General features: G+C 42.5%; 3 protein-coding genes and 2 long non-coding RNA genes across 5 annotated transcripts; 3 read left to right on the top strand and 2 right to left on the bottom strand.

Moving 5' to 3' along the window:
- Window positions 1–5,003: 5,003 nt before the first annotated feature.
- On the bottom strand, window positions 5,004–10,157 carry LOC124266142. Its single transcript, XR_006895642.1, has 3 exons — window positions 10,110–10,157; window positions 6,625–6,730; window positions 5,004–5,086 (listed from the first exon to the last, which is right to left on the bottom strand). It is a non-coding gene; the product is annotated as an uncharacterized LOC124266142 (long non-coding RNA).
- A 6,070-nt stretch (window positions 10,158–16,227) lies between these two features.
- Window positions 16,228–30,391, top strand: LOC124266140 (carboxypeptidase E-like). The gene is made up of 8 exons (XM_046700950.1): window positions 16,228–16,461; window positions 18,825–18,995; window positions 19,199–19,362; window positions 21,460–21,596; window positions 23,778–23,917; window positions 25,962–26,079; window positions 26,357–26,589; window positions 28,122–30,391. Exons 1-8 carry the CDS (start codon window positions 16,228–16,230, stop codon window positions 28,221–28,223), a joined length of 1,299 nt encoding a protein of 432 aa, XP_046556906.1. The 3' UTR covers window positions 28,224–30,391.
- Window positions 30,392–31,054: 663 nt separating this feature from the next.
- LOC124266139 (mitotic spindle assembly checkpoint protein MAD1-like) lies at window positions 31,055–62,416 on the bottom strand. Its single transcript, XM_046700949.1, has 18 exons — window positions 62,374–62,416; window positions 61,927–62,147; window positions 61,255–61,412; window positions 49,777–49,875; window positions 49,667–49,744; window positions 48,473–48,597; window positions 46,146–46,227; window positions 44,546–44,676; window positions 44,132–44,246; window positions 43,848–43,909; window positions 42,730–42,816; window positions 41,939–42,083; window positions 41,461–41,655; window positions 41,023–41,102; window positions 39,479–39,569; window positions 34,322–34,544; window positions 33,072–33,262; window positions 31,055–31,788 (listed from the first exon to the last, which is right to left on the bottom strand). The coding sequence occupies exons 2-18, from the start codon at window positions 62,096–62,098 to the stop codon at window positions 31,630–31,632; spliced, it is 2,193 nt and encodes a 730-aa protein (XP_046556905.1). The 5' UTR covers window positions 62,099–62,147; window positions 62,374–62,416; the 3' UTR covers window positions 31,055–31,629.
- On the top strand, window positions 31,795–32,893 carry LOC124266136. The gene is made up of 3 exons (XR_006895640.1): window positions 31,795–32,225; window positions 32,302–32,374; window positions 32,557–32,893. It is a non-coding gene; the product is annotated as an uncharacterized LOC124266136 (long non-coding RNA).
- A 10-nt stretch (window positions 62,417–62,426) lies between the features above and the next one.
- On the top strand, window positions 62,427–64,844 carry LOC124266135 (RNA-binding region-containing protein 3-like). The gene is made up of 2 exons (XM_046700947.1): window positions 62,427–62,486; window positions 62,988–64,844. The coding sequence occupies exon 2, from the start codon at window positions 62,991–62,993 to the stop codon at window positions 64,374–64,376; it is 1,386 nt and encodes a 461-aa protein (XP_046556903.1). The 5' UTR covers window positions 62,427–62,486; window positions 62,988–62,990; the 3' UTR covers window positions 64,377–64,844.
- The last annotated feature ends 331 nt before the right edge of the window (window positions 64,845–65,175 follow it).

The raw sequence follows: 65,175 nt of genomic DNA, 5'->3' as shown, positions 1-65,175 counted from the left end.
GTCTACTGGTGATATATATGATGTGTTGCCCTAAGGTCTACTGGTGATATATAAGATGTGTTGCCCTAAGGTCTACTGGTGATAAATAAGATGCGTTGCCCTAAGGTCTACTGGTGATATATAAGATGTGTTGCCATATAGGTCTACTGGTGATATATAAGATGTGTTGCCCTAAGTCCTACTGGTGATATATAGGATGTGTTGCCCTAAGGTCTGCTGGTGATATATAAGATGCGTTGCCCTTGGGTCTACTGGGGACATATAAGATGTGTTGACCACAGGTCTACTGGATTGTATGATGTCTTGCCCTAATGTCTACTGGTGATATATATCATGTGTTGCCCTAAGGTCTGCTGGTAATGTATATTATGTGTTGCCCTCAGGTCTATGGGTGATATATAAGATACATTGCCCTAAGGTCTACTGGTGATATATAAGATGTGTTGCCCTAAGGTCTACTGGTAATACATATGATTAAATGTTGCCCACAGGTCTACTGGTGATATATAATGTGTTGCCCTAAGGTCTACTGGTGATATATAAGATGTGTTGCCCTAAGGTCTACTGGTAATATATATGATGTATGTGTTTGCCCTAAGGTCTCCTGGTGATATATAAGATGTGTTGCCCTAAGGTCTACTGGTGATAAATAAGATGTGTTGCCCTAAGGTCTACTGGTGATATATAAGATGTGTTTGCCCTAAGGTCTACTGGTGATATATAAGATGTGTTGCCCTAAGTCCTACTGGTGATATAGAGATGTAAGGCCCTAAGGTCTACTGGTGATATATAAGATGTGCGTTGCCCTTAGGTCTACTGGGAGATATATAAGATGTGTTGACCACAGGTCTACTGGTATTATATGATGTGTTGCCCCTAATGTCTACTGGTGATATATATATCATGTGTTTTGCCTAAGGTCTACTGGTAATATATATTATGTGTTGCCCTCAGGTCTATGTGGTGATATATAAGATGTTACATTGCCCTAAGGTCTACTGGTGATATATAAGATGATGTTGCCCTAAGGTCTACTGGTGATATATAAGATGTGTTGCCCACAGGTCTACTGGGGATATATAACATGTGTTGACCACTGTCTACTGGTGATATGTATGATGTGTTGCCCTAAGGTCTACTGGTGATATATATCATGTGTTGCCCTAAGGTCTACTGGTAATATATATGATGTGTTGCCCTAAGGTCTACTGGTGATATATAAGATGTGTTTGTTGTCTAAGGTCTACTGGTGATATATAAGATGTGTGAGGCCCTAAGGTCTACTGGTGATATATAAGATGTGTTGCCCTAAGGTCTACTGGTGATATATATGATGTGTTGCCCTAAGGTCTCCTGGTGATATATAAGATGTGTTGCCCTAAGGTCTACTGGTGATAAATAAGATCGTTGCCCTAAGGTCTACTGGTGATATATAAGATGTGTTGCCCTAAGGTCTACTGGTGATATATAAGATGTGTTGCCCTAAGGTCTACTGGTGATATATAAGATGTGTTGCCCTAAGGTCTACTGGTGATATATAAGATGTGTTGCCCTTAGGTCTACTGGGGACATATAAGATGTGTTGACCACAGGTCTACTGATTGTATGATGTCTTGCCCTAAGGTCTACTGGTGATATATATCATGTGTTGCCTAAGGTCTACTGGTAATATATATGATGTGTTGCCCTCAGGTCTATGGGTGATATATAAGATACATTGCCCTAAGGTCTACTGGTGATATATAAGATGTGTTGCCCTAAGGTCTACTGGTGATATATAAGATGTGTTGCCCACAGGTCTACTGGGGACATATAACATGTGTTGACCACTGTTCTACTGATTGTATGATGTCTTGCCCTAAGGTCTACTGGTGATATATATCATGTGTTGCCTAAGGTCTACTGGGGACATATAACATGTATTGACCACAGGTAAAACTGATTGTATGATGTGTTGCCCTAAGGTCTACTGGTGATATATAAGATGTGTTGTCTTAAGGTCTACTGGTGATATATAAGATGTGTTGCCCTAAGGTCTACTGGTGATATATAAGATGTGTTGCCCTAAGGTCTACTGGTGATATATAAGATGTGTTGCCCTAAGGTCTCCTGGTAATATATATGATGTGTTGCCCTAAGGTCTACTGGTGGTATATAAGATGTGTTGCCATAAGGTCTACTGGTGATATATAAGATGTGTTGCTCCTAAGGTCTACTGGTGATATATATGATGTGTTGCCCTAAGGTCTACTGGTGATATATAAGATGTGTTGCCCAAAGGGTCTACTGGTGATATATATGATGTATTGCCCTAAGGTCTACTGGTGATATATGTGTGTGTTGCCAACGGGTCTACTGGTAATATATATGATGTGTTGCCCTAAGGTCTACTGGTAATACATAAGATGTGTTGCCCAAATGTCTAATGGTGATATATAAGATGTGTTGCCCTAAGGTCTACTGGTGATATATAAGATGTGTTGCCCTAAGGTCTACTGGTAATATATATGATGTGTTGCCCTAAGGTCTACTGGTGATATATAAGATGTGTTGCCATAAGGTCTACTGGTGATATATAAGATGTGTTGCTCTAAGGTCTACTGGTGATATATATGATGTGTTGCCCTAAGGTCTACTGGTGATATATGTGTTGCCAACGGTCTACTGGTAATATATATGATGTGTTGCCCTAAGGTCTACTGGTAATACATAAGATGTGTTGCCCAAAGGTCTAATGGTGATATATAAGATGTGTTGCCTTAAGGTCTACTGGTGATATATAAGAGATGTGTTGCCCTAAGGTATCCTGGTAATACATATGATTAGATGCTGCCCACAGGTCTACTGGTGATATATAAGATGTGTTGCCCTAAGGTCTACTGGTAATATATATGATGTGTTGCCCTAAGGTCTACTGGTAATACATAAGATGTGTTGCCCTAAGGTCAACTGGTGATATATAAGATGTGTTGCCCTAAGGTCTACTGGTAATATATAAGATGTGCTGCCCCAAGGTTTACTGGGGATATATAAGATGTGTTGCCCAAAGGTCTACTGGTGACATATATATATGATGTGTTGACTTAAGGTCTACTGGTGATATATAGGATGTGTTGCCCTAAGGTCTACTGGTGATATATATCATGTGTTGCCTAAGGTCTACTTGGGACATATAACATGTATTGACCACAGGTAAACTGATTGTATGATGTCTTGCCCTAAGGTCTACTGGTGATATATATCATGTGTTGCCTAAGGTCTACTGGTAATATATATGATGTGTTGCCCTAAGGTCTACTGGTGATATATAAGATGTGTTGTCTTAAGGTCTACTGGTGATATATAAGATGTGTTGCCCTAAGGTCTACTGGTGATATATAAGATGTGTTGCCCTAAGGTCTACTGGTGATATATAAGATGTGTTGCCCTAAGGTCTCCTGGTAATATATATGATGTGTTGCCCTAAGGTCTACTGGTGGTATATAATATGTGTTGCCATAAGGTCTACTGGTGATACATAAGATGTGTTGCTCTAAAGGTCTACTGGTGATATATGATGTGTTGCCCTAAGGTCTACTGGTGATATATAAGATGTGTTGGCCAAAGGTCTACTGATTGTATGATGTGTTGCCCAAAGGTCTACTGGTAATATATATGATGTATTGCCCTAAAAAGGTCTACTGGTGATATATGTGTTGCCAACGGGGTCTACTGGTAATATATATGATGTGTTGCCCTAAGGTCTACTGGTAATACATAAGATGTGTTGCCCAAAGGTCTAATGGTGATATATAAGATGTGTTGCCCTAAGGTCTACTGGTGATATATAAGATGTGTTGCCCTAGGGTCTACTGGTAATATATATATGATGTGTTGCCCTAAGGTATACTGGTAATACATATGATTCGTTGCCCACAGGTCTACTGGTCATATATAAGATGTGTTGCCCTAAGGTCTACTAAGTGATATATAAGATGTGTTGCCCTAAGGTCTACTGGTGATATATAGGATGTGTTGCCCTAAGGTATACTGGTAATACATATGATTAAGTTGCCCTAAGGTCTACTGGTAATACATAAGATGTGTTGCCCTAAGGTCTACTGGTAATATATATGATGTGTTGCCCTAAGGTCTACTGGTAATACATAAGATGTGTAGCCCTAAGGTCAACTGGTGATATAAAAGATGTGTTGCCCTAAGGTCTACTGGTAATATATATGATGTGCTGCCCCAAGGTTTTACTGGGATATATAAGATGTGTTGCCCAAAAGGTCTACTGGTTACATATATGATGTGTTGACTTAAGGTCTACTGGTGATATATATAGGATGTGTTGCCCTAAGGTCTACTGGTGATATATAAGATGTGTTGCCTACAGGTCTACTGGTGATATATAAGATGTGTTGACCAAAGTCTACTCGTGATATATAAGATGTGTTGCACACAGGTCTACTGTTGATATATATGATGTGTTGCCCTAAGGTCTACTGATTATATGATGTGTTGCCCACAGGTCTATTGAAAATATATGATGTGTTGCCCAAAGGTCAGCTGATAACAGATATGATGTGTTGCCCAAAGGTCCTCTGATAAGGTCTGATGTGAATATATATGTGTTGCCCAATGGTCTGTAAAATAACAGATTGGATGTGTTGGCCAAAGGTACGTAAAAATAATAGATGGGATGTGTTGCCCAATGGGCTGTGATTATAACAGATATGATGTGTTACCAAACATTCTGCTGAATATTAATACATATATATATATAGAAGCCGCCCGATGGTCAACAAGATACATCCTATTCATCATCAACACAGACCTTTAGACCACACATCCCTAGTTGCATACAATGGAATTTAGCTTGATTGATTTACTAATGACCTAGCCAGGGATATCATAAAGCAGTCGAGATAAACACATTCTTGACTTTTGTATCATGATATATGTTATTGTTGTTCACTATCTTGATATCTAGAAAGACACTACTAAAAAACTGGTGGTACCTTTTGACTTCAAGTCATCTGCTGATGAACAGTATATCCACCTTTACATGTCAGTACTTTCTCACAGATACTACATCTGAATCCTGAAAGATATAAACAAATAAAATGTATCTGCTATCATGGAATAGAGGTGTCTTCAGTTCTCATTTTGCTGAATTTCCTGTGTATGAAAGACACCAAAACATTAATGCAAATGTATCAACAATTACATGAATCATTTGATAACAACCCATTTAAACACCTGATACAATTATGCAAAACAAATTTAATTGAGAACCCACCCATCCCCACCCCAGCCGATTCCAAGTGATATGAACATAATGGTGTCAGAACTTTAATACAATCTGATTATCCGATGGAAGATTGAAGAGTTTGACAACATGAGACAAACAACGGAAATGCTAGGGAATATGTTGAATTTGTATACTCTGTAATGAAAAATGCCAATCCTTTCCTGAATTGTGTGCACTTCTGAAACACTCCATTAAGCATCAGCTCTCTACTATAAAACTGTGGTAAGATATGAATGCATAGTAACCTAAAAGTGAAAATGATATCTCTATTATAAAAGATATGATTATTGCAGGGATAAATTTTTTGAATTGCAAATGTTTGGACATCAATCAAATGCAAAAGTCAATAGAAAAGCTTCAAAATGTTGAAAATTACTCTATTGATGTTAGAAAGAGCAAATTCATGCCAATTTTCAAAATTTCACATTTTTCTGTAAAGATTTTACAGGATCAGAACCACAATACTTGTCTGGAACTGCTTGTTATGAGGTATATACAGTTTTCTTTAAATTTTTTCATATATGCTCATCAGAGACAGACCATCTGTATATAAGGCTATTCCATGTCTATTAATTAATCTCTTATTGGCCATTTTGAATTGCTTGATACTTTTTATGAATAGTAAAAAGATCCTGTATTGAGATAATACCTAAAAACATGTATTGCCGCACTCGGTACTGATCAAGCTACCACGAACCATTCAAGATAACCGTACTAACATCGAGAAGGATCAAACAAATTGCAAAGATTCATGAGGCATTACTTCATCCGGGTATTGCAAGTTTGTGGTGCTGAATTCTAAAAGGTAGGTACAGAACAATGTTTAGGTTAGGAATGCCACCCATACATCGATACTTTTCTAAGATGATACAATCATTGATGCATTCAAAACCCTATCGACATTTAGCTTTGAAAGTATTGATTTAAACATGTTTTTAATATGTATCGCTCACATTTTGCAATTGTATCACGCTTTTTATGTTATGAGAGTTATAAATGATTATTTTCATATACACAAAGATGGGAAATTAGAACTTTTTAATCTCTGAGAATAGAAAACGTGGATCTTTCAAGGACGCTTTATAAAATATAAAATATTTAATGTTCAAAATGTAACTAATATTACACAATAATGCAGCTTAAAATAGGTATCATGATACATATCGAATCATGTCATGAGTATCGTGATAATGTGATCGATTCATGAAACTTATGTATCGCGACATCCCTAGTTAAGGTAGAAATAAATTTAACAAAGCTGTAAAATTGGTATTCACAACTTAAATCTAGTAACATGAAGGTATTGATCTCTGGATCACATAACCTACCACTTCCTCACTTTGGAATGCCTGAGACTCCCCTCAGATTCTGCAATTTGAAGATCACATTTCTCCTCTGCCAAGCTCAACGTGTCTTGGTCCCGCTCATAGTTGTCTGTATTATGTAACATTAAAATGTTAACAATATTATTCTCAAAATGATTATGAACTTAAATTCAAAACTGAGCTTTTAAGAAATAATATTTTTCTTCAGAACTGATAAAGTATTTAAAATTCTACATGATTTAGTTATCACCCTAACAACATACATACATTATGAATTTACAATGTTTCATATTCAGAAACCATTGTAAAATAAAATTAACTTACCAGGCATAAACTGGATTGGATAGGATTTCCATGTCTAATAGGACCATCCGAGACTAGCAATTAGTCTCTGAATATATATAATTTTGATAGAATCAAAATAATCCTTTTAAACTGAAAAGGAGCTCCAGTGAGATGGGAGATTCCTGAAACTAAGTAAATCTAGACTTGCTTAAATTAGGTCTTTATCATTGCAGAAAGGCATAGACGGAAGTAAAAATAATGCAGTTCAGGAACTATGAGACAGGCTAGATCTTTCCTGACTTTTTACAGTCTATGTCAACTTTGATCTTGAGTTGAAGGGTGACCAAAGGAAAAACTTGTGCCATCAAGTCAATTTGATTGGAATTAAAGAATACCCATAATATCATAGTTTCACTTTTACTCACACAATATACAAAGTTATGTCTTTTATTCATGGGTTGCTTCTAAGTCATGTTCAGGATTTTGTTAGTCATCCATGCATAAAGGTAAAACTCACAAGTAATACAAAATGTTGATTTCTTTCAGGTTTATTTTAATTTACTATTCATAATAATAATCATCAATTCTATGGATTTATATCAATACTGTCTGCCCAGTGCTGTTCAGAGATGTTGGTGTTAGTCAACAATGCAAACTATTAGCCGATGATGGACCAATGATGAATAGCACACTACCTAAAAATAGATGCATCAAAGAGGCATTTCTGAAACTGTTATTATGGCTTTGTAAAGGTTACTTTTAGCAACAGGAAGAGGCTTTAATTCTTACAATTTGTACTGAAAGAAATGTTAAACTTCACCTCCATTTTAAAAAGAGAAATAGTTTGTTTAAGAAACACCGCTTTGAACAAAATTACCCTTTATGTAATTTGACTGCTAAGGGAACTTAAAAACCATAAAAGACTAATAACATATCCCTGCATAGAAAACAGTTGGTCTATTGACCAACCAATAAGTTATAACATGTCTTAATGTGTTTAGTGAGATCCATCCTTGATTTTTCAGTTAATCTTATCCTGTCCACTGGTATTTACCCTCTTTCCTATGTTACACAATGTACAGGATTTAGACTTTGAAATGAGGAAATGTCCCTGCATTAAGCATACAAAGATAAGAGTAGCTGCCATGGAATTATGAAAGCTCAAAAGGGAATTCTGACTGTATTCATGCACACATATTGAATTAACAGATTCAAGTGCACCAGTGAAGTGGAAAATCTCTAGCATTTGAAACTATATCAAGTTTGGACCAAGTGCAGAAAATACAACGTAACCAACATTTATGGTTGTCAGTTGAGTAACCTGTGAGTGGGAGGATGTATTGCTCATAATTATGCTGGCTGAGTGGCAGTGGCATGTGGACAGACATGGTTATAGTCCTGGGCCAAATGCAAGAAAAGTTTTTATCTTTTAGGATCTCTCAGCATCAGTAAATGTGTTTTCTGGTAATTAGAAATTCTTGTCATAATCAGCCACAAAATGTATCAGGTTACTAAAACAAACAAAGTTTGACCCAGACAGCCTTTACTTGTAGGTAATAAGGTGGTAGGCTACAATCTTTGTACTCATATGGAGATAATTATTATTATTAGCATGAAAATGGTGCAACATATACATTTCATCACTATACACTGATATTTTCACTCTGATAGACCAGTGGAGGAGATAGACTGCACATAAACACCCAAAGGAGCAGGGTTCAAAGCATAAGTACACAAAGCTATATTTGAAAGTTAGAAACTCTTGATATCAATAATGTAACTGAAACACATTATGGTCAAGAGAGCAAATGCATATTTCCTTTGCATGAACAATTTAGGAAATGTGTAGCTGATATAAAATGTGTAGTTCAGCTATCAGAGGAAACAGCAAAGAGCAACAAATGGAGAGCCATTATGGAAACTATAACTACAAGTCTTCCTCAACACTGCACTATCAGCTCATTATTTGAGCAAACCCATGTCAATGAGTATTACCCCATGGTCAGAATATGCAGTGTGGGTGATAAAACCGATTGTAATGTGTTATGCTATGTCTACATTTGGCCTATAAGTAATTTTACTGAAATCAAGTCTTACAGATTTGGTTAGTTCCTGAAATTAGTAATGGTTATTGACTGTTTTTGGTGGTTTATTTATCTATTAGTTGGTAGATATATATTTAAAATAAGAAAACAATATATCAGTGCAAAAAGTCAGTCTGATAACCTTAATATCAGGGTCAGAATGAGAGATGTTTTGGGGTTTTTTGCCTTTTGAAATGCACCTAAAAGTAAAGGTCAATTTCACCCACTGAGTGAACATAAAATCATACAGCTGTGATTAGCTCTTTCGGTTGTGGATCTACAGTAGTTGGCCATAAGTGAGTCATCAATAGTGAAATTCACATAGATTTTCATGTTAATTAACTCTTGCAAGAATAATTTTCATACATTTAGTTTGGGTGGAATTGCTTTCAGCACTTATCTACCAGCTTTGTACACATAATTTCCTTTCAATTTTCCTCGAGGATTATTAAGAAGACTGCAACTTCTTAAACAAAATATATTAGACATACCAATCAGGTTTTAACATGTCTATGGATAGATAAAAATAAAGTTGTATTTATGGTGCTTAATCAGGTGTCATTCGATAACTAATCAATGAAAAGATGAAAGAAAATTATGTACACGAGCTGAAGATGATTTCCAAGATGTTTGCAAACTTCTACTCAATTTATGAAAATTATTCTTGCAACAGTTAATTAACATGTAAGTCTATGGAAATTTCACTAATGATGACTCACTTATAGCCAACTACTGTACCCTGTAGTCTGTGTCACAGTCCCCTGAACCACAATATTATTTTCCCTACTGCCTTGCCCTTTCTGCAATGCTAAAGGCCCCTAAATGAAGCAAGTCTAGATTTTCTCAAGTTCTGTTTTCCCCGGGCTCCTTTTCAATTTATAATGCGCTTGTTTGTTGATATAAAAAATTATATTCAGACACTAAGCGATAGTCTAACCCTAGGTGAGGATCAAGAAACAACGCGATACTCTAAACGCCACAATCGCGATCAAGTTACTAGCAAACAGTTTCTTCCAGTTGAGAAATCTTGAAATAGATTGTGTCATGGGACAGGCATCGCTTTGAAAACAATTGTACATGCTGCTGTTTTCAACAAAATACTCCGACATTTATACATACCATGCATTTCCCAATGCTTTGTGCTGCCAAGTCACCTCGTGTAGTGCTTGAAAACTGTAGCAAAGGGGATCCGATTTGACACAAAACGGAACGGCCTTCGTGGTGAAACATGAATTCAATTTATTTACAGATTATTACATTGTTATTTTGATCGAAGAATGAAATGTTTTAAGTATTTAAACGGTTCTTGGTGGCATATTAGTCTTGTCTGTCAGCTCCCACAATATCTACAGACATTATTGAATTATTAGCTAAGTGTTCATTTCGACGCTGCCGCTTTTGAACTTTCACGCTTTTGACGACAGGGAGCTGTGAAGGCAAATCAAAGGTACTGGCGAAATAAAACAGTGATGTTATGCTGAACACTTGACGATGTGTATATTTGAAAAAACTGTACAAAACCTAAGAGTATATATTTAGACAATAATTTCTCCATTGTTTATTTCTGAACATATATCCATGTGTTAGAGAATTTTATAGAAAACCACGTGGTCACCGAAAGGTCGCAGACGTTATATATATGATATTTTTGTTTTTTTCAATAACAGCACTGAAATTTTATAAAAATACAAAAGAAGCACACCCGGCTGTCCTGAGAGATCGACCCTCTATCCAACCATCTAGTTTGGAATAGTTATTAAGGAAAATGAACATAGTTGTGACATGCAGATATTTAGGCGACAGAAATATATCCTTAGGGCATGACAGCTGTCGCCTAAAAGTTGTCGCATTGCCGTACAAATGTCGCCTAAAGGTCGACTTTGTCTATATATATATATATATATATATATATATATATTGGTATGAAATGGAAGATTCTATTACATTCTTGCATTGTTTTCTAGTAAAATCTTTTTCTCCCTACTTAAAAGCAATAGATTAGTTATTTCAAGTGAAATCTATTTGATCGTCCAAGATAAAATTCAATATATATAGGGCCATGGTGGGCGAGCTGGCTAAGGCGCCAGGCTAGTGATCCAGCACGCTTGAGGTGCCGGATCGAGCCCACTAGTGACCGGGTGTAAAAACCTTGGAGTCAACTATGTGTGCAGACTCTTTCAGTGTTGTCACAAACCCTAGTGTACAGTACACAACCCTGTGCACTTAAAAGAACCCACGAATCCGTTGGTATATGACCAGATGGTGGCCACATGAATACGTGCAAACACCTAGTTGCGGGTACAGCAACGTGCAGTATTAAACTTGGACAAAGTACTGTGACTATGTGTCCCAGTCCACCCAGCTGCGAATGGGCACCTCGTAAGGATGGGAAAGCCGCAATAACTCTGTGCGCCTTGTGGCAGCAAGACGTGTATGATCCCCAGGGAGCTGAGATTGATAATAAGATGTGCCGCTGAAACTGACATCCAATGATCGAGGGAAAAAATACCAGCCTTTGAGCGCGCACAAGTGCATGGATATGTGCGCTGTATAAATATCCAATAATAATAATAATAATACCATGTTATATTTATGTTCGGTCCGGGCAAGATGTTTTCGTAGTATACCTTGAAAAGCATATTTCTATACCAAAGTTGGCTCATAGATAGGTCTCAATGATGAACTGGTGCCTTTTGATAGTTTGAGATTTTTTGCAAAGTTTGGGATAGTTGGTAAAAATATTTAAGTTCAAATGGCAACACCTTAGCCTGGAAATTACTGTTTCTCTGCTTCTCCTTTGCTTTGTCTGTTTTAAACTAATGTGATATCCTCAAGGTGCACTAAAGATGTTCAGCAGAAATGTTTGTTAAGTTATTTATGCTCAAGAAGATCACCCACCATGCATGGTTCAGTGATGATGGATATGCCACTTTGCTTTCCAATACACAGCATGGATAAGTAAGTTTCATCAAAGGAGAAATTGATCATACCTCCCACTGCCATCATTTACACTTCAAACAGTGTCGTGTGTCACCGTATTGATGTGACACTCCTTGTGACCAAACGACTAACAACTGAGAAGTGGAACTCAGCAGAGAGGGAGTGGATGAAAACTGTCTCTGTCGCAGTATCTAGCAATAAACAACAAGTTTCTATCGTAGCATTTGTCAAAGTTATATTTGAAAGAAAATCTGTTAAACATACTTGGTATCGAACCTTGGAGAAATGTTAACAGTAAGTTCAGTTCTACAGTACACATGCAGGAAGTGTATAGACACTATAACCTAGTGAAGCAATGAGGTCTATTGCTAACAATGTTGTTATGTATGTACGTCATGAGAAGTATCATCAATGAAACCTAATAGGAAATTAATGAGCTTTATGAATAGTAAGATCTAGTACATGAGTACTAGGATGTGTGAACAGTAAGCTATAATAACAGAGGGTATGATATCTGAAACCAGTTTCTGAATTAAATACATCGGTAATGAAGATTAACAATATTGTTCAGAAATAGTGAGGTTCGTGATAAATTATTTCTAAAGTTTGTACAGTTTTTGTATCGTGGATGAAAATTATCCCACACATTTGACAGTCAATCAGTATTGACAATTTTACCATTGCTGGGGATATCAATAACTTTATCCACTTGCTGGACATTGTTCAGAAGATGGTTGGACCACTGTATGTCTGTGTCCATGGTGCCCTGCTGGACATCTTTATGTATGAAAATCAATACACACTCGGCCAGGTCCCATGTCCTCCTACAATAGCGGTTTAATAGCGGTGTTGGTTATGTGGGCGTATAACACGCCGCTTCGCTATGCTGTAGGCTAATCCATTATAAACTGGTTTCATTTGTGTTAGGATTTGATGTTGAACATGTTATTAATTATACTGTCACTGTCTTTGTGGCTGTTTGTTTGGAATGGCTGTTATTAAATGAGGATCATTCATTCTTTGATAAATGTATGATGAGCTGGAAATGTTTCCAGCTGTCTTGATTGATTTCCAATCTTTCCTGGTGAATTAACTGACGTGACGTGACAAGAGTGGGGAATTAGACAAGCTGTCCTCCATTTTCTATTTGTAACCATAGCAACAACAGGTGCAAGATGTTCCTACAGCACACTACAATATAGATGTTAAAGAATACACCTGACAGTAGCATATATAAAAGTGGTATATATAGGAAAATTTTTCTCACTGTTTCTCATTTCTCATAGGGTGTTGCAAATGTGTCACAACTCCATTCTGTAGAATGGGCTACCAATTAAATGTTCAGTAGAAAAGCTGTCACTGTTTCATTTAACTGGCTTCAGTCCAGTGTAGCAGAAAGCCTGTGACATAGAAAATAGATTTCACAGCTTATCAGGAGCATCTAGTATGTTTAATGGAAAATGAAAATACTTTTAACTCACATATTCACATGTGCATAAACTATTCAGGTTTATATAGTATAGTGCAGTGCCTGAGATTCCATAATGTCAAAAATGTAAAACAAAAAGTAGAGTAAAACTGCTCATTTTGAAAGAGTTTATGTTACACCATCCATGCTCCATAGAATGTCTACTGACTAACAGTCTTGAAAATAGTATTTCTTTTTTATCCTAAAACGCCTTCCTTTCCATATGTAAATAAGGTTTTACATTGTAGAATTTGTATCGAGATATGTTGCAGTTTTCAGTAAGGCCAGACCAATTTTATTTCTTGTTTTACAGATCCGCCGGTCGTATTTCAAAAATAAGAAGAAAAGAAAAAAAAAATTCCCTGCTCAAAAAATAAAATACTCATGTCTTTGTTGGCCAAAAGTGTAACTTACAAAAAAAAATGTTTTGATTGTTTTTGACCCATATACACTTCATAAATTGCCCAAAATAAAATACTTTTAGTATTTAAAAGGAATATTACTTTGACTGGTGATTTTTTTAAATTTTTTTTCCTCCTGCCTTTAGGTTTCTCTGAGGACAAAAATCTGTAAAACAAGAAATAAAATTGGTCTGGCCTAAGTACAATTAAATCAAATGCTTCATAATGTTTTATGTTTGTGGGGGGGTTTTCAACTCCCAAAAGTATAAATTCTGCACAAAATATATTATTTTAGGTGAACAGGTTATGGTTAGATTGATGAAATATAGTAATTAATAGTACTGACCCTAAGATGACTTGTTATTTAAAGGACATGCTTTTAATTTTATTTGGAGTGATAATGGGAAAGTATAAATAGGATTGAAGTTTTTAAATTGTAATATGGCTTGAAATATTTTGTCAACCTGTGATGTAATTGTGTTATTATTCACTTGAAGTTCATTACATTGTGTTTTAATTATTATAAGTGGTAAGGGATGCTTTGTTATCTGTTGTAAGTAGTGGTATGGAAATACTATACTATATTGCTTTCACCTACTGTGGCCTCTCTGCCTGTGGCCTCTCAGATAGACTAACGTTTAGTCCCTGAATACATATAATTTTGATAGCAATTAAATCCATTTTAAACTAAAAAGGAGCCCCAGTAAGACCAGAGATTCCTGAACCTGAGGAAATCTAGACTTGCTTCATTTAGGGTTTTAGCATTGCAGGGAGGGCTAAACATTGTGGAAAATAATATGGTTCAGGGAGTGTGAGACAGACTACCTCTCAGACTGTGGCCTCTCAAACTGGCCAGACTGACTGTTGCCTCTCTGACTAAGCTGACATTGTTAATAACATCATGACCATGGCTTCACATCCTGCTTACCAACTTTGCTGTTATGGTATTTGCAACAACCAACAACAGCCATGCACAGGAAGTGCTATTCAACAGATTTTTGCATTGGTGGTTCCACCGAACCAGGTAGAAACAATTTTCTCAAATGTCAGGAGAATCTTAATCACCCCAGACAGCTAGTTCCACTGATGCTCTTGATGATAAACACTGGATGTTCTGGATGTTCTGGTACAGACCATCATACAGCTGTAGTATTATAGAGTGTGTTGTCACATAGCAGAATAGAACATCATACAGCTGTAGTATTATAGAGTGTGTTGTCACATAGCAGAATAGAACATCATACAGCTGTAGTATTATAGAGTGTGTTGTCACATAGCAGAATAGAACATCATCACAGCTGTAGTATTATAGAGTGTGTTGTCACATAGCAAGAATAGAACATCATACAGCTGTAGTATTATAGAGTGTGTTGTCACATAGCAGAATAGAACATCATACAGCTGTAGTATTATAGAGTGTTGTCACATAGCAGAATAGAACATCATACAGCTGTAGTATTATAGAGTGTGTTGTCACATAGCAGATTAGAACATCATACAGCTGTAGTATTATAGAGTGTGTTGTCACATAGCAGAATAGAACATCATACAGCTGTAGTATTATAGAGTGTGTTGTCACATAGCAGAATAGAACATCATACAGCTGTAGTATTATAGAGTGTGTTGTCACATAGCAGAATAGAACAAGTTCAGTTCACAGTACAGAGAGAGTCTCAAACATTTCTCATGAATGTAAGAAACAAGTAAACTATTTTCACCTTGTGTGTTAGATCCAATTACAGTATTATATTTTCACCTTGTGTGTTAGATCCAATTACAGTATTATATTTTCACCTTGTGTGTTAGATCCAATTACAGTATTATATTTTCACCTTGTGTTATATTTTCACCTTGTGTAGATCCAATTACAGTATTATATTTTTCACCTTGTGTGTTAGATCCAATTACAGTATATATATTTTCACCTTCTGTGTGAGGTCCAATTACAGTATTATATTTTCACCTTGTGTGTTAGTGGTAGTTATCCAATTACAGTATTATATTTTCACCTTGTGTCCAATTACAGATCCAATTTGTGTGTTAGAGTATTATATTTTCACCTTGTGTGTTAGATCCAATTACAGTATTATATTTTCACCTTGTGTGTGAGGTCCAATTACAGTATTATATTTTCACCTTGTGTGTTAGATCCAATTACAGTATTATATTTTCACCTTGTCTGTTAGATCCAATTACAGTATTATATTTTCACCTTGTGTGTTAGATCCAATTACAGTATTATATTTTCACCTTGTGTGTGAGGTCCAATTACAGTATTATATTTTTACCTTGTGTGTTAGGTCTTTCAATGAAGGTGACCTTCTGTACCTCTACACTAGTTAGGATTTGGATCAATGCATTGGTCTGCCTGAAAGGTCAAGAGACGGATTTTGTAAGCAACTTTCAAATGAACTTTTTGATAAAACTAATGAATGCCATGTTTGTTTCAGGTAAACCTGAGTTCAAGTATGTCGGCAACATGCATGGTAATGAGGTGGTGGGGCGGGAGGTGCTTCTCAGGCTCATTGACTTCTTATGTGAAGGTTACAAACAGAACGATCAGCTAATCCACTTCCTGGTGAACAGCATACACATCCACATCATGCCATCCATGAACCCTGATGGCTGGGAGCAGGCCTACAGGAACTACAATTATGCCAAGGTACATGGTGCTTGGAAGGGTGGGGTGGGGGAGCAGGCCTACATGAACTACAATGATGTCAAGGTACATGGTGCTTGGAAGGGTGCGGTGGGGGAGCAGGCCTACAGGAACTACAATTATGCCAAGGTACATGGTGCTTGGAAGGGTAGGGTAGGGTGGGGAGCAGGCCTACATGAACTACAATGATGTCAAGGTACATGGTGCTTGGAGGATAGGGTGGGGTGGGGAGCAGGCCTACAGGAACTACAATTATGCCAAGGTACATGGTGCTTGGAAGGGTGGGGTGGGGAGCAGGCCTACATGAACTACAATGATGTCAAGGTACATGGTGTTTGGAGGATAGGGTGGGGTGGGGAGCAGGCCTACAGGAACTACAATTATGCCAAGGTACATGGTGCTTGGAAGGGTAGGGTAGGGTGGGGAGCAGGCCTACATGAACTACAATGATGTCAAGGTACATGGTGCTTGGAGGATAGGGTGGGGTGGGGGAGCAGGCCTACAGGAACTACAATTATGCCAAGGTACATGGTGCTTGGAAGGGTGGGGTGGGGAGCAGGCCTACATGAACTACAATTATGTCAAGGTACATGGTGCTTGGAGGATAGGGTGGGGTGGGGAGCAGGCCTACAGGAACTACAATTATGCCAAGGTACATGGTGCTTGGAAGGGTGGGGTGGGGTGGGGAGCAGGCCTACATGAACTACAATGATGTCAAGGTACATGGTGCTTGGAGGATAGGGTGGGGTGGGGAGCAGGCCTACAGGAACTACAATTATGCCAAGGTACATGGTGCTTGGAAGGGTGGGGTGGGGAGCAGGCCTACATGAACTACAATTATGTCAAGGTACATGGTGCTTGGAGGATAGGGTGGGGGTGGGGAGCAGGCCTACAGGAACTACAATTATGCCAAGGTACATGGTGCTTGGAAGGGTAGGGTAGGGTGGGGGAGCAGGCCTACATGAACTACAATGATGTCAAGGTACATGGTGCTTGGAGGATAGGGTGGGGTGGGGAGCAGGCCTACAGGAACTACAATTATGCCAAGGTACATGGTGCTTGGAAGGGTGGGGTGGGGGGAGCAGGCCTACATGAACTACAATTATGTCAAGGTACATGGTGCTTGGAAGGGTGGGGTGGGGGAGCAGGCCTACAGGAACTACAATTATGTCAAGGTACATGGTGCTTGGAGGATAGGGTGGGGTGGGGAGCAGGCCTACAGGAACTACAATTATGCCAAGGTACATGGTGCTTGGAAGGGTGGGGTGGGGAGCAGGCCTACATGAACTACAATTATGTCAAGGTACATGGTGCTTGGAGGATAGGGTGGGGTGGGGAGCAGGCCTACAGGAACTACAATTATGCCAAGGTACATGGTGCTTGGAAGGGTGGGGTGGGGTGGGGGCGGGAGCAGGCCTACAGGAACTACAATGATGTCAAGGTACATGGTGCTTGGAAGGGGGGTGGGGTGGGGGGGGGAGCAGGCCTACAGGAACTACAATTATGCCAAGGTACATGGTGCTTGGAGGATAGGGTGGGGTGGGGATCAGGCCTACAGGAACTACAACAATGTCAAGGTACATGGTGCTTGGAGGATAGGGTGGGGTGGGGAGCAGGCCTACAGGAACTACAATTATGCCAAGGTACATGGTGCTTGGAAGGGTGGGGTGGGGGAGCAGGCCTACATGAACTACAATGATGTCAAGGTACATGGTGCTTGGAAGGGCGGGTGGGGTGGGGGAGTGAGGGAGCAGGCCTACAGGAACTACAATTATGCCAAGGTACATGGTGCTTGGAGGATAGGGTGGGGTGGGGATCAAGCCTACAGGAACTACAACAATGTCAAGGTACATGGTGCTTGGAGGAGGGGTGGGGTGGGGAGCAGGCCTACAGGAACTACAATAATGTCAAGGTACATGGTGCTTGGAAGGGTGGGGTGGGTGGGGGGGAGCAGGCCTACATGAACTACAATGATGTCAAGGTACATGGTGCTTGGTAGGGTAGGGTGGGGTGGGGATCAAGCCTACAGGAACTACAACAATGTCAAGGTACATGGTGCTTGGAAGGGTAGGGTGGGGAGCAGGCCTACATGAACTACGATGATGTCAAGGTACATGGTGCTTGGAAGGGTAGGGTGGGGTGGGGAGCAGGCCTACATGAACTACAATGATGTCAAGGTACATGGTGCTTGGAAGGGTGGGGTGGGGAGCAGGCCTACAGGAACTACAATGATGTCAAGGTACATGGTGCTTATGGATGGAATAGGGACATTAATCAACCATTACCTTATATTTTTACCTTCACTTTGGCTCAGGTTTTACACATTGCTCACTGAAGACTTTACTGCCTGTGTTTCCTGTTGCCAGGAGAAGGGTGGTGATCCTGACTGGCTTATTGGTCGCGCCAACAACAACAGCGTGGATCTGAACCGCAACTTCCCCGACCTGAACTCAATTATGTATCAGCATGAGGCAGAACACAAGGGCCGTAACAACCACCTGGAGAAGGTGGAATTTGCAATTAAGAACGTCACCAATGTAAGTGTCCTGACATGTCAAACCAAAAGTAGCTCCTTGTTAATGAGAAAAGGAACACAAACTGTGTCTCATGTAAATTGTTTTATGCAAGGCATGTATGAGTAACATTTATACAAAAATATATGCTGTCGTATTAGTTCCTGTCAACAATTTAAACACAGATGTAACAAAAATGTAACCTTTTTCTGACCTTGACCTTGCAGCTGCAGCCAGAGACACGTGCTGTGATGAAATGGCTAGCAAGGATCCCGTTTGTCCTGTCGGCTAACCTCCACGGCGGGGACCTTGTTGCCAACTACCCATACGACACTACCCGCAGTGGCAAACCGCAGGAGTACACCAAGGCGCCTGATGATGCAACCTTGAGGTGTGTATATCAAGATCAGGACGGTTTATTGTACATATGTCCTCAAGCCCATATACAGTAGTGTTATAATGACAGGCAAAGTGTGGACAGTGCGAACAGTGGAAAGCATCATAACATTGTAAAATTAGTTGCCAGAAGAAATCAGACTCTTCCTTAATCACAGCGAATGTGTTAAAAATAGGGCTAATTTTACATGGACAGATTAGTCTTCTCATGATTAAATTCTTATAAGTATTTCCCTTGTAGGGTCACCCAAATATTTCTGTGGAATATACTCCTTTCTTAAATCGGCATCACTGGCTTCATAGTCATTATCTGTAATCACAGCAATTATTGGTAATGTCATCACACTGTACATCAACCACATTGTTGGTGTAAACTCAGTTATCATTCATGTATATATTCTCCTTGTGCATGATGTTGTGTATCACTTCAAGATCAACATGGTTTATTGTACATAAGGCCTTCAGCCCCTTAATGTAGTGTTATAATGACAGGCAAAGTGTGGACAGTGCGAACAGTGGAAAGCATCATAACATTGTAAAATTAGTTGCCAGAAGAAATCAGACGTTTCTTCATGTCAACAAGTGTGTTATAAACAGGGCTAATTATACCCCCAAAGTATGAAGTTACAAAGTAGCTGGTGTATATAGCATTCATTCTGTCCTTCCATTGGACCTTCCGTCCATCGGTCCTTCCGTCTGTCCTTCCATCCTGAAACTTTGTCTGGAGCATGTCCCTTAAAGTTTACAGGCCAGGTTCACCAGACTTAACACGCAAGTTAATCATGACCCATAGATATGCCTTTTGCTATTTTAAAGTTTATCAGAATCTTATTTTTTGCTGTTTCCATGGACTTAGTGCAAAATGTCTTTGATGGTTATCTTGTCCAGAGCAGAACTCTGAAGCTATACATGCTAGGTTCAATTATTAATGTTATCAGTAAATGGCAAAACTATGATCTAACATGTCTATAAAGTTTGGTGGGGTCAAGGAGAAAGTCTTGTGAGCTGCTGATTCTTTGTCATATATATATATATATATATATATATATTAGGTTCATAACCTTTAGTTCCCTCTTAGTGTAGACTATTGACCAGTATATATATATATATCAGTCATATCCATGTCCCGAAGTGGGAAGCAGGGGTATATGAGTTGTGCTTACTTCTACACTTGTTTTTCATGAATAGATTTGTCTTCTGATTATAAAAATCTGATAAGTTTTCCCTAGTAAGGTGACACAAATAATTTCTGTGGAATATACTCTTTTCTTAATTCGACATTTGCATCTAATAGAAATAACATATGGTTTGTCTTTGATATGTTTGTGCAGCGACTGTTTACAACCAGTATTAATCATTATATCTGCATATATCATTATAGGTGTGTATATCGTTAGAAGTGATGGGTAGCCTAGTGGTTAAAGCGTTGGCTCGTCACGCCGAAGACCCGGGTTTGATTCCCCACATGGGCACAATGTGTTAAGCCCATTTCTGGTGTCCCCCGCCGTGATATTGCTGGAATATTGCTAAAAGCAGCGTAAAGCTAAACTCAGTCAGTCAGTCAGTATATGCGTTGCCATGACAATGAGTTGCTATGGTGACAAAGGTGTGACATTAGTGAAAAGCACTAAAATTCTGTGAAAGATCTGCTGATTGTGGGTTTGAATCCAGCTTCACTCTCATGGCGAACCTTTGTCATGCTTGTGGGTTACATGGATCATTAGGGGCTGCTTACCTTCTACATAAAGCTGACGCGTTTGGATATAAGTAAAATATGTTGTGTGTACATTGCATGGTAATACGGCCCTTTCTGTCTACATGAGACCTGAAAATACACATCTTCATAACAACTATTTATCTTACAGATTTGTCTTTCATTCCCATTATCAATTTCCTTTGCAAATTGTTGTTAGCGTCATCATTAAAATATTACTATGTATTTAATTATACCAAGTTGGTGAGTGAATGAGTGATTGTTGCATATTGCCTGACCCAAGTTGGAAAACAGAATTAGGTATGGCCTGGACCTGCTCTTGCTGTGTTGTAGTGCTGCTGGAATTCTGTAACTGATGTTCTCCATTGTCTGTGTCAGGTATCTGGCCAGGTCCTACGCCAAGGAACACACCAAGATGGGTCAGCCCCATAAAGCATGCGACATGACCGGTGATGACAACTTTGGGGAGCAAGGTGGCATCACTAATGGGGGAGAGTGGTACTCAGTGCCTCGAGGTGAGTAGTGATGAGGTGATGCATCCACACGGGAATCTTGCCCATCTCATTATCCAAACAAAAGCTTGAGGTTATGACCTGTCTCAAGATGATCACTATGTTCAATTACATTTTTCTTTGCACCAAGTACCCTGCAAATACCTATTTATGTGTGTACCCATCAAGGTATGCAGTATTATAAATACCTGTGTATATCCCCTATCTATGTATGCAGTATCATAAATACCTATGTATATACACTATCACGGTGTGCAGTATTATAAATACCTGTGTATATCCCCTATCTAGGTATGCAGTATTATATATACCTGTGTATATACACTATCTACATATGCAGTATTATAAATACCTGTGTATATCCCCTATCTAGGTATGCAGTATTATAAATACCTATGTATATACACTATCACAGTATGCAGTATTATAAATACCTGTGTATATCCCCTATCTAGGTATGCAGTATTATAAATACCTGTGTATATACACTATCTAGGTATGCAGTATTATAAATACCTGTGTATATACACTATCTCGGTATGCAGTATTATAAATACCTGTATATATACACTATCTAAATGCTATGTAATATTATAACTACCTGTGTATATACACTATCTTGGTATGCAGTATTATAAATACCTATGTTTATACACTACACGGTATGTAGTATTATAAATACCTATGTTTATACACTGTCACGGTATGTTATTATAAATACCTGTGTATATACACTATCTGTATTAATATTATAAATACCTGTGTATATACACTACTAGCTATGTATATTATACTATCACTATACATATCACGTATGCAGTATTAAAATACCTATGTATATACACTATCTTGGTATGCAGTATTATAAATACCTATGTATATACACTGTCACGGTATGCAGTATTATAAATACCTGTGTATATACTACTATCTTATAACTACCTGTATATATTATAAATACCTGTGTATATCCCCTATCTGGGTATGCAGTATTATAAATACCTGTGTATATACACTGTCTAGGGTATGCAGTATTATAAATACCTGTGTATATACACTGTCTAGGTATGTAATATTATAACTACCTATGTATATACACTATCTGGATATGCAGTATTATACATACCTGTGTACCATATATACCTCTATGTAGATTAAAACTACCTTTATATATCCCTATGTTGATTATAACTACCTGTATATATCCCTATCACAGTGAGATTTCATTTTTATTCAGTACCTGCTTGTGGTGTTCCAATGATCGAAAATCGATCAAAAGTAGGATTAAAAATGATTATGCAGGACTACAACTACCTGTGTATATCCACTATCTAGGTTTGCAGGACTACAACTACCTGTATATATCCACTATCTAGGTATGCAGGACTACAACTACCTGTATATATATCCACTATCTAGGTATGCAGGACTACAACTACCTGTATATATCCACTATCTAGGTATGCAGGACTACAACTACCTGTATATATCCACTATCTAGGTACACAGGACTACAACTACCTGTATATATCCACTATCTAGGTACACAGGACTACAACTGTACATATATCCACTGTATAGGTATATATCCACTATCTAGGTATGCAGGACTACAACTACCTGTATATATCCACTATCTAGGTACACAGGACTACAACTACCTGTGTATATCCACTATCTAGGTACACAGGACTACAACTACCTGTATATATATCCACTATCTAGGTATGCAGGACTACAACTACCTGTATATATATCCACTATCTAGGTATGCAGGACTACAACTACCTGTATATATATCCACTATCTAGGTATGCAGGACTACAACTACCTGTATATATCCACTATCTAGGTACACAGGACTACAACTACCTGTGTATATCCACTATCTAGGTATGCAGGACTACAACTACCTGTATATATCCACTATCTAGGTATGCAGGACTACAACTACCTGTATATATATCCACTATCTAGGTATGCAGGACTACAACTACCTGTATATATATCCACTATCTAGGTATGCAGGACTACAACTACCTGTGTATATCCACTATCTAGGTACACAGGACTACAACTACCTGTGTATATCCACTATCTAGGTACACAGGACTACAACTACCTGTATATATCCACTATCTAGGTACATAGGACTACAACTACCTGCATATATCCACTTTCTAGGTATGCAGGACTACAACTACCTTGACACCAACTGCTTTGAGATCACCCTTGAGCTGGGCTGCACCAAGTTCCCCTGGGACTGGGATCTGGAAGACTACTGGAAAGAGAACAAAGATGCCCTTATCTTCTACATCCTGCAGGTAGAGGCCAGCTTAGTCCACACAGCACACTCCAAACAGGATTCAGTTGCCTCTTAGTCATAGTGATTCCTGGATAGTCAGCATTAGTGGGTTTCCTGGATAGTCAGCATTAGTGGGTTTCCTGGATAGTCAGCGTTAGTTGGTTTCCTGGGTAGTCAGCGTTTGTGGGTTTTGTGGATAATCAGCATTTGTGGGTTTCCTGGATAGTCAGCGTTGGTGGGTTGCCTGGATAGTCAACATTAGTGGGTTTTCTGGATAGTCAGTGTTAGTGGGTTTTCTGGATAGTCAGTGTTAGTTGGTTTCCTGGATAGTCAACATTAGTGGGTTTCCTGGATAGTCAGCATTAGTGGGTTTTCTGGATAGTCATAATGTGTTAGTGGGTTTCCTGGATAAGTCATAGCAAGCGTTAGTGGGTTTCCTGGATAGTCAGCATTAGTGGGTTTCCTGGATAGTCAGCATTAGTGGATAATCAGCATTTCCTGGATAATCAGCATTTGCATTAGTGGGTTTTCCTGGATAGTCAGTGTTAGTGGGTTTCCTGGATAGTCAGCGTTAGTGGGTTTCCTGGATAGTCAGCATTAGTGGGTTTCCTGGATAATCAGCATTAGTGGGTTTCCTGGATAGTCAGCGTTAGGGCTCCCTGGATAGTTTAGGTTTCCTGGATAGCATCAACTGGATTCAGCATTTGTGGGTTTCTGGTAGTCAGTGTTAGTTGGTTTCTGGATAGTCAGTGTTAGTCAGTGTTAGTGGGTTTCCTGGATAGTCAGCATTAGTGGGTTTCCTGGATAGTCAGCATTAGTGGGTTTCCTGGATAATCAGAATAAATGGGTTTCCTGGATAATCAGCATTAGTGGGTTTCCTGGATAATCAGCATTTGTGGGTTTCCTGGATAATCAGCATTTGTGGGTTTCCTGGATAGTCAGCGTTGGTGGGTTTCCTGGATAGTCAACATTAGTGGGTTTTCTGGATAGTCAGCATTAGTGGGTTTCCTGGATAGTCAACATTAGTGGGTTTCCTGGATAGTCAGCATTAGTGGGTTTCCTGGATAGTCAGCATTAGTGGGTTTCCTGGATAGTCAACATTAGTGGGTTTCCTGGATAGTCAGCATTAGTGGGTTTCCTGGATAGTCAGCGTTAGAGGCCAGCTTAGTCCACACAGCACACTCCAAACAGGATTCAGTTGCCTCTTACTCATAGTGATTCCTGGATAGTCAGCATTAGTGGGTTTCCTGGATAGTCAGCATTAGTGGGTTTCTTGGATAGTCAACATTAGTGGGTTTACTGGATAGTCAGCATTAGTGGGTTTCCTGGATAGTCAGCATTAGTGGGTTTCCTGGATGGTCAGCATTAGTGGGTTTACTGGCTGGACAGTGCAACTGGGTTTTGTGGATAGTCAGTGTTAGTTGGTTTCCTGGGTAGTCAGCGTTTGTGGGTTTTGTGGATAATCAGCATTTGTGGGTTTCCTGGATAGTCAGCATTGGTGGGTTTCCTGGATAGTCAACATTAGTGGGTTTTCTGGATAGTCAGCATTAGTGGGTTTCCTGGGTAATCAGCATTTGTGGGTTTCCTGGATAGTCAGTGTTAGTGGGTTTCCTGGATAGTCAACATTAGTGGGTTTCCTGGATAGTAGGTGTTAGTGGGTTTCCTGGATAGTCAGCGTTAGTGGGTTTCCTGGATAGTCAGCGTTAGTGGGTTTCCTGGATAGTCGGCGTTAGTGGGTTTCCTGGATAGTCAGCATTAGTGGGTTTCCTGGATAGTCAGCATTAGTGGGTTTCCTGGATAGTCAACATTAGTGGGTTTCCTGGATAGTTTAGTGGGTTTCCTGGATAGTTGGCGTTAGTGGGTTTCCTGGATAGTCGGCGTTAGTGGGTTTCCTGGATAGTCAAATTAGTGGGTTTCCTGGATAGTCAGTTGTAGTCGGTTTAATGATTGGTCTGTAGTAGTTGGTTTACTTGTTCCCAGTCATTGCTTTTGTGTGTATATGTGAGTTCCTTATTGTGTCAAGATAAGAGCATCCCTGCAGCCCACAACATGATGTGTTTCAGAGTCACATTGGAGTGAAGGGTCTCGTGAAGACAACCGATGGAGTTCCTGTAAAGGATGCTGCCATCAAGACGACCAACATGACATCCGGAGAGTATATTGCTCATGATATTCTCACAGGTTTGTACACAATATAGACTGCGACAACACACTCTCTACTTAATGCACAGGATTGAAAAGGGTTCAAAATTTGTCGCTCTCATACATTATCATAGATGTGAGATAGTCCCAGCTCTGGGTGTTGTCAGTCCCACACTTTAACACAGCCATTGCTCTAGCTTGGTGAATGAACACCTTGGATACATGTCTTGACACACTAGACTAATTCAGGCTGCTTGCTGTAACTCATCCTACATCTATGGGATCAACTTTACATCAGGGGTTGTTGTCTTTACAGCTGCTGATGGTGATTACTATCGCCTGTTGATTGACGGGTACTACCGTATCACAGTTGTTGCCCCTGGCTACCACAATGCCACCCGATGTGTTCGAGTGAACAACAACTTGGAGGCCCAGCGTGGAGCTCAGCGAGTCGATTTTGAGCTGGTTTCTAGTGACAAGCCACAGCCTTCCCAGGAGGAGTGTGAAGAGGTCAGGATAGAGACAGTTGAAAAGGAGTACCCGCAGGAGGTGGGTGTTTTTATTGCCATGCGGCTCCCGCAGGAGGTGGGGCTGCTTTTATTGCCATGCGGGGAGGTGGGTGTTTTGGTTGAGATGGGGCTCCTACAGGTCCAGGGTGCTGGGGAGTCATGGGGCTCCTGTAGGTGGTGGGAGCTTTGGTTGAGATGGGGCTCCTACGGGTCCAGGGTGCTGGGGAGTCATGGGGCTCCTGTAGGTGGTGGGAGCTTTGGTTGAGATGGGGCTCCTACGGGTCCAGGGTGCTGGGGTGGCATGGGGCTCCTGTAGGTGGTGGGAGCTTTGGTTGAGATGGGGCTCCCACGGGTCCAGGGTGCTGGGGTGGCATGGGGCTCCTGCAGGTGGTGGGAGCTTTGGTGGGCTCTCTACAGGGATGGGGCTCCTACGGGTCCAGGGTGCTGGGGTGGCATGGGGCTCCCTGCAGGTGGTGGGAGCTTTGGTTGAGATGGGGCTCCTACAGGTCCAGGGTGCTGGGGAGTCATGGGGCTCCTGTAGGTGGTGGGAGCTTTGGTTGAGATGAGGCTCCTGCAGGTCCAGGGAGCTTTGGTTGGGATGGGGCTCCTGCAGGTCCAGGATGCTGGGGTGGCATGGGGCTCCTGTAGGTGGTGGGAGCTTTGGTTGATGGGGCTCCTACAGGTCCAGGGAGCTTTGGGATTGGCATGGGGCTCCTGTAGGTCCAGGGTGCTGGGGTGGCATGGGGCTCCTGCAGGTGGTGGGAGCTTGGGGGTTGGCAGATGGGGCTCCTACAGGTCCAGGATGTGGTGGTGGGATGGGGCTCCTACAGGTCCAGGGAGCTTTGGTTGGGATTGGGCTCCTGCAGGTCCAGGATGGGGTGGCATGGGGCTCCCTGTAGGTGGTGGGAGCTTTGGTTGAGATGAGGCTCCTGGTCCAGGTGCTGGGGTGGCATGGGGCTCCTGTAGGTGGTGGGAGCTTTGGTTGAGATGAGGGCTCCTACAGGTCCAGGGAGCTTTGGTTGGGATTGGGCTCAGTGCATGGGGCTCCACAGGTCCAGGTGCTGGGGTGGCATGGGGCTCCTGCAGGTGGTGGGAGCTTTGGTTGAGATGAGGCTCCTACAGGTCCAGGGTGTTGGGGTGGCATGGGGCTCCTGTAGGTGGTGGGAGCTTTGGTTGAGATGAGGCTCCTACAGGGTCCAGGGTGTTGGGGTGGCATGGGGCTCCTGTAGGTGGTGGGAGCTTTGGTTGAGATGAGGCTCCTACAGGTCCAGGGAGCTTTGGTTGAGATGGGGCTCCTGCAGGTCCAGGGTGCTGGGGTGGAGTTGGGTTCCAGCAGATGGACTCCATCGAAATAACAAGAGGATGAAATCATTAGAGGTTTACAGTCAAAATAGAGAATTGTTTTACATATCATTTATAGATTATGGCACCTTAACAATGACTCAGAAAAGTAAAGTAAGTTTTGGATTTTGAAAACGTTATTAGAGGAAGTCAAATACTTTTTGTTGTGATGAAACATGTGAAGGGACACAAGACATGATTGTTCAGTCCGGCCTTTGATTCATTTCACAGCTTTGGGAACAGCTGTACCGCCTGCAGCTCATCAAGAGACAACTGACTCCACAGGAATGGGAACGCCTTGTTCGTCGCTTGATAGCCGACCTTCAGAAGTAGAGGTCAAGGTCACCTGTCCTTGTGACCCACATGTTGGTGTAGCTGATGTTACCTTAAAAAATTAACAAATTGTGAAAAGGATAACAGAAAATGGAAGTAATTACTTCACAAAAGGAAATTAGGTCACAAAACTTACTCTTTAAACTTGAAAATTCAGGAATTTGTAATTTTAATTCTTCCAACTGTTTGTATTTCTATTGCTATTTAGACTCAGCTGGAAACATCAGTGCAAGGACATATAATACATAGAGCATGCTGATGACAGCAGCAGCAGAGTAACTTGGATAAGTTTGTCAGGTATTTCACAGTGAAAACCGGGCCAAAAAATGGGGGATAATCTGACATTATTCTCATTTGGAGAGTCCATTGAAATGAAAGATTTGGACTGCATAACATGGAATCTGACCCTGAAAATATCCTGTGACATATCCAAGCTAGTCTTCAGCCACATTATATGAAGAGTATATTTTTGTCCTCATGTTGTGATATATGTGATGTACTGTGCAGCATTTACCCTGCTACCCTGCTCACCTGTGGATCAGGGGCCACCTCAGACTATTTCACATTGGGAACAATTCAGTGTCTCCATGACAAGTATTAGCATGGGCAAATTCAAAATTCAAATTCACTTAGGAACTGAAAATAAATTTATATCAAAGTTAATCGGTGCACAGAATAAAAGTGATAGTTTGAGATGGTCCCCTTAGGAATACTTGTGCAATATATATATAATCCCTTTATCTTTGTTGACTGTATTCTGATTAGCTCAGATTTTAACATTAACCTCCACACAACATTATTCATGCATTTTATCATGTTTGAAGAAATCCTCCATCGTGTTATTGCTCTACAATATTTTACAATGTTTTACAATGTTTTGTTGAAGATCAGGAAGGTCACATGGAGGTCCAGCTGTTGATGAGCTCGAATCTGTGACAATTAAGATGTCAATCTTTTATTTCTCAATAGAGAATAATGTGATATTGAAATATGTATATTGCCGACTACTTAAGTGATAGTTAAGTAGTTAAGTTACTGTTCAGTGATGTTAATTGTTTGTGTTATCAGTAGCTTGTATATTGGCTCTCTAAGTCTCATCACTGCTCACAGTGTCCAGATGGTACACTTCATTCTCTACACATGGCATTTCTAATTGCATTTATTACCTCATTTATTTCATCTAATGTGTTTAGACAATTATTGTTGTCTAAAAGTACATTTTACTGGAATATGAACCTTTGTTTTCCTGATAAATAACAATGAGAATCCATTCACAAAGTCATATTATAGTTATGTATGTAATTAACATTCCGTATGATATGGTGAATTCCATGCATGGTTTCAGTAAAGACACACCAGACATCTTCATGCCCACTGCTGGCAAACCTCATTACCTTATTTATGACGATGGCAGCTTGAGGACAGGAAATATATTCCTTGACCTGTGTTGAGTTGTACGTCAGTGGACCAGTGGACCAAAGAATCCCATTTGATTGTAACTGTGAAGCTAGCTTGATTTCATTGGGTCTGCGGAATATTGAAGTCCGACTGTCACATCAGATTTAAAGCATGAGTTTATGGCACTGTGTTTTCTGCAATACCTCTTTAATCCACCTCCTTGGATGCACATTTAGGAAGTACTTGATGTCGTTGTGTGTTATGTGAATGTACCACCTGAGACCACTTCTAAGTAAACATCAATGTTGGTATTTTAAGCATTGATTACTAAATTACAATTTTCTAATGCGGTCACATTAATTCACTGTGTAAAGTTGGAGCATACATCAAAGTTATTCATCAAATCTGCAAGTATGATATTATCTCATGAATCAAAACACATATATTACTTAAAATTCATTCCAGATTTGATCTATTTCAGCACTTTTTTCCAGTTAAGAGTGTGATTGTAATTCTGGATGACCAGTAATGCAATAAGCTTTACATCCAGTGAATCTGTTATATATGGTTTTGCTCATATATATGCACAAGGAAGATGAATTATTTTTTTTGCCCCAGTATTGATCTACACAGATACAAAGGAACACAATTTTCAAGCCCAGACCTTGCAGCATAATACTGATTTATGACATCAGGAAATCCTGTCTTTTGACAACTGCACTCGGCACTATAGAGAAGTATATTGTGGAATAAAGTCTTGCAAAATTGTTTGTGAAAAGGAATCTGTTGTTATTGCTTTCTGTGAACATGTATTCTACAGTGATACAAGAGGATGCCCTCGAATCCATGTCATGCTTTAGTTTTATGTGTTTCTTTGAAACCTGGCATGAGGGATGACAGTTGGAAGTGAGGCAGGTAACAGAGATAATCAAGGATTAGAGCCCATGATCCCAGGCTCCTAGTACACTTAAGGGAAGTAACTCCACACAGCAACTTGCCACCCCTCAGACAACTTGGTGACCTATTCCTCTAACAGTAAGATAATACAAACAGACTATGAGAGTAAGTCAACTTCAGGAAATGCAGAAGATTGAGATTAGATGCTTTTAAGACATTGGTGTCTCAATAATCTGCCAGGTTCTCAGTGTAAACCGTCATCTGGACCTCAATAATCTGCCAGGTTCTCAGTGTAAACCGTCATCTGGACCTCAATAATCTGCCAGGTTCTCAGTGTAAACCGTCATCTGGACCTCAATAATCTGCCAGGTTCTCAGTGTAAACCGGACCTCATCTGACCTCAGTAATCTGCCAGGTTCTCAGTTCTCGTAAACCGTCATTTGGACCTCAATAATCTGCCAGGTTCTCTGTAAACCGTCATCTGGACCTCAATAATCTGCCAGGTTCTCAAGCTGGTTGAAAAGAATGAGAACAAATTACATGTGTGATCTTTATTATCTTCCTAAAAAAACAACATATCAGTATCAACAGTTACTGTACACGATAACAACTGTCGTTTCCAATGGTTACAAAGGCAGGATTCCACGTGCACATCTCCATCCATCTCTTCATGTTCACTGATCATATATACTGATGACCTACAAGCAGTTAGTCACCTTCCAGACAGTCGCATATTTAGTGAATTTCCAACACTCAGCAGACTTGGTATCTGCAGCATTAGAATTACATCACAGGGCCTAGATTTTCGAAGCTCTCTTAGCACTAAGAGAGTCGTAAGTCAACGTTAATGTATGGCACTTACGACTATCTTAGCGCTAAGAGAGCTTCGAAAATCTAGGCCCTGCATTCCAGCAGCAGCAAAAGCAGCGTTACATCACTGTGTACTGCATTCCATCATCATCATCATCAGTGTTCATTGCAAGGAGAGGCATCTCTGTCACCAGAGGTCACTTGACATTAAAACCCTCACTTGAGAGGTGCACACCTTGACATTAAAACCCTTTTCAGAGGTGCACACCTTGACATTAAAACCCTCACTTGAGAGGTACACTCAATCTGCACACATGGTTCGACTACTGAACAGTTGCAGTGTGACGCTACTGAGGAATGCCGGGATACTGTCCTGTTTAGCAAGGTAAAGGTCAATGAGATCCTGCACCGTCTCGGAGAAAGCCGTTTGGAGCATCTGTGTCTCACCCGAGGAGCTATGCTGTGAAGGAAACATCTTCGTGTTAATGTCCTCCTCAGTCTGGCCTAGCTACCATATTACATATATACTTGTCTTTTTCAATATCAACAGAAATCAAAATCACTACTGAATTGTTTACTAACTAACAAATCTATTTACTGTTAATTCCCAAATTATAAATATTTACACTGAATTGATGCATACTAATCCATAGAAGCTGAAGAACAACCAATTTCTAACATGCTTATAGTTAATGTATCTTCGCCATGACATTATCTATAGTTATCGTAACACAGCAGGTGTTCTTTAACTTCTGACTTTTTGTAGCATAGACATAATGTATAATACTGAGCTAACTTACATTCCCTACGCTACAATGTATTCCCTCAGCTATATCCACATGATACAGACCTGTTCCTCGTAGACATTAACAAACATAAACAACACAGCAACAACAGGTGCCCCTAGAGCTGCCCTCTACTCCCAGCAACATCAGGTGCCCCTAGAGCTGCCCTCTACTCCCAGCAACAACAGGTGCCCCTAGAGCTGCCCTCTACTCCCAGCAACAGGTGCCCCTAGAGCTGCCCTCTACTCACAGCAACAAGAGGTGCCCCTTGAGCTGCCCTCTCTACTCACAGCAACAAGAGGTGCCCCTAGAGCTGCCCTCTACTCCCAGCAACAACAACCCCTAGGCTGCCCTCTCACTCACAGCAACAACAGGTGCCCCTTGAGCTACCCTCTACAACAACAGGTGCCCCTAGAGCTGCCCTCTACTCCCAGCAACATCAGGTGCCCCTAGAGCTGCCCTCTACTCCCAGCAACAACAGGTGCCCCTAGAGCTGCCCTCTACTCCCAGCAACAGGTGCCCCTAGAGCTGCCCTCTACTCACAGCAACAAGAGGTGCCCCTTGAGCTGCCCTCTACTCACAGCAACAAGAGGTGCCCCTAGAGCTGCCCTCTACTCCCAGCAACAACAGGTGCCCCTAGAGCTGCCCTCTACTCACAGCAACAACAGGTGCCCCTTGAGCTACCCTCTACTCACAACAACAGGTGCCCCTAGAGCTGCCCTCTACTCCCAGCAACAACAGGTGCCCCTAGAGCTGCCTTCTACTCACAGCAACAACAGGTGCCCCCTGAGCTGCCCTCTACTCACAGCAACAACAGGTGCCCCTAGAGCTGCCCTCTACTCACAGCAACAACAGGTGCCCCTTGAGCTGCCCTCTACTCACAGCAACAACAGGTGCCCCTAGAGCTGCCCTCTACTCACAGCAACAACAGGTGCCCCTAGAGCTGCCCTCTACTCACAGCAAACAGCAGGTAGTCTTGTGGGGAATCGGCATACATGTTTGTGAGTCGGTACTGACTGGCACAGGGGATGTCAATCTTGTAGCCTGTCAGCTGGTAGCACACCTCACGGAACTCCTGGCTCGTCTTTTTGAATGCCTCCATCAGTCGCTTGTTGCGCAGCTCTTCCCGGGTCAGCTGGCTCTTCAGCTCTGAGGGACAGGAGGTTGAAAACATTGTCTGAAACATCTTGACCTCCCAATACTATGCCAAAGGTCCCATCTGGAACAATACACTATCTGTCATTTCCCTAATATGACACAATGCCTCACCTGACACAATACACCATCTGACATAATGCCTCACCTAACACAATACACTATCTGATACAATGTATCACCTCACCTAACACAATGCCTCAACTGACTATATCTGATACAATGCCTCATCACCTGACACCTCAATGACACTATCTGACACAATGCCTCAACTGACACAATACACAAAGCATCACTATATCTGACACAATGCCTCAATACACTATCTGACACAATACACTATCTAACACAAATGCATCACCTGGACATCACCTGACACAATACACTATCTGACACAATGCATCACCTGACACAATGTCATCACCTGACACAATGCCTCACCAAAATACACCATACACTATCTCACCTAACACAATGCACCTCACAATCCACTGACACAATGCCTCACTGACACAATGCCTCACTGACACAATGCCTCACAATACATCTATCATCACCTGACACAATGACATCACCTGACACAATAATACACTATCTGACACAATGCACACAATGCATCACCTGACACAATGCCAATCACCTACACACATCACCTGACATGCCTCACACACAATATATCTGACACAATGAATCACCTAACACAATACACTATCTGACACGATGTCTCATCTGACACAGTACACTATCTGATATAATCTCCCATCTGAAACAATCAACCATCTGACATTTCCCTCTTCACACAATCGACCATATATCACAATCCACTATCTGATAGCATGGAACATCTGACCCAATCCACCACCTGACACCATTAACCATCCGACATAATCCACCACCTGACACTAACCATCCACCACCTGACACCAACTATCCAACACCATAGACTATCCGACATAATCCACCACCTGACACTAACCATCCACCACCTTACACCAACTATCCAACACCATAGACTATCCGACACAATCCTCCACCTGAAACAATCATTCTGACCTTCCACCTCCTTTCCGGCATCTGGTTCCTGTAGTTTCTTCTCCACCTTCTGAGTCAGGTCATCCACCGAGCCTCCAGATTCCTCTAGCAACTTCAGCCTCTGTTTCAGTTTGTCATTTTCATCATGCAACCTTTTCAGCTCCTCTTCTCTGTGTCTCTGAGCTATCTCAGCAGGGTTCATAGTGAAGTGGACCACCTTCGTCTTGGACGGATCATAATCACCCTGCAAATAAACAGCACACAATGTGATAGTGACAGCAGTATTCCCTCCTGACCTCATCACACCAATACTCGACCAAGACCAGCATGGACAGCCAAAAGGTTGGGGGCAATTTCTGAACCTTCTCAAAGTCACCGACCGACTCACACGGGTAGGCTGGTTCCTCTGTTCTACTGGAGACTCTGCAACACTCACCTACAGGTTCCTCTGTTCTACTGGAGACTCTCCAACACTCACCTCTGTTCTACTGGAGACTCTCCAACACTCACCTACAGTTCCTCTGTTCTACTGGAGACTCTTCAACACTCACCTCTGTTCTGCTGGAGACTCTCCAACACCCACCTGCAGGCTCCTCTGTTGTACTGGAGATTCATCAACACTCACCTCTGTTCTGCTGGAGACTCTCCAACACTCACCTACAGGCTCCTCTGTTCTACTGGAGACTCTCCAACACTCACCTACAGGCTCCTCTGTTGTACTGGAGATTCATCAACACTCACCTCTGTTCTGCTGGAGACTCTCCAACACTCACCTACAGGCACCTCTGTTCTACTGGACACTCTCCAACACTCACCTACAGGCTCCTCTGTTCTACTGGAGACTCTCCAACACTCACCTGCAGGTTCCTCTGTTCTACTGGAGACTCTCCAACACTCACCTCTGTTCTGCTGGAGACTCTCCAACACTCACCTACAGGCTCCTCTGTTCTACTGGAGACTCTCCAACACTCACCTACAGGCTCCTCTGTTCTACTGGAGACTCTCCAACACTCACCTACAGGCTCCTCTGTTCTACTGGACACTCTCCAACACTCACCTGGAGGCTCCTCTGCTCCACTGGACACTCTCCAACACTCACCTACAGGTTCCTCTGTTCTACTGGAGACTCTCCAACACTCACCTACAGGTTCCTCTGTTCTACTGGAGACTCTCCAACACTCACCTACAGGTTCCTCTGTTCTACTGGAGACTCTCCAACACTCACCTACAGGCTCCTCTGTTCTACTGGAGACTCTCCAACACTCACCTACAGGCTCCTCTGTTCTACTGAGACTTCTCCAACACCTCACCTGCAGGTTCCTCTGTTCTACTGGAGACTCTCCAACACTCACCTACAGGCTCCTCTGTTCTACTGGAGACTCTCCAACACTCACCTACAGGCTCCTCTGTTCTACTGGAGACTCTCCAACACTCACCTACAGGTTCCTCTGTTCTACTGGAGACTCTCCAACACTCACCTACAAGTTCCTCTGTTCTACTGGAGACTCTCCAACACTCACCTACAGGCTCCTCTGCTCCACTGGAGACTCTCCAACACTCACCTACAGGCTCCTCTGTTCTACTGGAGACTCTCCAACACTCACCTACAGGCTCCTCTGCTCCACTGGAGACTCTCCAACACTCACCTACAGGCTCCTCTGTTCTACTGGAGACTCTCCAACACTCACCTGCAGGCTCCTCTGCTCCACTGGAGACTCTCCAACACTCACCTACAGGCTCCTCTGTTCTACTGGAGACTCTGCAACACTCACCTACAGGTTCCTCTGTTCTACTGGAGACTCTCCAACACTCACCTACAGGCTCCTCTGTTCTACTGGACACTCTCCAACACTCACCTACAGGCTCCTCTGCTCCACTGGAGACTCTCCAACACCTCACCTGCAGGCTCCTCTGTTCTACTGGAGACTCTCCAACACTCACCTACAGGCTCCTCTCTGTTCTACTGGAGACTCTCCAACACCTCACCTACAGGCTCCTCTCTGTTCTACTGGAGACTCTCCAACACTCACCTGCAGGTTCTTTCTGTTCTACTGGAGACTCTCCAACACTCACCTGGAGGCTCCTCTGTTCTCCTACTGGAGACTCTCCAACACTCACCTGGGAGGCTCCTCTGCTCCACTGGAGACTCTCCAAACACTCACCTACAGGTTCCTTTCTGTTCTACTGGAGACTCTCCAACACTCACCTACAGGCTCCTCTGTTCTACTGGAGACTCTCCAACACTCACCTACAGGCTCCTCTGTGCTCCACTGGAGACTCTCCAACACTCACCTACAAGTTCCTCTGTTCTACTGGAGACTCTCCAACACTCACCTACAGGTTCCTCTGTTCTACTGGACACTTCTCCAACACTCACACCTACAGGTTCCTCTGTTCTACTGGGAGACTCTCCAACACCTCACCCTACAGGTTCCTTTCTGTTCTACTGAGACTCTCCCCAACACCTCACCTACAGGCTCCTCTGTTCTACTGAGACTCTCCAACACTCACCTGCAGGTTCCTCTGTTCTACTGAGACTCTCCAACACTCACCTACAGGCTCCTCTGTCACTCTACTGGAGACTCTCCAACACTCACCTACAGGCTCCTCTCTGTTCTACTGAGACTCTCCAACACTCACCTACAGGCTCCTCTGTTCTACTGGAGACTCTCCAACACTCACCTACAGGCTCCTCTGCTCCACTGGAGACTCTCCAACACTCACCTGCAGGTTCCTCTGTTCTACTGGAGACTCTCCAACACTCACCTACAGGCTCCTCTGTTCTACTGGAGACTCTCCAACACTCACCTACAGGTTCCTCTGTTCTACTGGAGACTCTCCAACACTCACCTACAGGCTCTCCTCTGCCCACTGGAGACTCTCCAACACTCACCTACAGGCTCCTCTGCTCCACTGGAGACTCTCCAACACTCACCTACAGGTTCCTCTGCTCCACTGGAGACTCTCCAACACTCACCTACAGGCTCCTCTGCTCCACTGGAGACTCTCCAACACTCACCCTACAGGCTCTCTGTTCTACTGGAGACTCTCCAACACCTCACCTACAGGTTCCTCTGTTCTACTGGAGACTCTCCAACACTCACCTACAGGCTCCTCTGCTCCACTGGAGACTCTCCAACACTCACCTACAGGCTCCTCTGCTCCACTGGAGACTCTCCAACACTCACCTACAGGCTCCTCTGCTCCACTGGAGACTCTCCAACACTCACCTGCAGGTTCCTCTGTTCTACTGGAGACTCTCCAACACTCACCTACAGGCTCCTCTGTTCTACTGGAGACTCTCCAACACTCACCTACAGGCTCCTCTGTTCTACTGGAGACTCTCCAACACTCACCTACAAGTTCCTCTGTTCTACTGGACACTCTCCAACACTCACCTGGAGGTTCCTCTGTTCTACTGGAGACTCTCCAACACTCACCTACAAGTTCCTCTGTTCTACTGGACACTCTCCAACACTCACCTGGAGGTTCCTCTGTTCTACTGGAGACTCTCCAACACTCACCTGGAGGCTCCTCTGTTCTACTGGACACTCTCCAACACTCACCTACAAGTTCCTCTGTTCTACTGGACACTCTCCAACACTCACCTGGAGACTCCTCTGTTCTACTGGACACTCTCCAACACTCACCTACAGGCTCCTCTGTTCTACTGGAGACTCTCCAACACTCACCTACAAGTTCCTCTGTTCTACTGGACACTCTCCAACACTCACCTGGAGGTTCCTCTGTTCTACTGGAGACTCTCCAACACTCACCTGGAGGTTCCTCTGTTCTACTGGACACTCTCCAACACTCACCTACAGGTTCCTCTGTTCTACTGGACACTCTCCAACACTCACCTGGAGGTTCCTCTGTTCTACTGGACACTCTCCAACACTCACCTACAGGTTCCTCTGTTCTACTGGACACTCTCCAACACTCACCTGGAGGTTCCTCTGTTCTACTGGAGACTCTCCAACACCTCACCTACAGGTTCCTCTGTTCTACTGGGACACTCTCCAACACTCACCTGGAGGTTCCTCTGTTCTACTGGAGACTCTCCAACACTCACCTACAGGTTCCTCTGTTCTACTGGACACTCTCCAACACTCACCTACAAGTTCCTCTGTTCTACTGGAGACTCTGCAACACTCACCTACAGGTTCCTCTGTTCTACTGGAGACTCTCCAACACTCACCTGGAGGTTCCTCTGTTCTACTGGAGACTCTCCAACACTCACCTACAGGTTCCTCTGTTCTACTGGACACTCTCCAACACTCACCTGGAGGTTCCTCTGTTCTACTGGAGACTCTCCAACACTCACCTACAGGTTCCTCTGTTCTACTGGAGACTCTCCAACACTCACCTACAGGCTCCTCTGTTCTACTGGAGACTCTCCAACACTCACCTACAGGTTCCTCTGTTCTACTGGACACTCTCCAACACTCACCTACAAGTTCCTCTGTTCTACTGGAGACTCTGCAACACTCACCTACAGGTTCCTCTGTTCTACTGGAGACTCTTCAACACTCACCTACAGGTTCCTCTGTTCTACTGGAGACTCTTCAACACTCACCTCTGTTCTACTGGAGACTCTCCAACACTCACCTACAAGTTCCTCTGTTCTACTGGAGACTCTGCAACACTCACCTACAGGTTCCTCTGTTCTACTGGAGACTCTTCAACACTCACCTCTGTTCTGCTGGAGACTCTCCAACACTCACCTGGAGGTTCCTCTGTTCTACTGGAGACTCTCCAACACTCACCTACAAGTTCCTCTGTTCTACTGGAGACTCTCCAACACTCACCTCTGTTCTACTGGAGACTCTCCAACACTCACCTACAAGTTCCTCTGTTCTACTGGAGACTCTTCAACACTCACCTCTGTTCTGCTGGAGACTCTCCAACACTCACCTACAAGTTCCTCTGTTCTGCTGGAGACTCTTCAACACTCACCTCTGTTCTGCTGGAGACTCTTCAACACTCACCTCTGTTCTACTGGACACTCTCCAACACTCACCTGGAGGTTCCTCTGTTCTACTGGAGACTCTCCAACACTCACCTACAGGTTCCTCTGTTCTACTGGAGACTCTTCAACACTCACCTCTGTTCTACTGGAGACTCTCCAACACTCACCTACAGGTTCCTCTGTTCTACTGGACACTCTCCAACACTCACCTGGAGGTTCCTCTGTTCTATCCGCGCCTCCAGGAGGTTGACCTGTTTGTTCCTCTTCTCCAATTCCAACTCCAGCTCAATGATTCTCTCTCTGCAGAGAAACAACAGAATACAGATGATGCATCAAAAACTGAGATGGTGTGATGCAATGAAGAAGAGAAAGCTGTCATGGACTCCTATCTGGTCTAGCAACTGTTGACACCAAACGAGTGAATATGAGTCTGATGCCTTGTTATCATATGCTTCATGTCATTATTCAAGCCTGGACCGTAACCATGCAACAATCAATGTGGTCTCAACAAAATGACAAACACTGATATGCATGTTGTCAAGGCACAATGACATGCAATCCATGTTGTCAAGGCACAATGATATACAATCCATGTTGTCAAGGCACAATGACATACAATCCATGTTGTCAGGGAATAATGACATACAATCCATGTTGTCAAAGCACAATGACTTGCAATCCATGTTGTCAAGGCACAATGACATACAATCCATGTTGTCAGGGCACAATGACATGCAATCCATGTTGTCAAGGCACAATGACATGCAATCCATGTTGTCAGGGAACAATGCCATACAATCCATGTTGTCAAGGCACAATGACATGCAATCCATGTTGTCAAGGCACAATGATATACAATCCATGTTGTCAAGGCACAATGACATACAATCCATGTTGTCAAGGCATAATGACATACAATCCATGTTGTCAGGGCACAATGACATACAATCCATGTTGTCAAGGCATAATGACATTACAATCCATGTTGTCAAGGCACAATGAGATACATTCCATGTTGTCAAGGCACAATGATATACAATCCATGTTGTCAAGGCACAATGACATACAATCCATGTTGTCAAGGCACAATGATATACAATCCATGTTGTCAAGGCACAATGATATACAATCCATGTTGTCAAGGCACAATGACATACAATCCATGTTGTCAAGGCACAATGATATACAATCCATGTTGTCAAGGCACAATGATATACAATCCATGTTGTCAAGGCACAATGACACAACTCATTAGCCACAGTACAGTAATAGGGCTGGCTATTAGTATGTATCATTGAGATCAATAATCGATACTGATCGTTTATCAACATACTACAGGGAAATAACTTCAAAAAAGGCAAAAAAGCAAACATAAGTCCTAAATAAACATGTATTACGTCACTGGTGAGAGGAGACATTGCACATGATGCACAAATCACATTCTGAACATAATTTAGAATCATTACATGAATTGTGATGAACTTTGTGTATTGTGCATTTCATCACAATATTTCATTAAAATATTATTGATAACACAAATTTCATCCAGATAATTTTTTAATTATCTTTAATTATTAAATAAATATTTCAAATTAAGTATCCTGTATAGTTCTCTTCAAGTATCTTTTACCCTGAACTGTACAATGATACACAACTATACAACCTATCCTCGTTAATTTATATAAATGGATAGCCTCAGAAACTTGGGACCTCTTCCACATCTCTGCACATACAGAAGATTTACAAGACTTACTTCAGTTCCTGTATAGTTCTCTGGTCACTCTTTGTTGACTGTTCTGCCTTCTCCCCTTTATTGGTGGTCAGTGTCTCCAGCTGTCAGGGGCAGAAATAATGATAAAATCATTCCCAAATTTCAATCTGGTGTGTAATGTAATGAAAACATGAGAGAATTGAGTTAGTCATGATTCATCCAGAGTCGAAGTGTGAACACAGACATATGCCCCATTCTTTAACAGCGTTGAAGCACAAACGCACAATCACAACCTATACTTTAACAGATTCACAGTGCAAACACACCCACATCCTCCATTCTTCAACAGTCTAAGTGCTGAGACAATCACAGTTCCTTCTCATTAACTAAGATTTAATCGTAGCACAAAGACTGCTAGTGGAATGGGGTGTCAACACTCCACTCACAAACGACACCTTCAGCACTTTCGTCAGCACCCACCTCTAGACACTTGGACTTGGTCTGTGACACCTCGTGGGCAGTGCGTCCAAGCTCCGCCTCCAGGGACTCTGTCTGAACGCGGTAGTCATGGAGGAGTTGCTCCAGCTGTTGGACACGGCTCGCCTGCAGTGCACCAACGTTCACCGTCACTTCACTTTCATACGAATCCAGGATTCGCTTGTAGCCCTCGCGTTCCTGGCAAAAACAAATAACATTTGGCTCCCTCCATCAACTCAGAGTCAACCAAATACAGAATAGTTGGATACAAAAGTTCCCTGATACAAAAATACAACATTTGAAATCAAGAGACTAAATGTTAATAGTTTACGCATGAAGTTAATATCAACTTATAAATAGGAACATCTAATTATGAATAGATTACCACATGGAGAGGCGTTTTACTCACAAACAGTGCTGATGTGATAGCTGTGTTTGCATCTGTTCGATATCACTTTGAACTAACTCTTGTAATTCCTACCTTGCTGACCAACAACAGTTTCCGCTGGAGCCTCTTTATGAGATCCTGCTGATGTTGCGACCCAGTCTTCCCAGCACTCGCCTCCTGGACCAGGGCCTGGTACTTGCAGTTTTTTTCCCGCAGTTCTGCCTGAAGGGAGTTGAACCTGTACAGCAACAGACTTGGATAACTAAACTTTGAAACCAATGTCTAAAAGGCTGATTTGAACGTTGATGCAATACACATCCATGGATCTCCCCTGTACTGAAGCTTGTGTGCTGCTTCACACTTAGTTTACACCTATGTGACTGCAGTAACCATCCATACTGTGCTGTATAACACAGGTGAGACATGTACAAGTCGGCTTTAATATCAGTCAATACTGCAACGTGAGTCTATACTGTAACATCAGTCAATACAGCAATGTGAGTCAATACTACAATGTGAGTTGATATTACGTGAGTCAACACAGCAATGTGAGTCAACACAGCAATGTTAGTCAATACTGCAATGTGAGTCAATACAGCAATGTTAGTCAATACTACAATGTGAGTCAATACAGCAATGTGAGTCAATACAGCAATGTGAGTCAACACAGCAATGTGAGTCAATACTGCAATGTGAGTCAATACAGTTATGTGAGTAATTATAGCACTTGGAGTCCATACAGCAATGTGAGTCAATACAGCATTTGCTCTGTTACCCCAAATGTCATTTCTATCTATCAAAAATCAGTGTTTAAGCAAATATTTGAGATTTACACAAACTGTGCTCTGCAAATCAGTGGCTGAACAAGTGACCCTGCTACACACCTGGACTGTAGTTTGCCATACTCAACCGTCGCCAGCATCTGGGCACTCTGCAGCTCCGCCACCTGGAGGGACAACTCTGTCGGCGACCTGGTCAACACAGCAACATTCAGTGGAAGCACCTTCTACAAAATAATACTGATCCGTTTCAAACACTTGTCACCCTGTGTCTGTGTACAACACAGCTACGGCTGTCTGTGTCTGTGTACAACACAGCTAGGGCTGTCTGTGTATGTGTACAACACAGCTAGGGCTGTCTGTGTATGTGTACAACACAGCTAGGGCTGTCTGTGTACAGCTAGGGCTGTCTGTGTGTACAACACAGCTAGGGCTGTCTGTGTCTGTGTACAACACAGCTACGGCTGTCTGTGTCTGTGTACAACACAGCTAGGGCTGTCTGTGTATGTGTACAACACAGCTAGGGCTGTCTGTGTACAACACAGTTAGGGCTGTCTGTGTCTGTGTGCAACACAGCTAGGGCTGTCTGTGTCAGTGTGCAACACAGCTACGGCTGTCTGTGTCTGTGTACAACACAGCTACGGCTGTCTGTGTCTGTGTACAACACAGCTAGGGCTGTCTGTGTATGTGTACAACACAGCTAGGGCTGTCTGTGTACAACACAGTTAGGGCTGTCTGTGTCTGTGTGCAACACAGCTAGGGCTGTCTGTGTACAACACAGCTAGGGCTGTCTGTGTCTGTGTGCAACACAGCTAGGGCTGTCTGTGTCTGTGTGCAACACAGCTAGGGCTGTCTGTGTCTGTGTGCAACACAGCTAGGGCTGTCTGTGTCTGTGTATGAAGCAGCTAGGGCTCTATGTGTCTGTGTCTGTGTACAACACAGCTAGGGCTGTCTGTGTCTGTGTATGAAGCAGCTAGGGCTCTATGTGTCTGTGTCTGTGTACAACACAGCTAGGGCTGTCTGTGTCTGTGTATGAGGCAGCTAGGGCTCTATGTGTCTGTGTACAACACAGCTAGGGCTGTCTGTGTACAACACAGTTTGGGCTGTCTGTGTCTGTGTACAACACAGTTAGGGCTGTCTGTGTCTGTGTACAACACAGCTAGGACTGTCTATGTCTGTGCATGAAGCAGCGAAGAGTTGTATCTAACTGGTGTATGACTCACAGAGGGTTCCCAAGTCCAGCTGCTGACTTCCCCTGCCATCTCTCAAGGTTGATCTTTAAACTCTGTTCAAGTAGCAAAGTAACTATCAGTGCTCAGTGACTCATAGTGGGATACTTCCAAGACAAATTTCAAGAGCTGTTACATTTGGCAATTAGATATAATTTTCCAAGCTAATACATGTAAAAACATTCTTACCCAACTATGTACAGAGAGATAAGTGTTAGATTCAGAACTGTGTTGCATGGAGGACCATGCACTCAGAGTTAGCCATGATGCTTACCCACCTCATTGTCCAGCTGCAGCTGGGTGTAGTCCACCATCCTGTCCTCAGTCCGCTGCAGTTTCTTGGTCAGACCCTCAATCTGCTCCTCCAGCAGCAGGGTGTTCTTCTCCGTCTCCCTGACCAACACACACTTACAACTGGAAATCCACATCTTTTAGGATATTCAGATAATGTTTGAAATAGATTATGTATAGCCTAACAACATCATTAACAACATCACAACACCTGTCCCCATACAACTCTCCCCATGATACATGTCCGATTTACTGTCACCAAGAAAAGTGTTCCCATAAGAAAAGTCCCCATGGCAAACGTCACCATAACAGGCATCACCAAGACAAGTGTCTCCATGACAGCTGTCCCCATGACAACTGTCTAAATTCTCCATGACAACAGGTGGTCCAACAGCACTTACTTGTAGTACTTGTTATCCTCTTTCAGCTTGTCCAGCTCCCTCTCCAGGTTGGGGAGGTTCTCCAACTGAGTCCTCAGTGCACGAGTGATGGTGACATCTTCCTGGTGCAGACGCTCCTGGTCCTCCAGGTCCTGGAGTAATCACAGACAACCCTGGGAGTTCTCACAGCACAAGTAATATACTACTACACTCACAGACAACCCTGGGAGTTCTCACAGCACAAGTAATATACTACTACACTCACAGACAACCCTGGGAGTTCTCACAGCACAAGTAATATACTACTACACTCACAGACAACCCTGGGAGTTCTCACAGCACAAGTAATATACTACTACACTCACAGACAACCCTGGGAGTTCTCACAGCACAAGTACACTCACAACACAACCCTGGGATACACTCACAGACAACCCTGGGGAGTTCACTAATATACTACTACACTCACAGACAACCCTGGGAGTTCTCACAGCACAAGTAATATACTACTACACTCACAGACAACCCTGGGAGTTCTCACAGCACAAGTAATATACTACTACACCTCATACAGCAGTAGCAGGTAGAGCTCAAGGTATTACTCTTTCAATAGCAAATTATTTAACATTATTTCACATGCCCAAATTTCAGGATTTTCAAATAATTTCATGTGTCAAGAAGCCATCAAACATAATTGGTACTTGTTTTATAAACACATTCTATAATACTAAGAAATTGTCCAAGGGAAAAATTATAACAAGATGATGTTTCGATATTGTGGAATCTGAATCAATACTCAGATACTCAATATTCAGATACAGATACAGACAATCTGAAGTATGTCTGTGACCAAGATGTAGACAATCTGAAGTATGTCTGTGGCCACCCTACATCCTGCAACAGATGTAGACAATCTGAAGTATGTCTGTGGCCACCCTACTTTCAGCAACAGATGTAGACAATCTGAAGTATGTCTGAGGCCACCCTACATCCTGCAACAGATGTAGACAATCTGAAGTATGTCTGTGGCCACCCTACTTCCAGCAACAGATGTAGACAATCAAATGTCTGTGGCCACCCTACAAACAGATGTAGACAATCTGAAGTATGTCTGTGGCCACCCAGATACTTTCAGCAATGTAGAGATGTAGACAATCTGAAGTATGTATGTCTGTGGCCACCCTACTTTCAGCAACAGATGTAGACAATCTGAAGTATGTCTGTGGACCACCCTACTTTCAGCAACAGATGTAGACAATCTGAAGTATGTCTGTGGCCACCCTACATCCTGCAACAGATGTAGACAATCTGAAGTATGTCTGTGGCCACCCTACTTTCAGCAACAGATGTAGACAATCTGAAGTATGTCTGTGGCCACCCTACATCCTGCAACAGATGTAGACAATCTGAAGTATGTCTGTGGCCACCCTACATCCTGCAACAGAAGTAGACAATCTGAAGTATGTCTGTGGCCACCCTACTTTCAGCAACAGATGTAGACAATCTGAAGTATGTCTGTGGCCACCCTACATCCTGCAACAGATGCAGACAATCTGAAGTATGTCTGAGGCCACCCTACTCTCATCGCTTCCCATTCGACTTACAACTGTGACATCCATACCTTTATTTTCTGTTCAGCCTGTACAGCTCGTAGACGGAAATCTTCAAGCTCCTTCAGATGGGCAGTAGTCTCAGCTGATCGTCTGAAATTACACAATGGAGTGGTTGACATGTTTCCCTACTCCAAGAGGTTGACATGCTTGCCCATCATGACAAGAGGTTGACATGCTTGCCCATCATGTCAAGAGGTTGACATGCTTGCCCATCATGTCAAGAGGTTGACATGCTTGCCCATCATGTCAAGATGTTGACATGTTTCCCCATCATGGCAAGATGTTGACATGTTTCCCCATCATGTCAAGAGGTTGACATGTTTCCCCACTCAAACAGGTTGACATGCTTGCCCATCATGTCAAGATGTTGACATGTTTCCCCATCATGTCAAGAGGTTGACATGCTTGCCCATCATGTCAAGAGGTTGACATGCTTGCCCATCATGTCAAGAGGTTGACATGCTTGCCCATCATGTCAAGATGTTGACATGTTTCCCCATCATGTCAAGAGGTTGACATGTTTCCCCATCATGTCAAGATCATGTCAAGTTGACATGTTTCCCCATCATGGCAAGATGTTGACATGTTTCCCCATCATGTCAAGAGGTTGACATGTTTCCCCACTCAAACAGGTTGACATGCTTGCCCATCATGGCAAGATGTTGACATGTTTCCCCATCATGTCAAGAGGTTGACATGTTTCCCCACTCAAACAGGTTGACATGTTTGCCCATCATGTCAAAGAGGTTGACATGCTTGCCCATCATGTCAAGAGGTTGACATGCTTGCCCATCATGTCAAGAGGTTGACATGTTTGCCCATCATGGCAAGATGTTGACATGTTTCCCCATCATGGCAAGATGTTGACATGTTTCCCCATCATGTCAAGAGGTTGACATGTTTCCCCATCATGGCAAGAGGTTGACATGTTTCCCCATCATGTCAAGATGTTGACATGTTTCCCCATCATGGCAAGATGTTGACATGTTTCCCATCATGTCAAGAGGTTGACATGTTTCCCCATCATGTCAAGAGGTTGACATGCTTCCCATCATGACAAGATGTTGACATGTTTCCCCATCATGTCAAGAGGTTGACATGTTTCCCCATCATGTCAAGAGGTTGACATGCTTCCCCATCATGTCAAGAGGTTGACATGTTTCCCCATCATGTCAAGAGGTTGACATGCTTGCCCATCATCTCAAGAGGTTGACATGTTTCCCCATCATGACAAGAGGTTGACATGTTTCCCCATCATGACAAGAGGTTGACATGTTTCCCCATCATGACAAGAGGTTGACATGTTTCCCCATCATGACAAGAGGTTGACATGTTTCCCCATCATGACAAGAGGTTGACATGTTTCCCCATCATGTCAAGAGGTTGACATCTTTCCCCATCATGTCAAGAGGTTGACATGTTTCCCCATCATGACAAGAGGTTGACATGTTTCCCCATCATGTCAAGAGGTTGACATGTTTCCCCATCATGTCAAGAGGTTGACATGTTTCCCCATCATGACAAGAGGTTGACATGTTTCCCCATCATGTCAAGAGGTTGACATGTTTCCCCATCATGTCAAGAGGTTGACATGTTTCCCCATCATGTCAAGAGGTTGACATGTTTCCCCATCATGGCAAGATGTTGACATCTTTCCCCATCATGACAAGAGGTTAACATGTTTCCCTATCATGTCAAGAGGTTAACATGTTTCCCCATCATGTCAAGAGGTTGACATGTTTCCCCATCATGTCAAGATGTTGACATGTTTCCCCATCATGACAAGATGTTGACATGTTTCCCCATCATGTCAAGAGGTTGACATGTTTCCCCATCATGACAAGAGGTTGACATGTTTCCCCATCATGACAAGATGTTGACATGTTTCCCCATCATGGCAAGATGTTGACATGTTTCCCCATCATGTCAAGAGGTTGACATGTTTCCCCATCATGACAAGATGTTGACATGTTTCCCCATCATGTCAAGAGGTTGACATGTTAGCCCATCAAGTTAAGATGTTGACATGTTTCCCCATCATGTAAAGAGGTTGACAAGAAGTACCTTTCAGTATAAGACTACTACCATTGCTCTTTCTACAAGATTTCAAGAAGCATTATACATGCATTACCCTAAAAACCATCCAGGCAAATGAATCCGGTAGTTCACCACTCTCTGCAGCAATACTGCAATACTATTACGACTGGTAGACACTCCTCACACCTTTCATCCATGAAGGGAATCTAGCCTTAGACCTGAGGAGCCTAACCGGCACTCCACTTCCCTCCCTGATGATCTAGAATCCACAACTGTACCTATCATGGCAACAACCTACTTGAGCTGCAGCTTGAGTTGTGCCTTGGTCTCCTCCAGTTCTGTCTGACAGATCTGGAGTTCCATCTGAGTCCTCATGGACTGGTTCCTCAGCTCCGTAATCTTCTCCCATGATTGCTCATTGGCCTGCAAATGGACAGATGATATTAAAGGAACACAATTTGAACAATTTACAATATTCACACCCCACCCACCTCCTTCAGATTACCCCACCCCTTGTAGATTTCCCCATCTACCTCTTGTGAATTTCCCCCCATCTACCTCTTGTAGATCTTCCCCATCTACCTCCTGTAGATTGTAGATCTTCCCCCATCTACCTCTTGTAGATTTCCCCAATCTACCTCTTGTAGATCTTTCCCCATCTACCAATACACCCCTACCTGTTGTAGATCTTTCCCCATCTACCTCTTGTAGATCTTCCCCCATCTACCAATACACCCTCTATCTGTTGTAGATCTTCCTCCATCTACCAATACACCCTCTATCTGTTGTAGATCTTCCTCCATCTACCAATACACCCTCTACCTGTTGTAGATCTTCCCCCATCTACCAATACACCCCTCTACCTGTTGTAGATCTTCCCCATCTACCAATACACCCCACCTGTTGTACTTCCCCCATCTACCAATACACCCTCTACCTGTTGTAGATCTTCCCCCATCTACCAATACACACCCATCTCTACCTGTTGTAGATCTTCCTCCATCTACCAATACACCCTCTACCTGTTGTAGATCTTCCCCATCTACCAATACACCCTCTATCTGTTGTAGATCTTCCCCATCTACCAATACACCCTCTATCTGTTGTAGATCTTCCTCCATCTACCAATACACCCTCTACCTGTTGTAGATCTTCCTCCATCTACCAATACACCCTCTACCTGTTGTAGATCTTCCCCCATCTACCAATACACCCTCTACCTGTTGTAGATCTTCCTCCATCTACTACCACATATCTTCCTCCATCTACCAATACACCCTCTACCTGTTGTAGATCTTCCTCCATCTACCATCTACACACCCTCTACCTGTTGTAAATCTTCCTCCATCTACCAATACACCCCTCTACTACCTGTTGTAGATCTTCCTCCATCTACCAATACACCCCCTACCTGTTGTAGATCTTCCTCCATCTACCAATACACCCTCTACCTGTTGTAGATCTTCCTCCATCTACCAATACACCCCTCTACCTGTTGTAGATCTTCCTCCAGCTGCAGCTTGTCCTTCTGTAGAGCCAGCTGCTTCTCCTCTGCAGCTGCCGCCCTCAGCTCCCCTACCTGTTGTAGTCTCTGCACTCCGAGTCTCGGCGCAGCTCCTGCAGCTCTTCTCGAGCAGTCTTCTCTCTGTCAGCAAGATACTGCAAGCGGGACTTCAGTTCTTCAACTTTCTCTGACTCCCGCTGCAACATCATCAGTAAGGCATCACATATATGAGGCACAACGGCCCGACCATTGCACTGCTAGCTATATACTTAAAACAATGTGTAAACTTCTCACATGTAACTCACCTTCTCACTCTGTTAATGCATGAACAAGATAAATACTGGGGACATTCAGTGTGGATCTACAACAATGTCTTTGACAGACCATGTGAAAGTTACACCTTTACAACACCAAAATGTAAGAAATTCTGATAAAAATTGAAAATTTTAGCTATAAATTGTATATTTATAATACTTATCCTATCTCATGTAGTGTACTCTCTCTCTCATAATGGACCATTGAGTGGAAACGAACATTAAACAAAGTTTCAGGTCGCTCTTGAACCCTTCGCCCGACACACACACCAGTGCTCCCGTTCCTGGACAGCCTGGTAGCCTTCTGAGAAGCTAGCAGCACGACCTTTGGTTGGTCATGTGACTCCTCTGTCTAGTCGTTCTTGGAGTAATTGTCTTGATCTGTGAAGTGGGGGTTTGTCCATAATAGATCTCAGTGAACAGTTGTTGTGAAGAGCCATCACTGATGCTAAGTCTCAGGAGGCAAACATGTAGGCTTGCAGGAGGGTAGACCGCATCCAGAAGGCTAGCGCGGTATGGGAGACTTCCACTGATGAGGCTGTAGAGAATGGTTAAATAGGTGTTTTCACAACCGACAACGGTCTTGTGATGCAGCAGCGTAGATCTTCAGCACCCTGATGGGAAAGAGCGTGATGTCTTGGATGTCATCACATCCGTGATATGGTAAAAAGTCTATCTGGTGGTCCTGGCAGCAGCTTCTTCATTATGAAGTCCCATAGGAGACCCAGAAAAACTTTGCCATGCCTCTTCCTCTCGAAACGTACTCGACTTATGTCCAGAGCATGGAGTTCCGACATACGTGCAGCAGTATCAAGAGCTACCAGGAAGGTCTTAAATGTGATGCGCTCAAAGTTCTTCTCTTCTAGAGGTTCGTAGTCGTTGGAGACGAGGTGTCGAATGATGATGGAGAGGTCCCAAGCCAGAGGTCGGAATTTCTCGATTGGTTAGATACACTGAATGTACTGATGGAGCAACGGAAGTAAAAGGATCGGCGCACGGGGATCATCGAACCTCATGAACAAATGTAGAATGGAACTCATCCACAAAAGTTGCTTTGTCGAGCCACCACTGAATGTACTGATGGATGCCGATGGTAGTAAGAACTGCGCATATGGAGCCATTTTCACGCTGGCTCAGCGCTTCATTGCTCTCTTCGTTATTTCATAGAATGTAGTAATCCCTTGTTGATGTTATAGATCCCGTGTGCAGGCACTTCATTCTGTCAAGTATGCAGCCCAAACATCACACACACGAAATTCCCATGTGATAATGCAGTGAGCCAGCGTGGTCCTCTAGCGAGTTCTCAAGAACTAACGATGTGCCTCCATTCAACTCCCTGTATGACGTCACTGGTGCATTATCAGGTTGACTTCCATGATATTTGATGGTAGTTACTTAAAGGTCACATGCAACCAAAAAATCAAACATAATTAAAACACAATTATCACTTCTTCATGACATATAATATGTATTTCTGATTATGAAAAAACAAATAAACAAAATTATAAGCGTATAATCGCAAATCAAAAGTGCAATATTTTGTACTTGGGTTTACCTCCCTCGAAACGAAGCAGCCGGGATACCGAACCCAGTCAGAGCGGGTGGGTGTGCACTCAAGTGTAACAGCTGGTTCATTAGCAGATGCCGCCTTCACGGCTGATTGTGTGTGTATATACAGTGTATAGAGATGTTGGGTTTTGTAAATACATGCTCATTTTTTGTGTATAACATTTTGCAATCAACAGACATCATAACATGTCATGTGTTCAAGTATCACACCTGCCTGTCTGTGTAATTACATAATGTGACAGAGACCTAACTCGGGCCATAAATCAATGCATTTTGTTTATGGTGTATAGCCTGATTGGTGTTAAGTTCAAATTGCATGTGGTCAGTGATCGTGAGTTGTGTATTGAATATTGTCATTAGCAGACAGGCAGGCAGACACACAGGTGTCAATAAAACAAGACATTGAGTTTTGTCTGTGACAGCGACATATCTATATCACAGTTAGAAATTGTGTCAAAGCTAAATAATGACATTGCTTTTAAGCATCGAACTGAGAAAGTGACTCGCAAGAACGTGTGGTGAAATAGACAAATGAAATTATATAAACAGTTTATTTACTGTCATAACATATAAAAGCTCGCTACTTGTGAGATATCAACAAAACATTATGAAAAAATAGCTCACACCAAAGCCTTCACCGAAGTATTCACCAGACAGCCCGCCTCCAAGTTGCGCTGCACTTCCATATTCACTGGGCGACATGCTATGAGCGCAGCCCAGCTGTTGAAACTCCGTATTCCCCAGAAAGTCTGGGGAAAATTAGTGAAACGTTTGAACTCCGATTACGCGCGGTTTTTTTCATCGCGTTATTTTTCAACTTTATAAGTTGAATTTGCATTTTTGACGCTTTGTTTCAGTAAGTCCATACCGAAAGGTATCAGAATCTGCAAAGTTGTGTTTTACGTTGCATGTGACCTTTAAATAAGAAAGTGAGTGAGTTTAGTTTTAGGCCGCTTTTAGGAATATTCCAGCAATATCACAGCGGGTGACACCAGAAATGGCGAGTAAGTGCAGATGAGCAGGATCACCAAAGCAGACAGGTTCACCGAACCGAAAGTCAACTTCGAAAGCTGAGATGCAATAGCCGAGACAAAGTGATTCGTGGAACATGGATCGGTGAACAGTCGCTTTTCCAAAGATAAGTCGTGATCGCTGGTTGGTGGTGCAGGCGAGAACTGGGTCATAATCGTCAAGGATGGCTGAATTGAGAGCGAGGAATTCACCGATTTTCAATAGGTTCGCCGAATGTCTGGAGATGTCCTGAGAGATAGCCGATTCATGAGATATCGCCAATAAAAAAGAGAGATCGTCGAAATGCGGCGGGCTGTTGAAGGTTCCAAAGTAAGGAAGAGCCCTTTGGGGTTTCCTTGATTGTTCAATGAATGTGATCAGCGAAACTTAGTGATCATAAAAAGTTGTAGGATCAAGTTCTACGAATCATTCAATTCAAGGGGATCGTCAAATTTTGAGGAACCACCGCATCTTGTAATACCAATGAATGTGGGTACTCCACATCGAGCCACTCGGGGGATCTGCAATCCACTCGATGCATCCAAATTCACACTTAAGAATAATTTGATGGCATATCTAGAAGTAGTAAATCTGATATATGTGTGGTCGTTCTATGAGGTTGGTTCACCGATTGCCGAGGGATTGACAAAGTAGAAGAGATTGCCGAACATCTCGAGAAGTCTAACGCGCATGTTGAACGTAGGTTGGAACTCTGGACAATGGTGCAGTCGAATTCAGAACAACCAAGGGTGTCTGGTTCGTGTATGGGTTCACCGAACGATTGCCGAACAAGTCGAAGTCTGATGCCTGGTCACAACCGGAGCGATCGCCGATGCACGAGGGATCGCTGAATCTAGCTGGTACGATGAATCACCAGGGTTTGCTGAGTGGTGGGTTTGGTACTGTAGTGATCGGCGAATCACTGGAGGCATCCACAGGATGACATAGTCATCTCTACTCTTAGCGCAAGTAGAGCCTAATTCTTCTATATAATTAGAGAGCTGTTGTTGTTTAACATGGTGCATAGGCTGCACCTGATCTTCCTCTTCTATTCTTCAACCGCAAAGACCACAGAAGTTTATGCAGGATGTGTGCAGGCTTTCTTACTAAATGTAGAAAGTCTTCTTGCAGTCAACGCAAACTTTACTTTTCCTTGCCGTTGAATCCCCCTGTTGTTGTGAAGGTTACCGTAGTCAACAGTATTCACGAAATACAAACTGTTCAAACACTAACTTTTGAAAGAATTCGTAATTGAAATGAAAATACCTGCACAAACAATCAAGCTATGGAAATCGTTACTTTTCCATCACCATATGATGTGTCATAACTCACTGGGCCAATGAAATTGAAGAACGTTATTGACCTAAATAAAACGACCAATCATTGGTAATCAAAACATAAATCAGCTGATAAGCACATGGTACAATGCTTTACCAGCTGCAAACAATCTTGAAACTTGCGAAATTCAGTGTGGATCTCAATAAAAAAAACCTGTTCATAGTACACATCCTTGTATTATGGGTTTTCAGATGTTCAAAAAAGATTTTAGGTTTTCATGAATAATTACACGAACATGAGGACAGGGCGCTAGTGTGATAAGAAAGAGAATGACTAGACAGTGGAGTCACATGACCATCCAGGCAGAATGCTGCATGCTTCTCAGGAGGCTACCAGGCTGTCCGTGAATGGGAGCAGTGGTGTGTGTTCGGGCGAAGGGTTCAAAAGACACTTTGTTTACAGTTTGTTTCCATTCAACAGTCGATTACAAGAGAGAGAGTATATTCTGTGAGATAGGATAAGTTTCAAAAATTGTTTGCAGTGAATAAATAAACTGGTAGTAGTGGTACAGAAAACTGGAGCAAACTTTTCATAAGCCCATGTTAGCCTGTCTTTTCCCATTTAGTACACAGGTAGGAATATGTACCATGTGCGAAGGTAATATGTCATGGCTGTCTTATGTTGTTGGTGTGTGCACCCGAAAATTAGATGTCCTGAGGTAGTTGTGTGGTAGAATTGGTCTTCACAATGCAACTGAGGTGTATAGCCTAAGTGATCTGACTTGGTTCCTTAGAAAAATGTAATTTTTAGAGTAAAATTGATATTTTATACTAATTGGTACTCACCACGAAGTTGCTCCCCTTTGTTTCCCCTGGCGGGAAAGGTGTCGCCACCCTCTGGCCATGTGTGCTCCACTCTCTCCTGATTTAGCGAGCCCAACACTTGAATTTACAGGGAAATCCAAAGTGTTATGTGGGGAGGATGGGAGGGCTAACCTCATGAGTCAGGATAAGTATAAAATATCAATTTTACTCTAAAAATTACATATTTTTCCTTATCCTGACTCATGCTCTTTTGCTTGTAGCATCCTACGGAACGGAGGTGGGTAACAGAATACTTTGGATTTATAATTAGTGATTTTGTATAGATATACTGTAATATCCCCTACGGGAACTTCCTGAAGGCTTAGATTTAGGATGTTTCCTGTATAAAGAAAACCATAGGTTATATAAAGCCATTAAAGGGGAAATTACATTATGAATATATTGAACAATACATATAAATTATATATATATATATAGGTGACTCTGATAGAGGCACTGAACTTGACTATACCAAAGTATATGCTTAAGGTTGAATACTTAAGCTGAACATATATACATAGCCCTAAAACTCCGTGAGTTATAAGCTAGATGAGTATGTATAAAATACATATTAATCTTGTGAGGATAATATTTTAACGCCTACTTCAGGGACTGTCAGTTGCTGAGCCGAGGACCAGTGGTCCCAAATGGTGAATGCCAGAGACATCTTCTGTAGTGATGTCTCTCAGGTAGTGATTAGCAAATACCATGTTAGATTTCCAATAGCATCCTTCCATAATCGTGTTCAAGAACAGTTACCGTAGGGCTGAGGGGTAGAGGCCAGTGCCCTGATCTCATGTGGATTTGATGCTGTTGGTGGGTCCAAGCCTGCTGCCTTGTAGGCACGGGAGAATGATCCTCACAGTCCTTATCCAAATAGATATTGTGGTCCGTGACACTTCTGTTTGATTCGTGGGCTTATAAGGGGATGAATAAACGCTTTGAGAAATCTTCTCCTTGTTTTGGATCGTCAGAATAAACTTTGAGCTCTTACCGGACACAGTGATAGGTCTTGTGTATCTTGTGATCCGAGAATAGAGGATAGCCGGATGTGGAATAATCTGTCTGGTTGACCTGGCAGTTGATTTTTGCTTGATGAAATCCATCTTAATCCGAGGTGCTGTGTTATGATTGTCATCAAACTGTATCCTCTCGTAATCCAGAGCGTGAATTTTAGACATTCTTGCTGCTGTGGCTAGCGATAGCAGAAACAGTGTTTTCTGTGAGAGAAATTCAAAGTTTGTCGATTCCAAAGGTTCATAGACCTCACTCGTGAGGTGTTGTAACACTACATTCAGATCCCAAGCTGGGGCGTGGAACTTCCGCTTTTGGTCCTCCAATCGGAAAGCTCGTAGTAAGGCCAGTAACTCTGGAGATCTTTGATTACACAATGCCATTTAGAAAGTGGTCAAATGTAACATATGTTATATTTGGGATTACACTTTCTTTGTAAAGTACAAATTCTAGTACTTTTTGAGTTGAGCCCCATCCGGGATTCGAACTCACACCCTCAGAGTCAGGCACCTAATCGCCGGCACACAAAGTCAGCCGCCTAACCCACTCAGCTACCGCGACTTCCACGCGACTGGAGATCTTGTCAATTTGACACCCGTTCTCATGGTGATTACAGAACTAAGCGCGGCAAGATATGTTGATATCGTTGAACCTTTTAAATGTTTGTTTTGGCGTAGGTAACACAAATAGTCTGCCACTTGAGGTTGTGAAGCCTCTCTTGCTGTAAACCCTTTCTTTGTTGCATAATTTTCGAAACTGTGCCACTTGTCGTCGTACTAGTTACGAGTTGAGTAACGTAAGGCAAGCGTGACTGCTTTTGCCGCCCTGGCAGAATATCCTCTCTTGTTTAAACACATTTGTATACAGTCCATAACGCAGTAGTTGGAACATTGCTGGGTTTCCGTGCACTTGTTTTGGTGTGAGGATGAATTAACAGGTTTGCTTGGCTTTGGTAGCTCCAGTGTTGGTTGACCCGATTTCTTTGAATTAGTATGGGAAACCACGTTCTGGCCGACCAGTAGGGCGCACCAAAGTGAGTTGTAGGCTCTGTGTTTGTCTGATTTTCTGTAATACTTGAGGTATTATTGCTGGCGGCGGAAACGCTGACGCATTGAGGCCTTCCCATGATAGACTTAGAGCCGCCGTTGCCCAAGCTTGGGGGTCTGGGACTGGTGACACGAATGTCGGTAGCTGATTGTTGAATCGCTGTGGGCGAATAGGTCTATTAGCGGCGCCCTCCTAATTGCTTCTTGATTATCTGTGCAAAAATTTCTGTTGATCATCCACTCTGTCGGTGATGGTAGATGAGGCCGAGAGAGCCGCCTGCTAGTATATTTCTGGCTCCGGGAATGTGCACTGCTCTGACATGTAGATTTAGATCTTGTATTAAATCGAACAGTTGAAAGTTTAGGTTCAAAAGGTTCATCGATCTCGTTGAGCCTTGCTTGTTTATGTAGAAACGCCACTGTCGAATTGTCTGTATGGATCATTAGGTAGCATTTTGTAGAAATGTGCTCCAATGTAGAATGGCTGCTGATTACAGCTTTCATTTCTAGACTGTTTATATGGAGTTTGCATTCTTGCTGATTCCATAATCCTGATATCGTGTGGTTGGTGAGATGAGCTCCCCAACCTTGAGTGACGCGCCTACATACAGATGGGTTTTGTATTCCTGCTCTGCTAAACAAATCCCTTCGCAGACATTCGATTTCTTGGTCCACCATAGTAGATGCGGTCCCGAGATGTTTCGGTAGACTGAATGGTTGTACATCGCTGAGATGTGCGCTGATGAGGACCTGTAGGGGCGTAACTGTAATCTGCCTGTGACAGTCATGTCTTGGGCTGATGTGAGAAGACCTAGTAGGCTCTGCCATTGTCGCGAGTGGTAACGGAGAGAGTAGAGCTGGTGGAATGGTCTGCTGTATCTTGAGCCAACGGTCTTCTGGTAACATAATACGGTTGCGATTTGTGATGAATCGAATACCTAGGAACTGCAGGTCTTGCGATGGTACTAGGTCCGACTTGCGTAAGTTTACTAACCAACCTAGTTGTGTTAGTAGCTTTATGATGTAATTTAACTGTAGTTTGAGACGCAGTGGATCTTGATCTACTTGTATCCCGTCGTCGAGGTAAAACGCGACTGGCGTAGCCCTTGACGATGTAGAAATTGATAATCGGTTTCGTTATCCTCGTGAATAGCCAGGGGCTGATGATATTCAATGGGGAGTACTTTCCACTGGTAATGTAGCCCTTCTAGAGTAAATCGTAGGTATTTCCTGAATCGGGATGAATGGGGATGTGCAGGTAGGCATCCTGTAGATCTATGCTGCCCATGTAGTCCATAGGGATCTAATCATCTGGCGTAACTGAGGTAAATGTATCATGCCGAAACTTCGGTGGTTTCATGTGAGATAGTTCTTGTTGAAAAGCTCATGTTGTAGATGAGTCTGTATTCGTCCGTGGAGTTTTTCTTGGGAACTAGGAAAACTGGGGAGTAGAAACCTGGTTCGACGCTTGCTTGATCTATTACTTCTATGGCCTGTTTGGATAGGAGTGATGAAACAGCCTCTTATCTTTGGTAGTTGTTGGCGCTGTAAATCTAACCTGGGGGTTTGATTGTCAGCGAGGCTTGGCCTGTAGAGGATACAAAATCTGTGTTGAAGAATGTTGGTGACGTAAGGGTCTTGCAATATTCCCCAGTTTTCCCAGTGTAGTTGGAGGCGGCCACCCACTTGAGTTGGCTGTACTGGAACGGCTGGGGTGGAAGACTCCAGTCGTTCAACCTGTGTTTCAGCTGCCTATAATTGGCGGAACCTCTGGGTGTCCTGCCTCTTCCTGATCCTCCTCTATAGTTGCCATATGGGCTTACTCTAAAGAATCTTTACCTCTAGAGCTGGCTATCTTCCTGTCTCTTGCTCTTTGTAGGCCCGTGAACTTAGATCTGCCTGAGTATCTTTGTGAAGTCTGACCTAATGACGCTGGCTAGTGTGTCCATCGATCTAATCATAAGGACTTCCCTGGAATCCTTAGAGACTTCCTTGGCGACTTTGTCGATTTCTCCGTCAAAATGGATGTTGTCGACCACGGGCTGTATAAAGTGGGGCTGTAAAGTTCTCCCCCAATTACAGGAGGCTTAGGAGGCCTTGGACGACGAGCTAAGGTCAGTGCTGCTGAAACAGATGTAAGATGACCGTTAAAACTGCTGATCTTTCTTTTGCATAAGTAAGGCAGAATAAATCATTCTATCATCTTCCGGCCGTGGAATCCCGGAATCTAGTAATAAGAGTCTCATTGATCGCCCTAGATCTATTTAACCCAAAGAACATACGCCTCGTCATGGTTTCTATATGAGCCAACTTACGATCATCCATCTTGTAAATCTTGTTCTTTACATCGCTGATGATCTTATAGTTCTCATCGATGTCCTGGGCCTTGTAGAAGGAGTCCATGTTATGCGTGAGAACTTCTTGGCTTGAAAGTTGGGCAGATGTGGTGTTTGAACTTTCAATTAGCTTTCTGGAAAGCTGCATCTAGATTCTGTGGCACTGCCGCACCGGGTCGATCGGGGTAGAGTGATTGCATCTGGATCATCTTCCTTCATCAAATACGCCTGGCGCTGTATTGCCACTTTTAGATGGTGATGTGAGATCTAGGTTATTGACCATCCAATACCGTGATTCTGCATCAGAAAAATATGATTCCTCCATCATCCCTCAAACCATCATCATTAACAAATTGTAGATGCTCTTCGGGACGCGTGTAGCTGTCTGTATATCTGATGAGGTTTGTGGCGCATCTAGTTGACTCGTGCGCCGCTATGTGGAGATCTGGACGGGTGATCGACCTGGTGATGAACGAAGTGGAGATCGCGTCTATGGGATGATCTTCTCGGAGACTTGTGAGGTGAATGTTGATAGCTTCGAAGCCTTCGGCAGTCCCTCGATGTTCTTCTAGATGATGAGGATCTGGAATCATATGTCCTTTCTCAGCGAATGCCTTCGCCGCTAAGCTTCATTTGCGTCCGGTCCGGGGGATCGATGATATGACCTTCGCGGCCTCCGTGATGTCTGATGGTCTGAGTCCATATCTAGAGATGAAATCGAAGATGGTGATGACCTCTCCATCGCCGCTGGCGCGAAGGCCTTAGCCGAAGCTGTACATCTAGGTCCTTCGTCCAAGGTGGTGCGGGACTTCCTTCGCTGAAGGTGACATCGTCTTGGCTGCTACGTGTTGACGGGGGTGCCTCTGGGGTGCTGTTCACGTTGGAGCCTTCATCGGCGGTTCGGACCCTGCTTCATGCCAGTTTGTAGTGGCGCATTCCTCCATGATGTTCATAATCTGCCGCATCATGTCTTCTGGGATGATCTGTAGATCGAAGTCGTCGGCGTCTTTTCTGCGATGGGGGTTCACATCAATGGCGTCTGACGCCGGTGTAGAGGCATCAGGCTGCATGGTGATCTCTGCAGAAGTCACAGTCGCTGACACCGTCAGCTTCTGCCGTGAGTAAGTCGGGATGATTATCGGCTGATCATCGTAGAGGCCCAATTCTGCTGCTGGAACGATCTCGCTGAGAAAGTTCTTGCTGTCTGTCTTCAGATTTCCCTTTGAAGTCTGGCGCTGCCTGGGTGTCCTCAATCTGCGCTTTGAGGCGACGATGAGGCCTCTTAGACTTGGTCTGCAATGACGGATGTCTGGGGGAGGCCGGTCGTTTTTTTCAGGTAACGGATCGGCGCCTCGTCGCCTTCACCGGAAGGGTCTCTAGCAGAACACCAGACGGGAGAGGGTCGATCGCTAGCAGCTGACTGGATGGAATATCTGGACTCTCTGCCATGTTTTGCCCTTGTTTGCGTGATCTATCTGCAGCACGCCTTAAGACGCAAAGATGATATTTATTAAATGCAGAATGAGATAAATTAATGCAGTAACTGCAACGTGAATTAAACGCATTACCGATGAACTAGGGCATATTACATGTGGATCGGAGGGAAAAACGTAATCTACAAATCGTGACAGATTTTCATCAACGTAAAGCTTAGCTGAACAATCACGAATACACGTGAATAAACAGTAGAAATAATGATAATTAATCAATACAAATAGTAAAGGATACTAGCTATACCTCTATAGAAACCTATGAGAGGTAAAAACTAAGAGATTATCAAAGGATATGGTGTGTAAGGAGACACGAGGCGCTCTCACATCCTGCTCACTGGGCGAAGAAGGAGAGAGTGAAGCACATGGCCAGAGGGTGGCGACACCTTTCCCGCCAGGGGAAACAAAGGGGAGCAACTCGTGGTGAGTACCAATTAGTGATTTTATTTTGAAGGGAGCTTCAAATAAGGAGATACAAGTGTTCCACTATGTTCGCAAAAAGAAGAAGACAAGCAAAAGAGCATGAGTCAGGATAAAGAAAAATTGTTAAGTTTACCATTGAAATTAAATTGTCATCCTTGGCACAGAGAAAAATAAACTCATGATCATTCTGCATGCAGTAACTAAAGTGTATGTGTATACATGATTACAACACCTGTCTGTCATTTGTCAAGTTGCCAAGGTCCTTCTCAAATTCAATACGTGTCCTCTTGTTAGACGTCCGAAGTGTGTTTACTTCAGTCTCCAGTTTGACAATCAAACTTTTGGCCGTAATCACCTCTGCTTTCATCAGTTTCTCCTCCTTCTCCTTGTCTACAAGAGCAACATCATGCATCACTTGTACATTCAAATGATAGTAATATAGTGCATCACCTGCTACATACTGACAGCAACATAAAGCATGACTTGCTGGGTTAACATTCAACTGACAATCAGACCATCAAAACTGACGCCATGATCAAATCTGTGATTCCAATCCATGAAGAATGGTGAATATTCCTGCTACAAAGCACAAGAACCACCACTCTCCTCAACCAGCAGCCATGGCTCTGTGCCAATACATGAGCTCCTATTGCCAGGGCCTAGATTTTTGAATTTTAATTAGCTCTAAGATAGTCGTAAGTTAAAGTTAGTGTATGGCAGTAACGACTATCTTAGAGCTAAGAGAGCTTCGACAATCTAGGCCCAGATGTTTTACTACATTGTAAGTCTTTCATTTAAGGGCATTACAAAGCAGTGGAACTGAACAGATGTTTTGAGGGTCAACTGACCTCAATGAGGGCTGAATGAATACATATTTCAGATTACGTTTTGAGGGCTGACTGACCTAGGAGGTTTCTCATTGACACGACAGGAGATGAGGATGTGTTTGTATCGTCATTTTCAGCTTGGTTGAGGTTGAAGCTCCCTTCTATTTGTTGTCTCCTACTGGCTGACACAAAGGCATCAAACTCTCGTTTCATCCGAATCACAGCAGTGTTGTCACCAGGGATGTCCATGGTGATGTTTCTGGCAGCAAGAGACTTCAGGGTTCCCCCATTTCAGTTCCTGTAAAACAACATTCTTTTTTAATCATGTATTTGATAACATTCCCTGTTCGGCCACCCTCTTCATTTTGTCAAAATAGTAATTCATCAAAAAGAAGAGCGAATATTTCCTGCAAACTGAGGCTTTCTACCAGTAATGTCAGAATAATGCTGATGACAATAATTTTCTTTACTAAAAGACAGATAAACTGAACAAATAATTTCTTATAAATGTTGACTTTCCTTACAATTCATGGGAAGCGCCATTTTCCAATTTGCACCGCTTCCGGTGTAAGAATGAGAGTTATCGGCCTTGGACCAGAGCGCGATCATTTTGGTTGTCTCTCACAGACGAATATAGGTAAGTGGATATTGGAAGTGAAAAGCGTACTTACGAAAGATAATGGAAGATTTTGATTGTATATCAGCTAAATAGGAGGGATGTCTTCGTATGGCACTTATGAAACTTCCATCGAAAATAAGAGAGAGATCACTGATATTTGGATACAGAGTGCACAATAAAATTAATAATACGAACAATTTGTAAGAAGTTGAATCTATTTTACTCATTTCAGTGTGGTATTACTAAGATTCCATTGTCATTTTATGTTAACAGATTCAATGCTGTTTTAGATAATGAGTTATTCCATGGAAGGAAGTAAAATGGGCCAACTTCAAGATGATTTTGTTTCCTAAGTTATCTCTGAAACAAGTTTGATTTTCTTCATGACACTTTCCATAGATTTGATAGAAAAGGGATACTGGTCATCTCTGTTCTCACTTACACGTTCATTATTAATGTTGCGGCATGTATGATAACAAAAACTGTCATGAGTGACTTCTTTGTATTTTCTCCTTCCAGACAATGGTATCAAGTACATTACTGATTAGGCATCTGCCATCAGATCTCACACCAGCGGATAAAGATGACCTGTTGCGTCACTTCGGTGCTGTCAGCGTGCAGTTTATGGGGACTACAGGTCCGATGAAACATGCAGCATTTGCTGGATTCACTGACCAGGCCCAAGCTGCCAAAGCTCTTACAAGACTGCATCAGCTGGATGTCCTAGGATCAAGACTAAAAGCAGAATTTGCTAAAGAGAGCCTTGCCCCTGACAGAATAAAGACAGATCAGCCTTGGACAAAAGAGAAAGTAGCAGACAATAATACGAAAGAGAAAGAGGCTATTGTACCCCCTTCTTTTGATGATGTTTACCACAAGTGGAGCATCAACTACCCTCGCAACCCACGACTTCACTACATGTACCCCCCACCCACAGTTTCCATCCTCACCAACATTGCTAATGCTTTAGCATCCTATCCTAAGTTTTATGTTCAAGTACTGCATCTCATGAACAAGATGAACGTCCCCACCCCTTTCGGTGTTCTCACTACCACGCCACCTATCCCTGCAGATTTGAAACATCAAGCTGAAGAAAAGTCAGCTGCGAATATTTCAGCGAAATCTACAAGCTCTGAATCGGAAATAGAGAGTGGAGGTGAAGGAAAATCTTTAGATGTCCATGTCCCTGATCAGATTTATGCAAGAAAGCGAAAGAGGAGTCACAAGAAAGCCCGGCTTATGATACAACCCCTGGCAGAGGTTACAGCTCAAGGTTCTGTTCCTCCCGACCAGATCGTAAAACCATCAGAGGTCTTTGAACAGGTACAAGACAAACCTGCCCAGAAGAAGATCCAGTTGAAGCTTCCTTCATTGGTGTCTAGCACAGCTCAGGAGGAAACTGGTGTTGCCAAGATGGACACCACAGAGTCAACTTCACGTTTGATGCAAGACGAAGAGACAGGAGGCTTCGGGAGGATGGAGCCTGTCCAGAAGGAGCTTGAGGACAGTGCCCCTCCTGAAGAAGATGACTGGGTTAGACATGGCTTTGTTTCCCAGGAGGAGCTAGATAGAGGCAGGTTACCAATGTCGGAACTCAAGGAACTATCTGTTTTCAGGAGGTATGAAAGAGGAGAGCCAAGTTGTCGACTTTATTTGAAAAACCTTGCTAAACAAGTAACTGATAACGAATTGCGGTTCATATATGGTCGGTTCATTGATGTGACAAACGAACAAGATCTAAATATATTTGATGTGCGTCTCATGAAGGAAGGTAAAATGAAAGGTCAGGCCTTTGTCACTTTCCCAAGTGAAGATAAGGCCATTCCTGCCTTGGAACAAACAAATGGTTACATTCTTAATGGCAAACCCATTGTGGTGCAGTTTGCAAGATCAGCTAAGCAGAAGTGAGGATTTGTGTGGAATGTTTGTTATTGCCTAGCTGGTATTACATGGTCATTTTGAGATCATTGCTGTGTTTGTGTTTTACCAACCAGAGAGGATTATCAGATCTTTCTTTGTCATGCCAAAATCATATGTTCAACAAAAGCATGCATTCATTTTGAGATTCAGGGGCAGAAAATGGTCTCCACTGTCAAAATCTTGTCATATAACCCTCAAATAAGCAAGAATTGGGTGATTACAATGAACAACTTTGTTGATGATGTATCACTGTATCCCAACTACATGCTCATGCTATTACATAGTATTTATGATACTGACTAGGTATTAGTTACCGGTATACCGCAATACGCTTTTCAAATGATACTTATTGTAATATTTTTTTCTGAGAACATGTATATTGGGTAAAAAACATATGAATTGTTTGTGATTATCTTTATGGTTAAAATTAAAATCTATACAGACTTTCATTCACAACAGATGTTTTCCTTCGTTATTCAATGACAAAACGTTATACTGTAATACTATAAATTGTATAAAAAAGAAAATAGAATCCCTGACTATATGCAGCTAAATTTGAGATTGCTGTTATCAGAACCATAACATATAATGTAGAAAATAGGATCCACATGTACAATTAGTGTCACTTACTGTCAAACACTTAAGTTCTCAATATATAGTAATATGTATCGCAATGCGGGTACTTGAATCACAATATATTGCAATACAATTCAATTGCCAATACACAGCCCTAGTAGGTATACACCCAGCTGCTGTTGGGGTCTGAATATTGTTGACTCTGAAAACA

Source organism: Haliotis rubra, unplaced genomic scaffold (assembly GCF_003918875.1).
Source record: "Haliotis rubra isolate DU_JTF1 unplaced genomic scaffold, ASM391887v1 Scf1231, whole genome shotgun sequence".
Lineage (NCBI taxonomy): Eukaryota > Metazoa > Mollusca > Gastropoda > Lepetellida > Haliotidae > Haliotis > Haliotis rubra.
The sequence above is the reverse complement of the archived record's forward strand: the minus strand, read 5'-3'. Positions and strand labels throughout refer to the sequence as shown.

Coding starts and splice junctions, on each gene's coding strand:
- LOC124266135 (XM_046700947.1), top strand. CDS start 62,991: ATGGTATCAAGTACATTACTGATTAGGCATCTGCCATCAGATCTCACA.
- LOC124266140 (XM_046700950.1), top strand. CDS start 16,228: ATGAATGCCATGTTTGTTTCAGGTAAACCTGAGTTCAAGTATGTCGGC. Junction 16,462..18,824: donor GGAACTACAATTATGCCAAG/GTACATGGTGCT, acceptor TCCTGTTGCCAG/GAGAAGGGTGGTGATCCTGA. Junction 23,918..25,961: donor TTATCTTCTACATCCTGCAG/GTAGAGGCCAGC, acceptor GATGTGTTTCAG/AGTCACATTGGAGTGAAGGG.
- LOC124266139 (XM_046700949.1), bottom strand. CDS start 62,098: ATGGACATCCCTGGTGACAACACTGCTGTGATTCGGATGAAACGAGAG. Junction 42,084..42,729: donor TATGGCAAACTACAGTCCAG/GTGTGTAGCAGG, acceptor GTTGCTGTACAG/GTTCAACTCCCTTCAGGCAG. Junction 33,263..34,321: donor TGCCGGAAAGGAGGTGGAAG/GTCAGAATGATT, acceptor CCTGTCCCTCAG/AGCTGAAGAGCCAGCTGACC.